We start from the raw sequence: 64,347 nt of genomic DNA, 5'->3' as shown, positions 1-64,347 counted from the left end.
AAAATCAGCATCACATAGTTTATACGCACATAATATTCGTAAACCAGCTGAGCTTTAAACAATTTTGTATATTTCTGCTGTAATTATGATAACTTATTTTTTCATTCTGCCATTGTGTACGAATACTTTTGACTTAATTAAAAACTATTTGTGTATCATGGGATTTTTTAATATGCTATACATGATTTAACATCATTTTATAACATTATCGTCAAATGTGTAATTTTAAGACATTTTCTTTTAATTAAACTTCGAAATACTAAATTGAATTGATGATTGTGTCAATTGAATCATATTAAAAACTTCATTCAGTCTAAATAAATGTTTCATGTGTTGGCGGATATTCTTCGTAATATTTCAAATGTGTTTGTGCCTATCCTTGTACTGTCATAACTTAATACTATTTTAATATAATAGTGTAAATAAATTATTGCAACTAACTTATAGCATATAAACTAATACATACTTTAAGGTGATCATAAACTAAATCCGTACTGTTTTTGTCATGCTTTTAAACATATCAAGAAAATATAATTAATATCCATGTTTTATATAAATAACATATTTGTATTATGATTAACAACCATTCAATAAATATATGGCAGTTGTATACAATGCATTCCATTTATTTATTTTCTTACTAATGCATATAGCTTATCTATACAGGGAAACCTTAAAAGCTATCTATATTGTAGTACAATTTTACTTTCAAGTACTTGCGAATTACTTGTGCTTTTATACTAAAATACGACTGATGAATGTTGTTTTTAAACGAGAGATTATATGGTTGTAAGCAGAACGAGTAAATATTTCTACTCGCCTTGTTAATTGACAAAACGTCCGGTGTCATCTGAAAAAGTTCATTCTTACGCTGGAGCGAAAATGCATGTGTGTGTAATGACCAGTCTTGACATAATTAAGTCATGTCTTATTGCCATAGAAACACATAGAAAAATATAAGTTTGAATCTAACTAAACGTCGAAACCTAACACGGATTCTAATAGAAATGTTTGTCATTTATATGCAATTAGATGCAAACAATGCCTTTCCATATATAACATTAAGAATGTTGTTCAATGGCATAAACGTTTTTTTTCAAAATAGCTACATAATAAGGTGTTGTTCATAAACCGTCAAATCAATCACTTGTGACAAAACTGGCAAGTGTTAAGTGACTCCTATGCTGTCGTCTAAAACATTCCTTGCTGCGATAAATGTAAACGCTAGCGAATAAATAACAACCATTGTTCAACGCACGTAGACTATTATTTAATCCATATTTCAATTTACTTAATAGCAAAATATATGAATAATTTCGAGAATGTATCTTTCCGGTGGGATCTACAATTTAACGATTAAAACTTCAATCTCACGAGATTAGATTGACACTGTTTATCCACTCTGAAGACTTGGATTTAATGCTTTGACGGACGTGTCTGGTGAAAGTTTTGACCATTATCATTACCATTTAGATTTTAGCATACTAATAACTTTTGACCTTATCGACATATTGTTAATCGATGATTAAGTACCGATATTTAATCGACATATCTGGTAAAAGATAAAAAAATATCAACAGTTTTTGACGGAGCTTGGTCGGAAATACACGATTATTATTCTAATATTTTATATAGCAATTCGTTAATTGATGGGCGTTTAGCGGTAGCTAACCGATACGCTTACCCGAAAATGCGATGCACCATTTATAACCATGCCGAACTGTGGTTTTACAAGACCTGGGCCCGTATTCACCAACCCATTCTTAGACTTAAGAATAAAGAATAGACTTGGAACAAAGAAAAATGCGTTCAGTGTTTGAATATATACAGGCTACCACTGGTGATAATGTCATTAAGAAAATGTTCTACATGAAGAGTGATGTAGATAGAGGTATTATATAACAAGTTTAACTACAAATTCAAGCAATTATTGAATAAATCAATTTCAAGAATATTCTTTATTCTTGGACTTAAGTCTAAGAATTGTTTGGTGAATACGGGCCATGGTTGTCAAACAATAAAGTCCGAACGTAATTTATGAATAGAATGGTATCCCCTCTCCAATCTCGTCGAAAGGTGAGTTATATTTGAATGCCACGTACGTATGTCAAGGGTGAAGCTATGCATTCATGTCTTAATATTCGCACTTTCGTTTCATATTGTGCTGATGTTTATATCTTCCAATAATACAAATTTATATCAGAAAATAAAATATGTAGCATATTATGACGTCCCCAATGGTGTGTCCATGTAGAACATACAGATTTAAATGAATACATGTACTTATTGCAAAATTAGGGATTTTATGATACATGCAAATGCAGTACGATTACTGTTAACATGAAAACACCAAGTGCAAATACTATTATAAATAACATTAAATTAGGTCGCTTATGCCACTTAATAAAAACACCAGGGCATTCAGCAAATTAATATTTGCAAAAATAGTGCCTATTAGATAAATGATGGACAAAAAACTTTCACGTTTCTCTGTGATTAAACGGGTTTTAACCCATTTATGCCTAGCGTCTAGGAAAAAAGGCCTTGGCAAACAGCGCAGACCCAGATGAAACGCCGAATGATGCGGCGTCTCATCAGGGTCTGCGCTGTTTGCTTAAAAGAATTTCTGTAAGAAATATTCTAAAGATAGAAATAAATATTCTAGAAATCCCTAATTTTGGAAATAAATTGATCCAATTTAGAAGGATGGGAGAGTCCAATAGGCATAAATGGGTTAAACGGGTTAAAATGATTTTGCAACATTTAAGACAACCGAGTAATTTTTATTATGGGGCGACAACTCAACATAACAAACAGGAACGTACGTTTCCAACAACTGACTTGTACTCAGCAATGTAATGTTGTTATTATATTGAACATATATGTATATTGTTTGACAACATATTGACGACAAAACGCCACTGAGACTGTCTGTATTCTAAGTCTGCAAGCGAAGTTTGTGCCTTGTCAGCATGATTCTTAACGCCTCTATAGCTCTGGTCACTGTTATATCAGTTTGAAGACTCCATAACGATACTACCAGTATCTTAAAAGTGTTGTACCTAATGTACGATGGTCATGTCGAAATGCTATACAGATTTAATGTTCGAACACTTGCTTTTCCACATTCTTGCCGCTAGTCACTAGGTGCTGCTTTACACATAATAGCTGTGTTAGTTGTATCATACCTATGTAGATCTTATTTTCCGAACTTATTATATGTTTTGATCACCACCTTTCCCACACATTGGCTGTTTGACATATGTTTTCTGCGTCAGCGATTTATGTCGAATTAGGTATTCTATTTTTTTGTATAGTGTTTCCTAACCGAGATACAGAGGTTATACATTTGAAATGCATACAACATCATTTCGAGGCAGGCAAGGGGTAGTACTCACGATATTTGTAAATAGGGTTGTTTTGGAGCCCCAATCCCGAAATATATTTTCTGGGTAAGCTTTTAAAGGGACATTTTCAAATTTTGGTAAATTCACACAAAAAAAATGTTATAGATTTGCAAATATGTGTTTTTGTCTTGATATTTGCGAGGAAACAGTAAAACTGAACATTTACCATGCTCATAACTATCCATAACATGAACATTTTGAATCCTGAAAATTATAAAGCGTTACCCACGCGAACCGATTGCATACTTTGGAGAGTTTTGTTGCTATCGTTATATGTTGTGACATTACGTGGATTGCTAATATAATGCATAAAATACACCAAGAATGGCCGAGCGGTTTCAGTGCTAGATTTTTACTCCAAGTGTCAGTGGTTCGAGCCTAGTCATGGTTTACTTTTTTTCTTTTTTTAAATTGTATTCTTGTTTTTAACTGGAGCTATTTAGTTCCAAAATAAACATTTACCAAATTAAAGGCATTTAATGAAAGTGAACTTAAATATAGGCAAAGATCTATGAGAAGGTTGTTTTATGTAAAAAAGTGTTTTATTTTTTGTTTAGTGTTTCCTAATCGAGGTACAGAGGTTTGCACAGTGGTTCCTTCTTTCAGTTTGAAGCTTTTATAACTTGTGTATGGGTCTCCAAAACAACCGTATTAACAAATATCGTGAATACTACTCCATGCCTGTGTGATCTCCCGCAATCTGTTTGGTCTTAATTAAAACACATTTTCACTGATTATATCAAACCGATTTATACATAAAACAAGTGTTTCATTAAAAAAAAGTTTTGGGCGTTGTTTAAATAATGAAAATCAAATTATGTGTCGACTTGGTAAGTTATTTACATGCATATCAAAATCGTTTCGTTCTGCAATGTGGACATGTTTATTTTCTAACAGACTTAATATTAGTTGTATTTCAAGTTCCATGAACTGACATGATTTCCTATTCAGTACCGGACAATCCATTCAATGATGACATGAAACATTATGAATGCAGTGTAGCCGATTTGGAACGGTCTTTTCATATCTTTGGGAGCATAAACCGGATTAAAGGCGCCAAAAATCAAACACTTAGCTCTAAATCAATGTATGACCAATTTGCTTGATAACTATTAGTAAAAGTGAAAGTTGTTCACGTTACCGGACATCTCTTCTTTTTCTAGTCGAAATTATTGAACCGGAACAGTATTTGCGAGAATTTGTCGTAAGCAATTAACCAGAAATGTGTAACATTACTCATTAATATTGACAAGATGAAATAATATGAAAATTCACTAAAACTAACTTGACTTACACCGTTGACAAGCAAAAATATAAACAAATAATTAGTTGCCAAATTTTCTTATAACTAACAATGACTGACGTATAAAATACAGGGCATAATTATAAGTCTGGTCTTATTTTGAAGACAGACGAACTGGAATCATTGAAATAAGGTAAGTGTTATTTCTATTATATTGGAGCGCATTTCCGTATATTGCCTATGGGTGTGAAAGTCCTGTAGAACATATGATCACTGCAAGAGTAAACTATTAATGTTGAGCTTGAAAAGGAATTAGTCACTGGGATATTTTTATTTGATTCATTTCATGTGTTACATGTAGTATATTTGATCGAAAAAAACTGACATAATACGGACCATGAGAGTTAACTAATGATAGTATAGTCAATCACAAAACGAAATCGAAAGGTAGAAAAGATTTAAAGGTATGCTTAACTTCCGAACATAGTGCAATATATTTGCTGTAATACTTGTTTTGTAGAAGCCGAAATCGAAGCTGGTTACCATGAGGCTGCTAATTCTTGCGCTGTTCTTGGTGTCAACGACCGCAAACGTCGTACGTTACGGCGGTCGACAAAGATACACTGGTGGATACGGCGATATAGATGGATACGAACAAATGCATGGTTACGGGGATGTACGTGGATACGGTAACATGTACCACAGACACCGCAATAGGGGAATCGACGGATACGATATGGAAGGATACGGGAGTATGCATGGTTACGGCAGAATGGGTGGACATGGTGAAATGAATAGATACGACGACACAGGTGGATTCGGCAACATGCTCGGGTACGCGGGAATGGGTGGATATAATGGAATCGTTAGATTCGGTAGCATGCTTAGATTCGGCGGTATGAGTGGACGTGAACAAGGTCCTATGTATGGTGGGGGAAACTACGGGATGGGTCCATTAGGCGGCCTTTGGGACTACGAAAGAAGAGGAAGACGTCATTTGCAATCCATGCACCCCGTGTATGACGGGGATTACGACCCGTTCGGTGTCCATGGAGATTTGAGAGGATTCGGGCGCATCGGCGGTCACCGTGAGCACCGCGGTGGTGGTGGTTGGCATGGGTACCGAGGAGTAACGCCGTACCGCAATATTGCCCGATTTGATGTAAACCCTATGTACCATGGAGGCTTTCCTCGACCTGGAAAGAGATTGATGTTTTAAATTCTTATTTGAACGGCGTTTGTCAAGGTTAACGTAATTTTTGCATACAGACTTTTATTTTTTTGTGAATTATTATTATATATTTGTTTACTACGAAGACTAAATACAATCATTTGTTTTACTGCAGAAACTCAACTTTTCGGTCTTCCGTTTTCTCTTAATACAAATGTAAAGGTGTGCATGCAATATATTTGTACACAATAACATTTAACATTTTTGCTCGTATTAATATATCACCATGAAGATGATGTCTTTTATCTCATAAATAAGTCGAATATGAGGCAAATAACAAAACCTTACACATAGCGCTACATTGTAATTATCGCCGGTTATTTCATGTGACTGACTATTTCCAATAAATAAAGTATGAAAACAAAATGACGTGTTGAATATATTCTAAAAAGGGAAGAAATTGAAGTTTTAACCGAAAAGTATTTCACCTGTTATGATTATAACTTTTAACTGTAATAGTAATAGTTATTTAACCAGGAAGCTATTTTCCATTTAATATTAAATGAAAAGTTTGTTATATTCAGAACGTCAGAAACCGTTTTCATTTCGGGTTTTTAAATTGTACTTAGATAGAAACAAGGGCTTTATATCTTAACGTTGAGAGAAGAATACATACACAATACACAGAATAAACGTTCTTACTCAAATAATGATGTGTAATTCAAGTTTATCAGAAGACAGAGCATTATTAATTGTAGTTAAGTCTGGGAATGTAAAAACAACAAATAAAATCAAAGAAAATGAAAAGTCTTCAAGTACTAGGTGTTTGGTCGATTACCCTAAAAGAACTATCGGACTGTGAAAACAGATATTCTCCGCTGTCGATGTTTCTGGAGTATACATAGTCAAATATATACAACATACGTATTGACAAAAAAATTATTTAAATATTAGAAGAAACGATACCGTTTGATAAAAGATACTTTTTGTCGAGATGAAAAGACGGGAGAAGTTAATGTCTTAAGAATTATACACTAAACACGAAAATAGACTATATATTTAGTCGAATCTACAGAAAGACAAAATGAATATTTGCAAATCTACGACGTTTTTATGAAATGTACAAAAAGATGCCCTACAATATATGTAGAGAACCTAAATCTTTTCTCTTGAGTAATAAAGACAATTACATAAGGTTAACTATAGTCAGTAATCGATCAAAGTTTTGAAAATAAAACAATCTACAAAAATGCCTTTACAAGAAGGACTTTCACAAAAATGCGACGCTCATATATTTTCAGTTTAATTCAGTTTTGTATTTAAAATGTGGAAACAGAAAGATACCATTTGTTCGTTGTTTCTATATAAACTAAAAAATGGCAAGTCTATTTTTGCATAACACGAAAACAGCAAATCCATCGACTGGAATCAAAATACAAGCTTCTTAACACTAATATCAGCTTAATATTTATAATTCCTGCTTCATTAATTGTCATAGAAGTTTTATAACAAGAGGTCGCTGGGGTGTAATGGAAATGGTGTCCGCCTAGCGACCGGGTGGTCACGGGTTCGATCCCTACCGTGGGAGCGTTCTTTAGATCTTCCCCAAAGACACCAAGTATCTAGGCCCAGGAAACGGACTCCAGAGCGTTAATATAAGCCTTCGGCTTTCGATGCAATCGAGCTAAAATAAATAGGTTCAAACTTAAGGTACATGTGGAAGAGTTCATGTAAAAACCACAACGCAATCAAGCAAATCTCATACATTTCAGAATTGGATATTTCAGAACAATCAGTTGAACGTGTCTGATTTTATTCCAACTCACTATATACAATCGTGAACATATTGTAATAAACAAAAGTTAGAAAATTATAACTATATCGCTATAAATTGACTACGAAAGAACGAGAACCTACGCGTATTTTGATTAAATGTTTGGCACAACACATAGGCGTTCTGGCGGTAAGATCATTCATCGTTAAATCTAGAGTTCGTTCCATCGTTCGGCAATGTGAAACTATTACATACAGAACAGAGCTGATTGGCTTGTTTGTTTTTAAACAAATACGCATATCAATCACTTTACAAAAAGGCTTATTGCTTTATCGGTCCACTAAAATTGTTTTCAAAAAGGCTTATGCCACTGATTCATCTGTCTACTAAAAGCAATTACATGTAAAAAAGCAATTGGTTCGGATTGAGATTTTAAATGTCTATATCGCCAATGTTCTTTGCATTTGTGAAGCTTTCAAAGAACACCGATCGTTCAATATTATTTAGCTATATAAATGAAACTTATTTAATAAATATATGTTCAACAAAAGTTCAAGCCATTTATCGATAAACCTTATTTGATGTGCGCATTACTTGCTATTGTCACTTATATCAAAAGCTTAAATGAATGTTGGTTATTAAATGTAAGTTTAATTAAGTCTCTATTATGAAAAAATAAGTTAAGATATGATTGGTATTGTTGAAAGGAACTCACAATGGTAATAGAGTGTGTATTAAAGTGTATATGCACGATTTTGTCAAATATTTATGAATTTATATAAAATGTGTAAAAAACTATTATACAACAATACAAAAAGTGTCTCATATTAAGTCAAATTGGCTGGCCCTTTCAATAGTGGTGACACTATAATAAAAAAGACATTTACCTTTAACATATATTTCAATATAAATTAAAATAAATGTTAAGAAGAACATGTGTCGAAAAATGCGAAATAAGCCAGCTATTTAATTATGAAATCGAAAATGTCTGTACAGCCGAATTTGCCAGCATGCATGTACGATGTGAATCTAAATATAGTTTTAGTGCAGATTCGTTCATACGACACAAGGACACACTTTTGTTTTACGGATCGCTTTAATTTCCTGCAAAGATTTCTATTCATACGACACACGAGGAAGACGATTGCTTGGGTTATTTTAGGAAAATATGTACGAAATATCTTCGGCACAATCGGCTCGGGACGCTAATTTGTCTTTGCTGCATTTTATGAATTTTTTCTTCAATGTAAAATTTACTTGCCTATTTTGTGTTATTGTAAAATATTTATATAAATATATTACAATATTACAACACATGTAAAAATCGTGCATACACATTTTCATATTGTATTTGTAGAGGTTTGAATATATTTTCGCAACCGATTCATGTCAGTATACACTGCTGACAAACAATTTAATCGCTCCAGTTTTGTTGTGAGCCTTAAAAAAAGAAAATGGTTTCGCCACTTGTGACTTTATCTGACTCTTATATACATAGCATTATTTTAATTAAAAAACAAAAGCTTTAACAGTTACAATATGTTAGATAAACACAAAAAAATATATTGTGCACCGGTATATTTTTTTATAGAGAATCATGCATAAAGCTTGTTACAGTGGATATGAATTGCATACAAATACACCGTCAAATGTATAGATCTCACATTTGATGGGCAGTAGGAATGCCTAAATTACAAATATATTACAATGAGGGGAGTATGGATAGAGCACAATAAAACATATGTACTGGGCCCGTTTTCAGAAACAAATTCTTAAACCTTAATTCTTACAGTTAATTTAATATAGAATTATTTATAGAATCATAGGTACAAAGTCCTTTTTATTCAAAATTCGATATGTCACTTCAGCCAACTGCACTTCCTGTCATACTGAATGTGAAACTATCGAACACTTATTTTGAGAATGTAAGCATGTCCATAAATTAGAAGTATACTTTTTACTGGATGTAATCAAGTTTTGAACTTTTTGAATAAGCATTCCTTTATATTAGGACATGAAAATACAAGTGGGCCATTAAACCGTATACATGTATTTATTTTGATCAAAATGTACATATATAATAGTAAAATGAACCAAACTATATCCACTCTTAAAGCAACAAAAGCGTACCTGTCAAAACAATGTAATGTACTAAACGAAATTAATTATGTTAATGATTTGTGTAAAAGTAATGAATCGGAACTATTGTTAACTCTTTTTCAGTAGTTGAGATAAAAAAAGTCATGTCATTGTCAAATATCTCTTTGACAAATATTGTTTGTATTGTAATGTAAAAGCCTATATTGTTAACATGTATAATTTTGCGTTGTTATATGCATATACTATTCTTAAACTCTGTATGGTGTGGAGTGGGATGCCCTCGACCGACTAACACCTTTTCACGAGGTAAATAAAATATATTGCACGGGAAAAAAAAAACCTATGACATTAAATAAAGAACATTCTCAAAATTGAATGCTCTGATAGTATTATACAGGTCAATATCACACGGCGTTTAACTACCTATACCGTGATTATATTGGCCTGAAAGAAGACTCACCTCTTCCCCAAGAAAACAGGGATTTGGCTGTACAATTTCGACATCCGAAACGTTCATCTGTCAACTTAAAGAACAATCAAATACACTTAAATGTTGAAGGCACCATACAAGTATAGGACATATCAGCAAAAGGCATATCTGCGATGCTAAATGGTCTTTATACTATAAGAGAAAATGAACTTCTTAGAAATATATATTACAGATGGATACACAGATGAAACCTTATAACCAGTATTGTTTACATGAATAAACAATTTAAACGAATTCTCGTTGTTACATACGTCATGATTTGTAGCAGAATATATTCATATTGTACAGTGAATGTTTTACATGTAAAAACATTGGAAACTTGTTTTCGTGACCATGCAATTCTTTTTTGACGTCTTTTAAACGTGATGAAATTCTCGATACAGAGGGAAAGTAGCTTGTGATTATATTTGAAGTCAATGTCAAGGGGGAGGCGGAAAACTACAACGGGCGAGGCATGGTATGGTATTGCGCAAGGGGGGGGGGTAGAGGGTTAGGGTTAGGGTTAGTGTTAGGGGTCGGGTTAGGGTTTGGGTTAGCCTAAACCCAACCCTAACCCTAACCCGACCCCTAATCCCAACCCTTACCCTAACCCTTTTTTGGGGTTATCACCCCTGACCATGCCTCGCCCGTTGTAGTTTTCCGCCTCCCATGTCAAGGTCGTTGTTTCTTGAAATATATAAACGTCAATTACTTGGAAAAAAATCGCGGCTTGTTGAGAGAATTTCAAAGGAACGGCAAAAAATATACAACATTTTCTGAAACATTGCTCGAGTTAATATGGGACTATTGTGCTGTATTTCTGTGTGCATGTAGCTTACATGCAGACGTAAGTTGAGATTGCATTTGGGGCAATGCAACCGACACCATTGGTACGTATAAGCGTGCTTAATTGTGCCACAAAGAAGACATCGACACAGTATTCTTTTGTGCTTACTTAGAATATTTTTATTCACTCATATGGACGGATAACCCGCAAGCAAATGATTTGGAAAAGATGGAACTATCAATAACAATTTGCTATGCTAATGCGGTCGACGGGCGTGGTTGTACGTAGTTTTCAATGTAAACTATTTAATTATAATACATAACAAATTTTACGGCGCAAACATTGTTTTTTAAAGTTCAACAACATTATGATGTTTTTCATAAAGCACTGAATAAAAGCAGTTTATTACATGTTTGATTCCAAACGTAACATATTGTGTTTAAGAAGACATTTTAATCATTAAACTTTTTTATTAGTTTATTGGTCGATGCGCTTGTCATATGCTGAAATAGAAAAATAAACATAAACACATGTACCAACATATGTTTACCATTATGAGAGATAAGACAATAAGAGATAATAGAGATATGACATCTTGTCTAGCAGGAAAGAAATGCGGTAATAAATCATAAGTGATTAATAAACCAGTACGTTTTTTCATTAGCTGACAGCAAAGACCACAGGTTAGGTAATTCATCACAAACAACGAGACACAAGTTAATTTTTTTCATCAACATAAACTATCATATTGACACTGAATGACACTTCAAACATGATGTTATGAATTGAACTACAATTTTTTTTTCTAACACCTGACATCACATTTTTATAAATATTTCTTTTCATAATTAATATAACAAATTCCAACTCAGTCTTTGGACATATTCAGATTTGGGATTCATGATAAAAGTTTTTATTTAAATTAATTCGTTGTACTTAAATGTTTTGTGTTTAGACGAATATTTTTATATACGAAATTTCTAAAATTAACTTTTGTACTTTGTCATATCTTTAAAGTATATTGTATTTTAATGATCAATATTTGCAAATATAGTACTTACTATTGAATTTGAATTTGTTTTGCCTTCATCTAAAACAATTAAATTCGCTATAAGGTAAGCAGGAAAATAAAATAACGTGTATCAACTGTTGTTTTCGCCTTTATTTTCGAAATGACAAAATATTTAATCCCTCCTCAATGTAGATTTGATGAATGTTTGTATTTGTCTGTTGAAAACTTTGTCAACTATTAATAACCGACAATTGTAATTATAACATGTTAATATAAATATATTGACTACATTTGTATGCAATCCTTCAAAGATAGTCGTGTTTGGATCTTTACACATAATACACCTTCACATTTTAAATTAATGGTCTGACTTTTCTAAATAGAGGCTTAGTCACTTGAATAGTTTGTTGTTTGTATCTATAAATATGTTGTTATTATGTGGAAAATGCTTTTTAACACTAACTCCAAATAACTATATGCTAGACTCAAATGCAATTTTGTGATACTATTGGATTACACAAATGACTTTGTTATTCATGCAACCATTAAACAATTTATGAACAATTAATTATGATTTATTGTTTCCATAATCCCGTTTATTTAAATATCCGTATTTCTTGTTTTGCCCATAGGGGCATAAAAAATGTAGAAAAATAAATGGCAATCAATCTTGATAATTCAATTTTTAAAACTATGATCAATCCCTAAGACGTTTTTACATGCACTCGTCCAATTTTTGCCAAATGATGTTTTACAACGTAATGACAATATATGTATTGTATGACTGTAGAAGAGTGTGGTTGACATGAGAAATTCCAGAAATTAATATTACGCCTCACGGGCTTTTGTTAATCTCGGTACACACTCTATAGCGTTAAAAATGCTAAGCCCAAAACATAAATGAACAAAAACGTTTGTTCAGAACAACAACAACAACATGTTATGCAATTGATCTCACGCGATGCCAGGTTCCTGGCAAATATTCGTTAATTGAACAACCAATATGTACACAGAATACTTAATAAAGATATTAAGGTATAAATATCAAGTTATTCGTAGTAAGGATGAATAATTGTGAGCCCACAACAACATTTAACATTGAACAACAAAGGCGAGTTTAACATCGGTCATTTACCCTGTCATAGACAAGAATCAAAGTCTAAATGAACAAGAAAAATATTATTTGTACACAATGTGCGATGTTCAATATGTCTGATATTGAGGTCGGATCTGTCATCGTTAAATCATTCGCTAGTTCGTAGATCGTGTAAAACAATTGCAAGGACATTTAAATTCAAGAAATACTCGATTTTTAGTTAGCAATCAAATCAATCAGGAACCTGTTCGTTGTATTTGTTTTTCAAACGATGATTCATCTGTCCATTCGATTTGATGTTGTCATTGCTAAGGTGATTTTGGATCAGAACGTTTTGGTATAAATATCGCCGTCTTTCATTGAATTTACCATATCTTCCTCAGAGCTCCAGTCGTATAAGGTAAGATTATGCTATATAAGTGATTGATGTGTTTTTTATTACAGAATTGCAACTAAATATATTTTTAAATAGTGAACGTGTTCGTTTTTTCAAAACTGTGTTTTAACAATGATAATGAGTATGTTCAGTTTTAATATTCATCAATAGTTGGTTCAAGATTAGAAATAAGAATCTTTTAAATCAGGGCCTTTTGCATCTACAAGTATAGCATCGTAAACTTGTTCTTGTCATTTTCTGTATGCTGATAGAGCATTTGTTATTTCACAACAAGGTTAATGTGGGTTAAGATCTGGTAGCGATATAATTGAACAGCATGGTGTAAACGATTGGCGTTTTAATTGATGCTATAGAGAGGGTATAATACTTTTAGAAGTACGTATAATGTAAACATACATCGAGCTGTGTGTGTTCGTTATGTACATGATTTTTGCCGAGTTTTTTTTCTTACTGATTGCCGATTGACATCCTTGTCGCAAATTAAAGGCCGCATTGTGTGAACAGGTTTCTCTAAAACTGTCGCAGCTGAAGTTTTACTTTGTGTATTGTATTTGTACATGTTATCTTATGTCCGGTGCGTTTACTCTGTACTACAAAAATGACGGGGCGACTAGTATTGATCGTATTTCGTAATCACGTACTATAAAGATATAAATAAAATCATAATGTCTGGTATAATTGAAGGCTTTATTATTTGCAGGATCAGTATCTGTTGCAATCGGTTTGCAACAATGCAGTTCTTCGTTCTCGCTCTTTGTGTTGTGGCTGCCACGGCCACATATCCGAGTAAGTTGCCAACGTTTTAGATGTGTTTGTCTTGTTTTGTTTTGTTTCGATGTTGCTATTATAACACTATTCAGTACCATATAACTAGAACTACACAAACATTCATATAAAATAAGACGATTTGAGTGACACAAACTGAACTGAAAGAGTTACAAATGGCTAAACAAGTTTAAACTGATAATTTAATTCAAAAATGAAGGAACGCTTTTATTGGATTATTCTTTTACGCTTATAAAAAAGTTGTCTCTGTTTCAGTATATAATGGCGGCGGAGGTGGCAGATATCCTATTGGCGGTATTGGATATCCGATAGGCGGTGGTATATATCCCGGTGGGGGATATCCCGGTGGTGGATATCCTGGTGGTGGATATCCCGGTGGTGGATATCCCGGTGGTGGATATCCCGGTGGTGGATATCCCGGTGGTGGATATCCCGGTGGGGGATATCCAGGTGGTGGATATCCCGGTGGTGGATATCCAGGTGGTGGATATCCTGGTGGTGGATATCCTGGTGGTGGATATCCTGGTGGTGGATATCCCGGTGGTGGATATCCTGGTGGATACCCGATAGGCGGTGGATATCCCGGTGGTGGATATCCCGGTGGTGGATATCCCGGTGGTGGATATCCGGGTGGTGGATATCCCGGTGGTGGATATCCTGGTGGTGGATATCCCGGTGGTGGATATCAAATAGGCGGCGGATATGACGATGACGATTATGGCGGCGGTATATACGGAGGCGGGTTTTCAATGATGGGCGGATCTGGTGGTTTTGGTTTCGGTGGCGGCAGAATGACAGATATCGGAGCGGGATACCGTAAGTATCACACATAATCTTATTTTACTTAAACAATGTGAGTATTGGACAAAATCTTTAGAGCGAACGTAACATAATACAATTTCCAGTACGAATGTTTAGGTATAATGTGGCCTATATGAATAGCCCGTTGAAATCCGTTTGTTAACAAGTCCACATACAACAGTATTCATATAATGCACGATGGATACGCACATCGGTAGAAAGAAACCCGTATAGAATGGAGAGAACTGATGATAGCCTTATGGTGTAAGCGACACTCGACGCACACTGTGATTGAACTGTTTGAGACTCAACATTTCCCGTTTTAAGCGTTATTGTATGTTCTACAACTACTGCACATACATTTCAAGATTGTTTTCGAACCATTATCGTTTCTAAAATCAACTGTAAAAACATGCAATAGCCGTATGCATAATTAAACTGCCGGCAATTGGGGCATCACTGGGATCTCTGTGATGACAAACACACGATGACATAAATGTATTGTGTACGTTGTGGCTCTTTTAATTAACATCACATATGCAGTACACTGAATACCAACACAGATATCATACATAGTATTTAAATGCATTTAACAGACGTTGTTCAGCTTTAATTGTTATTAAAACGGTTTCAAAGCTGTCATCAAACATTTGCATTCATTTATTCGCTGTACACTCTTAACATATATGTGCTACATTGCTGTTTTCAAAATCCACTTTAAAGTACACTTCAGTCTGTCTCCAGGCGAACATTTTTGTCATGAGTGTTATGTTTAACCTCTTCGTAATGCTTGCGTTTACCTTGTTAAAGGTAGAACATGTCACACAATTCATTGATTCGTTGCAGGGCCAAAGAAAGGAAAAGGAAAAGGAAGATACTATTAGTACGAAAGACTGCATGAAAATATTCGACACAATGAAGACACCGCTGAGTATGTTCCTGTGAAACATTTTTATCTACTTATATTTTACTTATAAATTGTTGCATTCCATAAGTATATCTTTTTATTTTTTGCTTATGAGAACTAAACCCACGCTTAAACGATTGATATTTTATTCTGAGCATTCGAATCTTAACTGTAATCAAATCCAAAATTTACAGTAAACGATGTTCACAAATATATGAATCGCAAATGACCATTCGTTGCGAAACGAACCATTCGAATGGGATCGACACAATTGGTGCAAAGCCAACACATAGTATACCCCCCTGTTTATAATAGTTATACATGTTATCCTGATTTAAATTGTATAACTGTTGGATAATAATGAATTGAGTTCATTCAGCTACCAAAAACATACAACAATGTAATACTTTGCTGGTAATATGTACCAGAATAACCCGACAACAATGAATATTTTACCATGAATGTCGGAAAAGCATGCTGCATGCAGATCCGTAAATCTGGTAATGGAGATTTTCGAAATAATATAGAATACTTATGTGGTGGGGTTCGAATTAATTAGCAACATGTTACGTAAATTGATTATAAATCTCAAAATGTAAAAAAGTTAGGTCGTAATGCGCGCACTTTAAAGCGTTTATATACGATTTTTATGTCAACATTTTATTATCCCAATATCAAAACAAATTATGAAAATGAAAGAGAAATGTTTCATAAATATATGAAGCATCTTTCAATGGTACGATTACAAAAATGTTGATTATATCAATCAAATGTATAGCATTATATCAATCAAATGTATAGCAATAAATTTGAGCAAATACCGACACGTTAAGTCAAAGTTTTGCAGAATAACGAATTGTGTTTATGTGCCCACGAACAAATATACACAGATGTGTGAGCAATACGTAACAGTAAACATTATATAGATGAATATATTGCTTACAGTATTCTGCGCAAATATAAAATGTTAATGGTTATGATAGATAGCATTGTCTGCTTGACCATATTTAAAGTAACATATAAATATTATGGAAAGAACAAATAATGTTATTATTGTAAGTAAACCTTTAAAGTGGATACAAATAATTAAGGTTTGTTTCATAAATGTGCTTTGATAAGTCTTTAAAACTTTTGAGATAACATGAGAAAACATGTTACTTCTTAAAATTATATAAGAGGTAACGTTTTGTAAACATCCGTTGGTCGTTAATAGGCAAGTAACCGATTGTCTTTACCATACAGGACACAATGTAAAGTTCAACATAAGATATGTAATCATTACAACCGAGGTTACAGCATTTGGATGGTCATTGCATAACGGTTTATTTGGTTGAATGACACGTCGAATCTCACGCTTGGCCCAAGACGATTCACTCGCACACTTTTGTAAATAACAAAATGACATCATACCATTTTTATTTAAATTAAAAACAGCGAAATAAATATTTAAAACCTTGTAAAATCCAATTAATTCATTGGTTAAATATTTACAAACATACAACTTTTTGAGGCACACTGTAAGGAAGTTAATACTTATATCAACGCAATTCCTCCTTGTTAAGGTAGCATCATATATTTCCAATCCTTAACATCGCAATGCATCTTATGAAGAAACCTCTATGCAGTTAATAAAACGCCTGATTACCTAGTTTGGATCTGTATGCAAATATTAATATACACACAACAGTTTATCTCTGATTTGTTTTTTTAAATGTTGTCAATTTACCAAAATGTGAAAAGACCTCTTTAAAAATCACAAACCAACATTGCTGACTCGGCTTATTGATTCGCCACCAATGTGTTATCAAGCATCCTACACGTGAGAAATTTTAGTCTTCGTATGTTTATGAGTAAACAAAGTGCGTAAATAACTACTTTAAGGAAATCAACAAGTTGACATCTTTAAATGTTAAAAAGAATAAGATCGAAACACGTTTATTCCATGTTTGTGTCTTGCTTATATTGAAGTCAATTGATTTGTGTTAAAATTCCATCATACACAATTTAGTTGTTGGTCGGACAGAGCAACAAACTTACTGACCATTAAATTGGTTCGTGTTTTTATACTCGGTTTTCCCAGTCACGCTTTCCTCTAAGCTAATGTCACATTAACTTTAAATTAGGTGAATACTTTCGTATCTTCTTTACTCAATTCCCCATACGGACCTTAACTCTTATCAAACTGTTAAACAATTAAACGCAATCGTATATTAAGATATTTATGCTTAAAGCTTAAAGGTCACTGTCAAATATCGTCGCTGTCGTTCTCAAACCTCGTAATTTCAAAATGCCAAGTTTTCAGGAGAGAGAAAAAACCGTCTCATTTTTTTATAACGATGTTTTAAAAATAGAAATTCTGTAAAAATACCAAACAAATGAAACTGCAAAATACGGTATAAGCCGTAGACGCGTAAGTCATACTGATAAGTCATACTGATGTTCAGAAATGGTAGCTACGATATTTTGTCACCACAGTTGTGTCATTTGTATGAGCACGGAGCGTCCGTGGTATGAGGTTCGACAATTCGTCCTGATAGGAAACCTCGTAGCTGCAAATATAAAAACGTTTTTGTCAAATTTGTCCAAACGAAATAACGTACCTATAGATGAAATGACGTCGCTACGACTTTTCGCCGGAAAAAAAGCCAACAATAAAGCTTCAACAATTCGTCACGTGCATTTTTCAAGGGCTCTGATTGGCGTTGAGCTACGAGATATAGCACAAAACACGCGCCAGACTTCATATATTCGAAAAAGACGAAAAAACATTTTTAAAAATTTTGGAGCTACGAGGTTTGAGAACGACAGCGACGATATATGTTCAGCTAATACCATGAGAGATTGTTTGTTAATGAATAACTAATGGTACGCCATATAAAGTAACAACTTGATGAAATGGCCACATTATCATACCTGGCTATATGGTAATCAGGGTTACTTAAAATAGAGACTGCACACAAAGTAACAATTCTAGATTACACATACAACAAAGTAAAAATTGCTGAGATAGTGCAGTATAACGAGTATCAGAGAGCTCGTAAACCAAACTGGGAATCAGGAAAGTCTACAGAGCACGTGTACACGAAGTACCATGAATATGTATTAGTCAAACAACATGAAAACTGATTAAAACCGTTGCAGAGAGCAGCAGTTGCACACTGAAGATTTACACAACGTCACTGGAGTCGATAGCTGAAAACGTCGTCTTGATTTCCCGAGTCCAATCTTACAAGACTTACATGTTAATAGCGCCAATATGTTGTTTCACATTTATTTATATATGACAATTGTCTTAGAATTTGAAATCAAGTAAAACCGGTAAATGTTAAATTATAACTCGTCCGCCTAGCGACCGGGAGGTCATGGGTTTGATCCCCACTGTGGGAGCGTTCTTTCAATCTACCCCATTCACACCTTGTACTGGTTCTATTCCCAGGACACAGACTCGATAGCGTTTCAAATGAACCTTAGACTTATTATGCAATCGACTTAAAACAAATAAGTTTACAACTATAAGGTGTCCGCTCTTAACGTACACACGCATTGAAGGATATCGAAATTACTACATGTGACGATGTGTTGCTGCACCATAATTACATAACTAATCAGTTTGAATGTTTAGTCTTATTTTCATTAAAACAACAAACAGTTTCAGAATACTGCATCGTTTATAATAGGCAAGCCAGTTTCATTCGTTATCATCTCGATTAAAATATATAAATATGATGAATAAATGATATGTTGAAGTATAAAATTTGAGCTATTATTAGCTGAATGTATCAATGCCAATAGTTCTTTGACATATATTTGCGAATTCCGGAATTCAAAGTACGATAGTTAATAAATACGGTACATTTAGTTTGAAAGACAAAGTGTAATGATTCTTTCAGCACATACATTCTGCATATTATTGTGTATCTATAAGGTACGATTATAATTGAATAAGTTTTTTATTAATACATTGTGTGTCATATCTCCTGACATATTGTGAAGTTTATGATCATTATTTAACAAAAATAATTACATCGAGCACAAAAATTCATGTCTTAAGGCTTACATTATTTCATAAATACTTCCTTCTATGTTGGCGAAAACCGATTATTTGTGCCATAATATTCATAAAATATTGTTTAAACACGTTTCAATAAGGGTTCAGACACATCCAGTGTCGAAGTCTGTCACTCAAATGTCAACCTTTATTTCGGTATTTTCTTGATGTTTGTTTTTACGTGTATTTCATGTATAAGAAGAGTGTTTTAATTAATCTGTACAATAGGAAATATTATATCTAGGAATCCAGAATGTAAACAGTCCAACGGAACAAAGGCAATGAAAGAACGATCGTCTCTCCGTAAGAAGAGATTAACGTTTAGCATTATTTAAGCCTTCCCACAACGAAACGAGCTGATTAAAACAGAGCTTAATTTTGTTCATGCAAGTCAACATAGTCTTTTAAAGTCATTAACCTCTTTCTGTCCAGCTTCAAGAAAAGTTATGTATCTTCAGAATAATGAATTAGCTTGTATTAATGCACTCAAACAGATTAACGACAGATTTATCTAGCTAGATTCGTAGATTTTTATTTTATTATTAAAAGTTCGACCATCGGACGCCAGAAAATGTGACAAATAATCCTAGTTAAGTCTATCATTAAACGAGAGATCTTTCACTCATGTAAAAAAATCTTTTTCTCCATTGTCCATACAACAGTTTTGTCCATAACAGGCAAGCACTCGTATATAACGTAATGTAACCGCGAACAAGGGCGGAATAAAACGACTGTTTAAGCATCAGATATAAGTAATCTTTTTCATGATGTGTTTGTTGTTGTTGTCACTGTTTGTAAACTTATAACCTCAAATCAGTTTATTTAAAATTAATTTGAAGTTGAGTCTTGGTTTACAAATACACTATTTGCAATGAAGCGTGAATCTGAAATCTTCCAAAACTAATAACGACCAGAGTATGTTTGGATTTCGACTTCTTTTAGCCGGTTGAACTCTATCTGTAAATTAAACTGAAAAGAATTAAAACAAAAATGTTGTCATACCGTGTTTGTTGATTTGCATTAGAAACATTGCATAACGTTGACCAAAAACGCGATCACAATTAACATTTATCGATGGACACTAACAACTTGATAAAATCTGAAGAAACGATTCCTAGTCGTAGAAGTAGATTTCCGATATTAGACAAGAACGAAATTGTACAATAAATATATATAAACATTATAATGACCCCTTCCGGTTATACTCACCTTATAAACGATGGTATAACTTGTATTAATTTCATATCATCGTCAATTGTATTGATCACCGAAGAAAACGTTATTTGACATGCTTAAAGAATGATGGAAGCAGTAAATAACACACTACTACAGAAAGGCAGAAGTATTCACCTGCATACAGTAACTGTCGAATTTATGTGTTTAAGTTACATATGGCACTAGACGCGCCAGCAACTGCTTTAAGGTGGGTTCCCACTGCCGATCCGATCAACTCGATCATCCCGATCACCGAAATTTCCCGACAAAACCCGACCAAGCTCGACTAAAAAGGGTATACACGACTTCATCTCGACCTCTTGTCGATAACACACGACCTCCACACGACTCATTCACGACGTCCACTCAACCATCCTACCGATTTCGCTCGATCATCTCGACCTATACGCGAGCCCTATACGATCTCAGCTCGACCAAGTGTACCTCAGCTCGATCGCCGACAAAGCTTCACACGACCAGATCGTAATGGTCGTACTACAGTCGTACAAAGCGATCTAAAATAACTCGGGTAGAGGTCGAGCGGATCGGGTACAGAGCTCGTGTATGGTCGAATAGCAATCGGGAAGTGATCGTGTACGGTCGAGTAGCCGTCGGGTAGCAGTCTAGTAAATCTGTACATCAAATCGAATAGAGGTCGAGTGGATCGTGTTGCGATCTAAAATAACTCGGGTAGAGGTCGAGCGGATGGACGTGGTCAACTGGTATTCACATACCAGGAACTGCAATCCGTAAGTATTCTTTTTTCGTAATGCAAACATTTAAAAAAAATACCAATTTGGAAACCTTACAATGAGTTTTCATATTAATAAACGCAACAAAGAAACATAATTATGAAGATGTGATATTATTTATTCAGAATTTATACATGTATTTGCATGGACGGGCATAAATAAAGCTAAACAGTTAGAGTTGGGATTTCTTTCCCTGATATGATTGTATAACGATTATATTAGCATAAGGCTCTTACTTTATGTGTTGTCTTTGAGAATGACGGATAATATTCTTTATTTAATATATTTTTTACACATCTGAATGCAATCATAACCAGATACATCTTGTACGTAGACTTGAATGAACCTTTTTGTACTGCATTGACCATCAATATGTTCTTTTGTATTAAAGATTATTCCTTAGTTTTTTTACATGAACACTACCGACAACTCGTCCAATTTTTCCCAAATGATGTTTATAAACGTTATAAAAATATATTTTGCATGACTGTAGAAAGTGTGGTTGACATTAAATATTCACGAAAATAATACGCATTACAGACGCTTGTTAATCTCATTACACAATTTATTTAGTTAAACATGTTCAGCCCAAAACAAAACAGAACAAAAAGTATATAATGACTTGCATATAGTACGTTGTCTCATTTTAAAAAAGTTATACAATAAAACTCATGCGATGTGATGTTCCTGGCACATATTCGTAAATTAAACAACAAACATTTTCACATAATACTTACTTCAGTATGTAAAAGATGGTAAGGTATAATATCAAGTCATTCGTAGTGAGGATGAATAAAGTACATTATTGTACTCTTAGAGTTTAACATCGGCATTTTACATTGTAATAAACAATTAAAGTATAAGTGAACAATAAAAAAATATTATTTGTACAAAACGTTAGATGTTCAATATGTCTGATATTGAGGTCTGATCTGTCATCGTTAAAACTATCATTCGTTAATTCGTAGATCGTGCAAAACAATTGCAAGGACATTTAAATTTAAGAAGTACTCGATTCTTGGCTAGCCATCAGATCAATCAGGAACCTGTCCATTTTGTTGTTTTTTCAAACGATGATTCATCTGTCCGTTCGATTTGATGTTGTCCTAATTAAGGTGATTCTGGATCAGAACATTTTTGTATAAATATCGCCGTTTTTCGTTGCATTTATCAGATCTTCCTCAGAACACCAGTCGTATAAGGTAAGATTAGCTATAACAGACGTTGATGATGTGTTAAGATCTGACCCATGTGTATGTGGGTTAAGATCTGACCAAGGTTTATATGGATTAAGATCTGACTAATGTGTATGTCGGTAAAGATCTGACCAATGTGTATGTGGGTTAAGATCTGACCAATGTGTATGTGGTTTAAGATCTGATAGCGCTATATTTGAACAGCATAGGTATAAACGATCGGCGCTTTAAATGACGCTATAGAGAGGGTATAATACTGTTTGAAGTACGTATAAAGTAAACATGCATCGAGCTGTGTGTGTTCGTTATTGAACATGATTTTTGTCGAGTTTTTTTGTCTAACTGATTGGGGATTGATATCCTTGTCGCAAATTAAAGACCGCATTGAATGTACAGGTTTCTCTCCTGCTGTCGCATCTGAAGTTTTACTTTTTGTATCGTATTTGTACATATAATCTGATATCCGGAGCGTTACTCTGTATTACAAAAATGACGGGGCGACTCGCACTGATCGTATTTCTTCATCACATACTATAAAGATATAAAAAAACATAAAGTCTGGTATAATTGGAGTTTTTGTTATTTGCAGGATCAGTATTCTGTTGCAATCGGTTAGCAACAATGCAGTTTCTTCGTTCTCGGCTCTTTGTTGTTGTGGCTGCACACGGCCACATAGTCCGAGTAGAGTCGCCATAGTGTTTAGATTGGTTTGTCTTTGGTTTGGTTTTATAAATATTTCAGTATATATAACAGAACTACAAACATTATCTAGATTAGACATTGTGACACGACTGATCTTAGGTTACATGGCTAAACGAGTTTATCTGATTAAATTCAAAAACGAAGGAACGCTTTTATGAGATTCTATACCTTTTAAAAAAATTATTCTTTCATATCATGGCGGGGACTATTGGCGGTATGATTCGAAGTGGTGCGGGGCGGATTTGGGGATATTGGTGATTCCTGGTGGTGAACCGGTGGTGATATCCCGGTGTGGATATCGGTGGAATCTGGTTTGTGGTGGATCCTGTGGTGGATCCGTGGTGAATCCTGGTGGATCCCATGCGGTGAATCGGTGTGATTCCGGTGTAGATATCCAGTGGTGATTCCGTGGGATATCCGGTGGTGGTTATGGTGGATCCCGGGGTGGATATCCTATGGCGATAACGAGACGATTATAGCAGCGGTATACGAGCTTTCCATGATGGCGGATTGGTGGCTTTGTTTCGGTGGCGGAGTAGTTTTGGACTCGCGAGAGGATACGAATACACACATAATCTATTAAAAAAATATGGATGACAAATCTTAGAGCAAACTAACACAATAATTTTCAGTACGAAAGTTAGGTATATGTGGTTTAAATATCGTGAAATCCGTTTTAAAGTCCACATAAACAGGCAAGAGATACTCCTGGTAGGGAAACCTGCATAGTAAGAGACTGACGAAGTCTTATGGTGTAAGAAAATCGACGCATACGTGATGATTGTTGGCCATATTTCCCGTTTTAAACGTTTTCTGTTCACAACATTGCACATAAGTTGCTAATAAACTGCCGGCTATTGGCATCTGGATCTTGTGATGAAAGCACGATACTTAATGATTGGTACGTGTGGTTTTTATATCACTATCAAAACTGAAACACACGAGATCATTGGATAGTTCGTATTTAATGATTTACAACGCGTGCGTTAAAATGTTATTAACGTGCTGTCATCAACATTTGATTCATTTTACGCTGCACATCGTGTGCTATATTGGTTTTCAAATCCACTTTAAGTACACTTAGTATGCCAGGCGAACATTTTGGGCAATGGTGCTATTTTAACTCGCTAATCTTGTTACCTGTTAAAGAGACGTGTCATACATCATTATCATTGCGGGCAAAGAATGGGAAGGGAGGAAGATACTATAGATAACGACGCATGAAACATTCGACACAATGAAGACACGCGAGGTGTTCTGTGAACATTTTTCTAATTATATTTTATTATAACCGTTGATATCTATTCGTTTTTTTTTACTTTGAGACAAGCCCACCTTGTTTAATTAGGATATTTTATTGAGTATCAATCAAACGCTTCAATTGAATTTACATAACCACAATATATCGAAATGACATCGTGCGAAACGAACCATTCGATGGATCGAACAATGTGCAACCCAACACATAGAACCCCCTGTTATTATATTTCAATTATCCTGATGTAAATTTATCACTGTTAGATATAAGATTGAGTCATTCAGCTACCAAACAGTCAATAGTAATATTTGTGTAATATTAAGAAGACCCAACAATTAATTTTGACATATGTCGGAGAAGCTCTGCGACGATCGTTATCTGGTAATGGGGAAGATTATGGAAAGAAAAAAAATTATTATTGGAAGTAAACCTTTAAAGTGGGTACAAATAATTAAGCTTTAGTTTCATAAATGTGCTTTGATAAGTCTTTAAAACTTTAGAGATAACATAGGAAAAGATGTTACTTATTAAAATTATAAGAGATAACGTTTTGTAAACATCCGTTGGTCGTTAATTTAAGGCAAGTAACCGATTGCCTTTACCATACAGGACACAATATAAACTTCAACATAAAATATTTAATCATTACAACCGGGGTTACAGCATTGGAATTGTCATTGCATAACGGTTTATTTGGTTGAATGACACGTCGAATCTCACGCTTAGCCCAAAACGATTCAATCGTACACTTTTGTAAATAACAAAATAACATCATACCATTTTTATTCAAATTAAAAACTGCGAGATAAATATTTAAAACCTTCTTAATTCCAATTCATTTATTGGTTAAATATGTACACACATACAACTTTTTGAGGCACAATGTAGCGAATTTAATACTTATATCAACGCAATTCCTCCTTGTTAAGGTAGCATCATATATTTCCAATCCTTAACATCGCAATGCATCTTATGAAGAAACCTGTATGCAGTTAAAACACGTAGTTTGGATCTATATTCAAATATTAATATACACACAACAGTTTATCTCTGATTTTTTTAGCTCACCTGATTGCTCAGGTGATCTTTTGTGATCGGTCTTTGTCCGTCGTCTGTCCGTCCGTCCGTCGTCTACATTTGGTTTGTAAACACTCTAGAGGCCACATTTCTTGTCCGATCTTCATGAAACTTGGTAAAAGGTTTGTCCCAATAATATCTCGATCGAGTTTGAAACTGGGTCTTGCAGGGTCAAAAACTAGGTCACTAGGTGTAAAAAAAGAAAAAAAACTTGTAAACACTGTAGAAGTCACATTTCATGCCAAATCTTCATGTAACTTTGTCAAAATGTTTGTCTTAATGATGTGTTTGTAGGGTTCAAAAGTGGTTTCGGTCCATTGAAAAACATGGCCGCCAGTGGGCGGGGCATTTTTCCTTATTTGGCTATAGAGAAATCTTCTAAACACTCTAGAGGCCACATTTCTTGTCAGATCTTCATGAAACTTGGTCAGAGGATGTGTCCCAATGATACCTCAATTGAGTTCGAAACTAGGTCATTCTTGGTCAAAAACTAGGTCACTAGGTAAAAAAAAAGAAAACCTTATAACACTGTAGAAGTCACATTTTATGCCCAATATTCATGTTACTTTGTTAAAATGTTTGTCTTAATGATATGTTGGTTGAGTTCAAAAGTGGTTCCAATCCATTGAAAACATGGCCGCCAGTTGGCGGGGCAGTTTTCCTTATTTGGCTATAGAGAAACTTTAGAAGAAGTCACAATTTTTGCCCAATCATCATGAAACTTGGTAAAAAATGGTTTTATTGATATCTCGAACGAGTTGGAAAATGGTCCAGATCGGTGAAAAAACATGGCCGCCAGTGGGCGGGGCAGTTTTCTAAATATGTATATAGTAGAAACACGTGATCACACAAGAAGTCACATTGTTGGCCCAATTTTCAAGAAATTCGGTCAGAACATTTGTTTCCTAGATACGAGAGTTGAGTTCAAAAATAGTTCCGGTCCATTGAAAAACATGGCTGCCAGGGGGGGGGGGGGGTGCGCATTTTCCTTATATTTATGTAGTAAAAAAAGCTTGTTAACACTCTACAAGTCACATTTTTTTGCCCAATCATCATGAAACTTGGTGAAAACATTGGTTTTATTTATATCTCAGATGAGTTCGAAAATGGTCCAGATCGGTCTAAAAACATGGCCGCCAGGTGGAGGGGGGGGGGTGTTGGCAGTTTTCCTTATATGACTATCACTATAGAGAAACCTTGTGAACACTCTAGATGTCACATATTTTGCCTTAATATCGTAAACCTTAGTCAAGACATTGGTTTTATTGATATCCTGGACAAGTTGGAAAATGGCTCTATTCGGTGAAACAAAACACACATTTTAGCTCACCTGATTGCTCAGGTGAGGGCTTAGGATCGGACTTTGTCCGTCGTCCGCCCATCTGTCCACATTTGGTTTGTAAACACTCTAGAATTCAAATTTCTCAAGCATTCTTTATCAAATTTGCTGAGAAGCTATATGGCCACAAGATCTCATTCAAGTGTGATAATGAGCCAAATCGCATAATAAATGCCATAATTATTGCCCTTAGATTGTCAAAATTTTCGTGATATTATACAAAATCCTTGTAAACACTCTAAAGGTCATATTTTTTCAGATTTTATCAATCTTGGTCATAATATTTATTTGTGTAAGCAAAGTTTGATGTTTGGTCATGAGGGGTCATAATATAGGTCTCCAAGTCAAATCTTACAAAAACCTCGTAAACACTCCATACGTCAGAGTTTTAGTTCAATTTAGATGAAACTTGACCAGGATGTTTGTCTAGGTCAAGTTTGATGTTTGGTAATGTGGGGACAAAACTAGGACATGGGGTCTAATCTTACAAAAACCTTGTAAACACACTAGAGGCCAAAGTTTTGGTCCAATAATGATGATACTTGACCAGAATGTTTTTTTTTATAATTCTAGGCAAAGTTTAAAATTGGGTCATGTGGGGTCAAAATCTTGGTCACGAGGTCCAAATCTTACAAAAACCTTGTAAACACATGTAGAATTAGCATTGATTGCAAATGTTTGCATTGAAAAAAAAACATGCAAAATGACAGTACTCAATAAGAATTAATCATATGCTCACAATGCAAAAGTAAACAGAAGAGAACCAATCTAATATGCTCTAGAGTACTTAATTTTCAACTAAGCAAATAATAAGGCATTGTAAAAAAGGTGAGCAAATTAGGGCCATCTTGGCCCTCTTGTTAAATTTTGTCAATCTACCAAAACGTGAAAAGACCTCTTTAAAAATCAAAAACCAACATTGCTGACTCGGCTTATTGTTTCGCAACCAATGTGTTATCAAGCATCCTACACGTGCGCAATTTTAGTCTTCGTATGTTTAAGAGTAAACGAAGTGCTCAAATAACTACTTTAAGGCAATCAACAAGTGGACATATTTAAATGTTAAGAAGAATAAGATCGAAACACGTTTATTCCATGTTTGTGTCTTGCTTATATTGGAGTCAATTGATTTGTGTTAAAATTCCATCATACACAATTTAGTTGTTGGTCGGACAGAGCAACAAACTTACTGACCATTAAATTGGTTCGTGTTTTTATACTCGGTTTTCCCAGTCACGCTTTCCTCTAAGCTAATGCCACATTAACTTTAAATTAGGTGAATACTTTCGTATCTTCTTTACTCAATTCCCCATACGGACCTTAACTCTTAGCAAACTGTTAAAAAATTAAACGCAATCGTATATTAAGATAGTTATGCTTAAAGCTTAAAGGTCACAGTCAAATATATGTTCAGCTAATACCATGTGAGATTGTTTGTTAATGAATAACTAATGGTACGCCATATAAAGTAATAACTTGATGAAATGGCCACATTATCATACCTGGCTATATGGTAATCAGGGTCACTTAAAATAGAGACTGCACACAAAGTAACAATTCTAGATTACACATACAACAAAGTAAAAATTGCTGAGATAGTGCAGTATAACGAGTATCAGAGAGCTCGTTAACCAAACTGGGAATTAGGAAAGTCTACAGGGCACGTGTACACGAAGTACCATGAATATGTATTAGTCAAACAACATGAAAACTGATTAAAACTGTTGCAGAGAGCAGCAGCCAGTACACTGAAGATTTACACAACGTCAATGGAGTCGATAGCTGAAAACGTCGTCTTGATTTCCTGAGTCCAATCTTACAAGACTTACATGTAAATAGCGCCAATATGTTGTTTCACATTTATTTATATATGACAATTGTCTTAGAATTTGAAATCAAGTAAAACCGGTAAATGTTAAATTATAACTCGTCCGCCTAGCGACCGGGAGGTCATGGGTTTGACCCCCACTGTGGGAGCGTTCTTTCAATCTACCCCATTTACACCTTGTACTGGTTCTATTCCCAGGACACAGACTCGATAGCGTTTCAAATGAACCTTAGACTTATTATGCAATCGACTTAAAACAAATAAGTTTACAACTATAAGGTGTCCGCTCTTAACGTACACACGCATTGAAGGATATCGAAATTACTACATGTGACGATGTGTTGCTGCACCATAATTACATAACTAATCAGTTTGAATGTTAGTCTTATTTTCATTAAAACAACAAACAGTTTCAGAATACTGCATCGTTTATAATAGGCAAGCCAGTTTCATTCGTTATCATCTCGATTAAAATATATAAATATGATGAATAAATGATATGTTGAAGTATAAAATTTGAGCTATTATTAGCTGAATGTATCAATGCCAATAGTTCTTTGACATATATTTGCGAATTCCGGAATTCAAAGTACGATAGTTAATAAATACGGTACATTTAGTTTGAAAGACAAAGTGTAATGATTCTTTCAGCACAGACATTCTGCATATTATTGTGTATCTATAAGGTACGATTATAATTGAATAAGTTTTTTATTAATACATTGTGTGTCATATCTCCTGACATATTGTGAAGTTTATGATCATTATTTAACAAAAATAATTACATCGAGCACAAAAATTCACGAAGTCTAAAGGCTTACATTATTTCATAAATACTTCCTTTTATGTTGGCGAAAACCGATTATTTGTGCCATAATATTCATAAAATATTGTTTAAACACGTTTCAATAAGGGTTCAGACACATCCAGTGTCGAAGTCTGTCACTCAAATGTCAACCTTTATTTCGGTATTTTCTTGATGTTTGTTTTTACGTGTATTTCGTGTATTTGCAGAGTGTTTTAATTAATCTGTACAATAGGAAATATTATATCTAGGAATCCAGAATGTAAACAGTCCAACGGAACAAAGGCAATGAAAGAACGATCGTCTCTCCGTAAGAAGAGATTAACGTTTAGCATTATATAAGCCTTCCCACAACGAAACGAGCTGATTAAAACAGAGCTTAATTTTGTTCATGCAAGTCAACATAGTCTTTTTAAGTCATTAACCTCTTTCTGTCCAGCTTCAAGAAAAGTTATGTATCTTCAGAATAATGAATTAGCTTGTATTAATGCACTCAAACAGATTAACGACAGATTTATCTAGCTAGATTCGTAGATTTTTATTTTATTATTAAAAGTTCGACCATCGGACGCCAGAAAATGTGACAAATAATCCTAGTTAAGTCTATCATTAAACGAGAGATCTTTCACTCATGTAAAAAAATCATTTTCTCCATTGTCCATACAACAGTTTTGTCCATAACAGGCAAGCACTCGTATATAACGTAATGTCACCGCGAACAAGGGCGGAATCAAACGACTGTTTAAGCATCAGATATAAGTAATCTTTTTCATGATGTGTTTGTTGCTGTTGTCACTGTTTGTAAACTTATAACCTCGAATCAGTTTATTTAAAATTAATTTGAAGTTGAGTCTTGGTTTACAAATACACTATTTGCAATGAAGCGTGAATCTGAAATCTTCCAAAACAAATAACGACCAGAGTATGTTTGGATTTCGACTTCTTTTAGCCGGTTGAACTCTATCTGTAAATTAAACTGAAAAGAATTAAAACAAAAATGTTGTCATACCGTGTTTGTTGATTTGCATTAGAAACATTGCATAACGTTGACCAAAAACGCGATCACAATTAACATTTATCGATGGACACTAACAACTTGATAAAATCTGAAGAAACGATTCCTAGTCGTAGAAGTAGATTTCCGATATTAGACAAGAACGAAATTGTACAATAAATATATATAAACATTATAATGACCCCTTCCGGTTATACTCACCTTATAAACGATGGTATGACTTGTATTAATTTCATATCATCGTCAATTGTATTGATCACCGAAGAAAACGTTATTTGACATGCTTAAAGAATGATGGAAGCAGTAAATAACACACTACTACAGAAAGGCAGAAGTATTCACCTGCATACAGTAACTGTCGAATTTATGTGTTTAAGTTACATATGGCACTAGACGCGCCAGCAACTGCTTTAAGGTGGGTTCCCACTGCCGATCCGATCAACTCGATCATCCCGATCACCGAAATTTCCCGACAAAACCCGACCAAGCTCGACTAAAAAGGGTATACACGACTTCATCTCGACCTCTTGTCGATAACACACGACCTCCACACGACTCATTCACGACGTCCACTCAACCATCCTACCGATTTCGCTCGATCATCTCGACCTATACGCGAGCCCTATACGATCTCAGCTCGACCAAGTGTACCTCAGCTCGATCGCCGACAAAGCTTCACACGACCAGATCGTAATGGTCGTACTACAGTCGTACAAAGCGATCTAAAATAACTCGGGTAGAGGTCGAGCGGATCGGGTACAGAGCTCGTGTATGGTCGAATAGCAATCGGGAAGTGATCGTGTACGGTCGAGTAGCCGTCGGGTAGCAGTCTAGTAAATCTGTACATCAAATCGAATAGAGGTCGAGTGGATCGTGTTGCGATCTAAAATAACTCGGGTAGAGGTCGAGCGGATGGACGTGGTCAACTGGTATTCACATACCAGGAACTGCAATCCGTAAGTATTCTTTTTTCGTAATGCAAACATTTAAAAAAAATACCAATTTGGAAACCTTACAATGAGTTTTCATATTAATAAACGCAACAAAGAAACATAATTATGAAGATGTGATATTATTTATTCAGAATTTATACATGTATTTGCATGGACGGGCATAAATAAAGCTAAACAGTTAGAGTTGGGATTTCTTTCCCTGATATGATTGTATAACGATTATATTAGCATAAGGCTCTTACTTTATGTGTTGTCTTTGAGAATGACGGTTAATATTCTTTATTTAATATATTTTTTACACATCTGAATGCAATCATAACCAGATACATCTTGTACGTAGACTTGAATGAACCTTTGTGTACTGCATTGACCATCAATATGTTCTTTTGTATTAAAGATTATTCCTTAGTTTTTTTACATGAACACTACCGACAACTCGTCCAATTTTTCCCAAATGATGTTTATAAACGTTATAAAAATATATTTTGCATGACTGTAGAAAGTGTGGTTGACATTAAATATTCACGAAATTAATACGCATTACAGACGCTTGTTAATCTCATTACACAATTTATTTAGTTAAACATGTTCAGTCCAAAACATAACAGAACAAAAAGTATATAAAGACTTGCATATAGTACGTTGTCTCATTTTAAAAAAGTTATACAATAAAACTCATGCGATGTGATGTTCCTGGCACATATTCGTAAATTAAACAACAAACATTTTCACATAATACTTACTTCAGTATGTAAAAGATGGTAAGGCATAATATCAAGTCATTCGTAGTGAGGATGAATAAAGTACATTATTGTACTCTAAGAGTTTAACATCGGCTTTTTACATTGTAATAAACAATTAAAGTATAAGTGAACAATAAAAAAATATTATTTGTACAAAACGTAAGATGTTCAATATGTCTGATATTGAGGTCTGATCTGTCATCGTTAAAACTATCATTCGTTAATTCGTAGACCGTGTAAAACAATTGCAAGGACATTTAAATTTAAGAAGTACTCGATTCTTGGCTAGCCATCAGATCAATCAGGAACCTGTCCATTTTGTTGTTTTTTCAAACGATGATTCATCTGTCCGTTCGATTTGATGTTGTCATAATTAAGGTGATTCTGGATCAGAACATTTTTGTATAAATATCGCCGTTTTTCGTTGCATTTATCAGATCTTCCTCAGAACACCAGTCGTATAAGGTATGATTAGCTATAACAGACGTTGATGATGTGTTAAGATCTGACCAATGTGTATGTGGGTTAAGGTCTGACCAAGGTTTATGTGGATTAAGATCTGACCAATGTGTATGTCGGTTAAGATCTGACCAATGTGTATGTGGGTTAAGATCTGACCAATGTGTATGTGGGTTAAGATCTGATAGCGCTATATTTGAACAGCATAGGTATAAACGATCGGCGCTTTAAATGACGCTATAGAGAGGGTATAATACTGTTTGAAGTACGTATAAAGTAAACATGCATCGAGCTGTGTGTGTTCGTTATGTACATGATTTTTGTCGAATTTTTTGTTTAACTGACTGGAGATTGATATCCTTGTCGCAAATTAAAGACCGCATTGAATTTACAGGTTTCTCTCCTGCTGTCGCATCTGAAGTTTTACTTTTTGTATCGTATTTGTACATATAATCTGATATCCGGAGCGTTTACTCTGTATTACACAAATGACGGGGCGACTCGCACTGATCGTATTTCTTCATCACGTACTATAAAGATATAAAAAATCATAAAGTCTGGTATAATTGGAGTTTTTGTTATTTGCAGGATCAGTATTCTGTTGCAATCGGTTAGCAACAATGCAGTTCTTCGTTCTCGCTCTTTGTGTTGTGGCTGCCACGGCAACATATCCGAGTAAGTCGCCATAGTTTTAGATTGGTTTGTCTTGGTTTGGTTTTGTTTCGATGCTGTTATTATAATACTTTTCAGTATAATATAACTAGAACTACACAAACAATAATATAGAATTAGACGATTTGTTTGACATGAACTGACCTATAAGAGTTACAAATGGCTAAACGAGTTTAATTTGATAATATAATTCAAAAACGAAGGAACGCTTTTATTGGATGATTCTACTACGTTTATATAAAAAAGTTATTTCTTTTTCAGTATATAATGGCGGCGGAGGTGGCAGATATCCTATTGGCGGTATTGGATATCCGATAGGCGGTGGTGGATATCCCGGTGGCGGATATCCTGGTGGTGGATATCCCGATGGTGGATATCCCGGTGGTGGATATCCTGGTGGTGGATATCCCGGTGGTGGATATCCTGGTGTATATCCTGGTGGTGGATATCCTGGTAGTGGATATCCCGGTGGTGGATATCCTGGTGGATACCCGATAGGCGGTGGATATCCCGGTGGTGGATATCCCGGTGGTGGATATCCCGGTGGTGGATATCCCGGTGGTGGATATCCCGGTGGTGGATATCCCGGTGGTGGATATCTCGGTGGTGGATATCCCAGTGGTGGATATCCTATGGGCGGATATGAAGATGACGATTATAGCAGCGGTATATACGGAGGCGGGTTTCCAATGATGGGCGGATCTGGTGGCTTTGGTTTCGGTGGCGGCAGTATGCAAGGTTTCGGTGGACTTGGCGGAGGAGGATACCGTAAATATCACACATAATCTTATTTTACTAAAAAAGTATATGTATTGGACAAAATCTTTAGAGCAAACGTAACATAATACAATTTTCAGTACGAATGTTTAGGTATAATGTGGCCTTTATGAATAGTCCGTTGAAATCCGTTTATTAACAAGTCCACATACAACAGTATATATATAATGCAAGATGGATACGCACCTTGGTAGAGAGAAACCTGTATAGAATGGAGAGATTGACGATAATCTTATGGTGTAAGAGGAAATCGACGCATACTGTGATTGCATTGTTTAAGGCCCAATATTTCCCGTTTTAAACGTTATTTCATGTTCTACAAGTATTGCACATATAGTTTGCATAATAAAACTGTCGGCAAATGGGGCATCACTGGGATCTCTGGTGATGACAAGGACACGATGGCTTAAATGTATTGTGTACGGTGTAGCTCTTCTTTTTATTAACACCACATATGCAGTAAACTGAATACCAACACAGAGATCATTCTGTATATATCGTATTTAAATGCATTTCACAAACGGTGTGCAGCTTAAAATGTTATTAAAACGGCTTCAAAGCTGTCATCAGACATTTGCATTCATTTATACGCTGTACAATCGTAACATATATGTGCTATATTGCTGTTTTCAAAATCCACTTTAAAGTACACTTTAGTATTTCTCCATGCGAACATTTTGTGTAATGAGTGTTATGTTTAACCTCGTCGTAATGCTGCGTTTACCTTGTTAAACGTAGAACATGTCATACAATTCATTTATTTATTTCAGGGCCAAAGAAAGGGAAAGGGAAAGGAAGATACTATTAGTATGAACGACTGCATGAAAACATTCGACACAATGAAGACACCGCTGAGTGTGTTCCTGTGAAACATTTGTATCTAATTAACTTTACTTATAAACCGTTGCATCCCATATCTATATCTTTTTATTTTTGCTTTTGAGAACTTAGCCTACGCTTAAACGGTTGATATTTTATTTTGAGCTATCGAATCTTAACTGCTATTAAATGCAAAATTTACAGTAAACGATGTTCACAAATATATGAATCGCAAATGACCATTCGTTGCGAAACGAACCATTCGAACGGGATCGACACAATTGGTGCAAAGCCAACACATAGTATAACCCCCCTGTTAATAATAGTTATACAAGTTATCCTGATTTAAATTGTATTACTGTTAGATAATAATGAATTGAGTTCATTCAGCTACCAAAAACATACAATAATGTAATACTCTGCTGGTAATATGTAAAAGAATGACCCGACAACAATGAATATTTTGACCATGAATGTCGGAGAAGCATGCTGCAAACAGATCCGTGTATCTGGTAATGGGGATTTTCGAAATGATATAGAATACTTATGTGATGGGGTTCGAATTAATTAGCTACAGGTTACGCAAATTGATTATAAATCTCAAAATGTAAAATAGCTAGGTCGTAATGTGCGCACTTAAAACTGTTTATATATACGATTTTTATGTCGACATTTTATTTTCACAATATCAAAACAAATTATGAAAATGAAAGAGAAATGTTTCAGAAATATATTAAGCATCTTTCAATGGTACGATTACAAAATGTAGTTTATTTCAATCACATGCATAGCAATACATTTGCGCAAATACCGACACGTAAAGTCAAAGTTTTGCAGAATAACGAATTGTGTTTATGTGCCCTATGAACAAATCTACACAGATGTGTGTGAAATACCTAACAGTAAACGTGTTTTCGAACTAGAACGAATTTTTAACAGACCAGCAAAACGTTATCTGCGATTGTACACAACTTTAATTTCGAAGATTTCATTTCGTTTCATATCATCGCCTTTCCGCTTTATTATGGTTGTTTTTAAGAACACATTATATAGATGATTATATAGCTAATACTGCGCAAATATAAAATGTAAATGGTTATGATAAGATAGCATTGCTTGATCATATTTCACGTAACATATGAAGATTATGGAAAGAAAAAAAAATATTATTGGAAGTAAACCTTTAAAGTGGGTACAAATATTAAGCTTTAGTTTCATAAATGTGCTTTGATAAGTCTTTAAAACTTAAGAGATAACATAGGAAAAGATGTTACTTATTAAAATTATAAGAGATAACGTTTTGTAAACATCCGTTGGTCGTTAATTTAAGGCAAGTAACCGATTGCCTTTACCATACAGGACACAATATAAACTTCAACATTAAATATTTAATCATTACAACCGGGGTTACAGCATTGGAATTTTCATTGCATAACGGTTTATTTGGTTGAATGACACGTCGAATCTCACGCTTAGCCCAAAACGATTCAATCGTACACTTTTGTAAATAACAAAATAACATCATACCATTTTTATTCAAATTAAAAACTGCGAGATAAATATTTAAAACCTTCTTAATTCCAATTCATTTATTGGTTAAATATGTACACACATACAACTTTTTGAGGCACAATGTAGCGAATTTAATACTTATATCAACGCAATTCCTCCTTGTTAAGGTAGCATCATATATTTCCAATCCATAACATCGCAATGCATCTTATGAAGAAACCTGTATGCAGTCAAAACACGTAGTTTGGATCTATATGCAAATATTAATATACACACAACAGTTTATCTCTGATTTTTTTAGCTCACCTGATTGCTCAGGTGATCTTTTGTGATCGGTCTTTGTCCGTCGTCTGTCCGTCCGTCCGTCGTCCACATTTGGTTTGTAAACACTCTAGAGGCCACATTTCTTGTCCGATCTTCCTGAAACTTGGTAAAAGGTTTGTCCCAATAATATTTCCATCGAGTTTGAAACTGGGTCATTCAGGGTCAAAAACTAGGTCATTAGGTGTAAAAAAAGAAAAAAACCTTGTAAACACTGTAGAAGTCACATTTCATGCCAAATCTTCATGTAACTTTGTCAAAATGTTTGTCTTAATGATGTGTTGGTAGGGTTCAAAAGTGGTTTCGGTCCATTGAAGAACATGGCCGCCAGTGGGCGGGGCATTTTTCCTTATTTGGCTATAGAGAAATCTTCTAAACACTCTAGAGGCAACATTTCTTGTCAGATCTTCATGAAACTTGGTCAGAGGATGTGTCCCAATGATACCTCAATTGAGTTCGAAACTAGGTCATTCTGGGTCAAAAACTAGGTCACTAGGTCAAAAAAAAGAAAACCTTATAACACTGTAGAAGTCACATTTTATGCCCAATATTCATGTTACTTTGTTAAAATGTTTGTCTTAATGATATGTTGGTTGAGTTCAAAAGTGGTTCCAATCCATTGAAAACATGGCCGCCAGTTGGCGGGGCAGTTTTCCTTATTTGGCTATAGAGAAACTTTAGAAGAAGTCAAAATTTTTGCCCAATCATCATGAAACTTGGTAAAAAATGGTTTTATTGATATCTCGAACGAGTTGGAAAATGGTCCAGATCGGTGAAAAAACATGGCCGCCAGTGGGCGGGGCAGTTTTCTAAATATGTATATAGTGAAAACATGTGATCACACAAGAAGTCACATTTTTGGCCCAATTTTCATGAAATTCGGTCAGAACATTTGTTTCCTAGATACGAGAGTTGAGTTCAAAAATAGTTCCGGTCCATTGAAAAACATGGCTGCCAGGGGGGGGGGGGGTGCGCATTTTCCTTATATTTATGTAGTAAAAAAAGCTTTTTAACACTCTACAAGTCACATTTTTTTGCCCAATCATCATGAAACTTGGTGAAAACATTTGTTTTATTTATATCTCAGATGAGTTCGAAAATGGTCCAGATCGGTCTAAAAACATGGCCGCCAGGTGGAGGGGGGGTGTTGGCAGTTTTCCTTATATGACTATGACTATAGAGAAACCTTGTGAACACTCTAGATGTCACATATTTTGCCTTAATATCGTGAACCTTAGTCAAGACATTGGTTGTATTGATATCCTGGACAAGTTGGAAAATGGCTCAATTCGGTGAAACAGAACACACATTTTAGCTCACCTGATTGCTCAGGTGAGGGTTTAGGATCGGTCTTTGTCCGTCGTCCGCCCATCTGTCCACATTTGGTTTGTAAACACTCTAGAATTCAAATTTCTCAAGCATTCTATATCAAATTTGCTGAGAAGCTATATGGCCACAAGATCTCATTCAAGTGTGATAATGAGCAAAATCGCATAATAAATGCCATAATTATTGCCCTTAGATTGTCAAAATTTTCGTGATATTATACAATATCCTTGTAAACACTCTAAAGGTCACATTTTTTCAGATTTTATCAATCTTGGTCATAATATTTATTTTTGTAAGCAAAGTTTGATGTTTGGTCATGAGGGGTCATAATATAGGTCTCCAGGTCAAATCTTACAAAAACCTCGTAAACACTCCATACGTCAGAGTTTTAGTTCAATTTAGATGAAACTTGACCAGGATGTTTGTCTAGGTCAAGTTTGATGTTTGGTAATGTGGGGACAAAACTAGGACATGGGGTCTAATATTACAAAAACCTTGTAAACACACTAGAGGCCAAAGTTTTGGTCCAATAATGATGATACTTGACCAGAATTTTTTTTTTGATAATTCTCGGCAAAGTTTTAAATTGGGTCATGTGGGGTCAAAATCTTGGTCACGAGGTCCAAATCTTACAAAAACCTTGTAAACACATGTAGAATTAGCATTGATTGCAAATGTTTGCATTGAAAAAAAAACATGCAAAATGACAGTACTCAATAAGAATTAATCATATGCTCACAATGCAAAAGTAAACAGAAGAGAACCAATCTAATATGCTCTAGAGTACTTAATTTTCAACTAAGCAAATAATAAGGCCTTGTAAAAAAGGTGAGCAAATTAGGGCCATCTTGGCCCTCTTGTTAAATTTTGTCAATTTACCAAAGCGTGAAAAGACCTCTTTAAAAATCAAAAACCAACATTGCTGACTCGGCTTATTGTTTCGCAACCAATGTGTTATCAAGCATCCTACACGTGCGCAATTTTAGTCTTCGTATGTTTAAGAGTAAACGAAGTGCTCAAATAACTACTTTAAGGAAATCAACAAGTGGACATATTTAAATGTTAAGAAGAATAAGATCGAAACACGTTTATTCCATGTTTGTGTCTTGCTTATATTGGAGTCAATTGATTTGTGTTAAAATTCCATCATACACAATTTAGTTGTTGGTCGGACAGAGCAATAAACTTACTGACCATTCAATTGGTTCGTGTTTTTATACTCGGTTTTCCCAGTCACGCTTTCCTCTAAGCTAATGTCACATTAACTTTATATTAGGTGAATACTTTCGTATCTTCTTTACTCAATTCCCCATACGGACCTTAACTCTTAGCAAACTGTTAAAAAATTAAACGCAATCGTATATTAAGATATTTATGCTTAAAGCTTAAAGGTCACAGTCAAATATATGTTCAGCTAATACCATGTGAGATTGTTTGTTAATGAATAACTAATGGTACGCCATATAAAGTAATAACTTGATGAAATGGCCACATTATCATACCTGGCTATATGGTAATCAGGGTCACTTAAAATAGAGACTGCACACAAAGTAACAATTCTAGATTAAACATACAACAAAGTAAAAATTGCTGAGATAGTGCAGTATAACGAGTATCAGAAAGCTCGTAAACCAAACTGGGAATTAGGAAAGTCTACAGGGCACGTGTACACGAAGTACCATGAATATGTATTAGTCAAACAACATGAAAACTAATTAAAACTGTTGCAGAGAGCATCAGCCAGCACACTGAAGATTTACACAACGTCAATGTAGTCGATAGCTGAAAATGTCGTCTTGATTTCCTGAGTCCAATCTTACAAGACTTACATGTAAATAGCGCCAATATGTTGTTTCACATTTATTTATATATGACAATTGTCTTAGAATTTGAAATCAAGTAAAACCGGTAAATGTTAAATTATAACTCGTCCGCCTAGCGACCGGGAGGTCATGGGTTTGATCCCCACTGTGGGAGCGTTCTTTCAATCTACCCCATTCACACCTTGTACTGGTTCTATTCCCAGGACACAGACTCGATAGCGTTTCAAATGAACCTTAGACTTATTATGCAATCGACTTAAAACAAATAAGTTTACAACTATAAGGTGTCCGCTCTTAACGTACACACGCATTGAAGGATATCGAAATTACTACATGTGACGATGTGTTGCTGCACCATAATTACATAACTAATCAGTTTGAATGTTTAGTCTTATTTTCATTAAAACAACAAACCGTTTCAGAATACTGCATCGTTTATAATAGGCAAGCCAGTTTCATTCGTTATCATCTCGATTAAAATATATAAATATGATGAATAAATGATATGTTGAAGTATAAAATTTGAGCTATTATTAGCTGAATGTATCAATGCCAATAGTTCTTTGACATATATTTGCGAATTCCGGAATTCAAAGTACGATAGTTAATAAATACGGTACATTTAGTTTGAAAGACAAAGTGTAATGATTCTTTCAGCACAGACATTCTGCATATTATTGTGTATCTATAAGGTACGATTATAATTGAATAAGTTTTTTATTAATACATTGTGTGTCATATCTCCTGACATATTGTGAAGTTTATGATCATTATTTAACAAAAATAATTACATCGAGCACAAAAATTCATGAAGTCTAAAGGCTTACATTATTTCATAAATGCTTCCTTTTATGTTGGCGAAAACCGATTATTTGTGCCATAATATTCATAAAATATTGTTTAAACACGTTTCAATAAGGGTTCAGACACATCCAGTGTCGAAGTCTGTCACTCAAATGTCAACCTTTATTTCGGTATTTTCTTGATGTTTGTTTTTACGTGTATTTCGTGTATTTGCAGAGTGTTTTAATTAATCTGTACAATAGGAAAAATTATATCTAGGAATCCAGAATGTAAACAGTCCAACGGAACAAAGGCAATGAAAGAACGATCGTCTCTCCGTAAGAAGAGATTAACGTTTAGCATTATTTAAGCCTTCCCACAACGAAACGAGCTGATTAAAACAGAGCTTAATTTTGTTCATGCAAGTCAACATAGTCTTTTTAAGTCATTAACCTCTTTCTGTCCAGCTTCAAGAAAAGTTATGTATCTTCAGAATAATGAATAAGCTTGTATTAATGCACTCAAACAGATTAACGACAGATTTATCTAGCTAGATTCGTAGATTTTTATTTTATTATTAAAAGTTCGACCATCGGACGCCAGAAAATGTGACAAATATTCCTAGTTAAGTCTATCATTAAACGAGAGATCTTTTACTCATGTAAAAAAATCTTTTTCTCCATTGTCCATACAACAGTTTTGTCCATAACAGGCAAGTACTCGTATATAACGTAATGTCACCGCGAACAAGGGCGGAATCAAACGACTGTTTTAGCATCAGATATAAGTAATCTTTTTCATGATGTGTTTGTTGTTGTTGTCATTGTTTGTAAACTTATAACCTCAAATCAGTTTATTTAAAATTAATTTGAAGTTGAGTCTTGGTTTACAAATACACTATTTGCAATGAAGCGTGAATCTGAAATCTTCCAAAACAAATAACGACCAGAGTATTTTTGGATTTCGACTTCTTTTAGCCGGTTGAACTCTATCTGTAAATTAAACTTAAAAGAATTAAAAACAAAAATGTTGTCATACCGTGTTTGTTGATTTGCATTAGAAACATTGCATAACGTTGACCAAAAACGCGATCACAATTGACATTTATCGATGGACACTACTTCTTTGTATGCTAACAACTTGATAAAATCTGAAGAAACGATTCCTAGTCGTAGAAGTAGATTTCCGATATTAGACAAGAACGAAATTGTACAATAAATATATATAAACATTATAATGACCCCTTCTGGTTATACTCACCTTATAAACGATGGTATGACTTGTATTAATTTCATATCATCGTCAATTGTATTGATCACCGAAGAAAACGTAATTTGACATGCTTAAAGAATGATGGAAGCAGTAAATAACACACTACTACAGAAAGGCAGAAGTATTCACCTGCATACAGTAACTGTCGAATTTATGTGTTTAAGTTACATATGGCACTAGACGCGCCAGCAACTGCTTTAAGGTGGGTTCCCACTGCCGATCCGATCAACTCGATCATCCCGATCACCGAAATTTCCCGACAAAACCCGACCAAGCTCGACTAAAAAGGGTATACACGACTTCATCTCGACCTCTTGTCGATAACACACGACCTCCACATGACTCATTCACGACGTCCACTCAACCATCCTTCCGATTTCCGCTCGATCATCTCGACCTATACGCGAGCCCTATACGATCTCAGCTCGACCAAGTGTACCTCAGCTCGATCGCCGACAAAGCTTCACACGACCAGATCGTAATGGTCGTACTACAGTCGTACAAAGCGATCTAAAATAACTCGGGTAGAGGTCGAGCGGATCGGGTACAGAGCTCGTGTATGGTCGAATAGCAATCGGGAAGTGATCGTGTACGGTCGAGTAGCCGTCGGGTAGCAGTCTAGTAAATATGTACATCAAATCGAATAGAGGTCGAGTGGATCGTGTTGCGATCTAAAATAACTCGGGTAGAGGTCGAGCGGATGGACGTGGTCAACTGGTATTCACATACCAGGAACTGCAATCCGTAAGTATTCTTTTTTCGTAATGCAAACATTTAAAAAAATACCAATTTGGAAACCTTACAATTAGTTTTCATATTAATAAACGCAACAAAGAAACATAATTATGAAGATGTGATATTATTTATACAGAATTTATACATGTATTTGCATGGACGGGCATAAATAAAGCTAAACAGTTAGAGTTGGGATTTCTTTCCCTGATATGATTGTATAACGATTATATTAGCATAAGGCTCTTACTTTATGTGTTGTCTTTGAGAATGACGGTTAATATTCTTTATTTAATATATTTTTTACACATCTGAATGCAATCATAACCAGATACATCTTGTACGTAGACTTGAATGAACCTTTTTGTACTGCATTGACCATCAATATGTTCTTTTGTATCAAAGATTATTCCTTAGTTTTTTTACATGAACACTACCGACAACTCGTCCAATTTTTCACGAATGATGTTTATAAACGTTATAAAAATATATTTTGCATGACTGTAGAAAGTGTGGTTGACATTAAATATTCACGAAAATAATACGCATAACAGACGCTTGTTAATCTCATTACACAATTTATTTAGTTAAACATGTTCAGCCCAAAACATTACAGAACAAAAAGTATATAAAGACTTGCATATAGTACGTTGTCTCATTTAAAAAAGTTATACAATAAAACTCATGCGATGTGATGTTCCTGTCACATATTCGTAAATTAAACAACAAACATTTTCACATAATACTTACTTCAGTATGTAAAAGATGGTAAGGTATAATATCAAGTCATTCGTAGTGAGGATGAATAAAGTACATTATTGTACTCTTAGAGTTTAACATCGGCTTTTTACATTGTAATAAACAATTAAAGTATAAGTGAACAATAAAAAAATATTATTTGTACAAAACGTAAGATGTTCAATATGTCTGATATTGAGGTCTGATCTGTCATCGTTAAAACTATCATTCGTTAATTCGTTAATTCGTAGATCGTGTTAAACAATTGCAAGGACATTTAAATTTAAGAAGTACTCGATTTTTGTCTAACTGATTGGAGATTGATATCCTTGTCGCAAATTAAAGACCGCATTGAATGTACAGGTTTCTCGCCTGCTGTCGCATCTGAAGTTTTACTTTTTGTATCGTATTTGAACATATAATCTGATATCCGGAGCGTTTACTCTGTATTTCAAAAATGACGGGGCGACTCGCACTGATCGTATTTCTTCATCACGTACTATAAAGATATAAAAAACATAAAGTCTGGTATAATTGGAGTTTTTGTTATTTGCAGGATCAGTATTCTGTTGCAATCGGTTAGCAACAATGCAGTTCTTCGTTCTCGCTCTTTGTGTTGTGGCTGCCACGGCCACATATCCGAGTAAGTCGCCATAGTTTTAGATTGGTTTGTCTTGGTTTGGTTTTGTTTCGATGCTGTTATTATAATACTTTTCAGTATAATATAACTAGAACTACACAAACATTAATATAGAATTAGACGATTTGTTTGACACGAACTGATCTATAAGAGTTACAAATGGCTAAACGAGTTTAATCTGATATTATAATTCAAAAACGAAGGAACACTTTTATTGGATGATTCTACTACGCTTATAAAAAAGTTATTTCTTTTTCAGTATACAATGGCGGCGGACGTGGCAGATATCCTATTGGCGGTATTGGATATCCGATAGGCGGTGGTGGATATCCCGGTGGCGGATATCCTGGTGGTGGATATCCCGGTGGTGGATATCCCGGTGGTGGATATCCCGGTGGTGGATATCCCGGTGGTGGATATCCCGGTGGTGGATATCCAGGTGGTGGATATCCTGGTGGATATCCTGGTTGTGGATATCCTGGTGGTGGATATCCCGGTGTCGGATATCCTGGTGGATACCAGATAGGCGGTGGATATCCCGGTGGTGAATATCCCGGTGGTGGATATCCCGGTGGTGGATATCCCGGTGGCGGATATCCTGGTGGTGGATATCCCGGTGGTGGATATCCTGGTGGATATCCTATGGGCGGATATGACGATGACGATTATAGCAGCGGTATATACGGAGGCGGGTTTCCAATGATGGGCGGATCTGGTGGCTTTGGTTTCGGTGGCGGCAGTATGCCAGGTTTCGGTGGACTCGGCGGAGGAGGATACCGTAAGTATCACACATAATCTTATCTACTAAAAAATATGTGTATTGGACAAAATCTTTAGAGCAAACGTAACACAATACAATTTTCAGTACGAAAGTTTAAGTATAATGTGGCTTTATGAATAGTCCGTTGAAATCCGTTTATTAACAAGTCCACATACAACAGTATATATATAAAGCAAGATGGATACGCACCTTGGTAGAGAGAAACCTGTATAGAATGGAGAGACTGACGATAGTCTTATGGTGTAAGAGAAAATCGACGCATACTGTGATTGCATTGTTTAAGGCCCAATATTTCCCGTTTTAAACGTTATTTCATGTTCTACAACTATTGCACATATAGTGTGCATAATTAAACTGCCGGCTATTGGGGCATCACTGGGATCTCTGGTGATGACAAAGACACGATGACTTAAATGTATTGTGTACGGTGTAGCTCTTTTTATTAACATCACATATGCAGTAAACTGAATACCAACACAGAGATCATTCTGTATATATCGTATTTAAATGCATTTAACAAACGGCGTGCAGCTTAAAATGTTATTAAAACGGTTTCAAAGCTGTCATCAAACATTTGCATTTATTTATACGCTGCACAATCGTAACATATATGTGCTATATTGCTGTTTTAAAAATCCACTTTAAAGTACACTTTAGTATGTCTCCAGGCGAACATTTTGTGCAATGAGTGCTATGTTTAACCTCGTCATAATGCTTGCGTTTACCTTGTTAAAAGTAGAACGTGTCATACAATTCATATATTCATTGCAGGGCCAAAGAAAGGGAAAGGGAAAGGAAGATACTATTAGTATGAACGACTGCATGAAAACATTCGACACAATGAAGACACCGCTGAGTGTGTTCCTGTGAAACATTTGTATCTAATTATATTTTACTTATAAACCGTTGCATCCCATATCTATATCGTTTTTTTTTACTTTTGAGAACTAAGCCCACGCTTGTTTAATTAGTTGATATTTTATTTTGAGCTATCGAATCTTAACTGCTATCAATTGTAAAATTTACAGTAAACGATGTTCACAAATATATAATATTTTGACCATGAATGTCGGAGAAGCATGCTGCAGACAGATCAGTATATCTGGTAATGGGGATTTTCGAAATAATATAGAATACGTATGTGATGGGGTTCGAATTAATTAGCTACAGGTTACGTAAATTGATTATAAATCTCATAATGTAAAATAGTTAGGTCGTAATGTGCGCACTTAAAAGCGTTTATATACGATTTTTATGTCGACATTTTATTTTCACAATATCAAAACAAATTATGAAAATGAAAGAGAAATGTTTCAGAAATATATTAAGCATCTTTCAATGGTACGATTACAAAATGTTGTTTATTTCAATCACATGCATAGCAATACATTTGCGCAAATACCGACACGTTAGGTCAAAGTTTTGCAGAATAACGAATTGTGTCTATGTGCCCTATGAACAAATCTACACAGATGTGTGTGCAATACCAAACAGTAAACATGTTTTCGTACCAGAACGAATTATTAACAGACCAGCAAAACGTTATCTGCGATTGTACACAACTTTAATTTCGAAGATTTCATTTCGTTTCATATCATCGCCTTTCCGCTTTATTATGGTTGTTTATAAGAACACTTTATATAAATGATTATATAGCTTATACTGCGCAAATATAAAATGTTAATGGTTATGATAAAATAGCATTGTCTGCTTGACCATATTTCACGTAACATATAAAGATTATGGAAAGAAAAAATAATTTTATTATTGGAAGTAAACCTTTAAAGTGGGTACAAATTATCAAGCTTTAGTTTCATAAATGTGCTTTGATAAGTCTTTAAAACTTTAGAGATAACATAGGGAAAGATGTTACTTATTAAAATTATAAGAGATAACGTTTTGTAAACATCCGTTGGTCGTTAATTTAAGGCAAGTAACCGATTGCCTTTACCATACAGGAAACAATATAAACTTCAACATAAAATATTTAATCATTACAACCGCGGTTACAGCATTGGAATTGTCATTGCATAACGGTTTTTTTGGTTGAATGACACGTCGAATCTCACGCTTGGCCCAAGACGATTCACTCGCACACTTGTATAAATAACAAAATAACATCATACCATTTTTATTCAAATTAAAAACAGCGAAATTCATATTTAAAGCCTTCTAAATTCCAATTCATTTATTGCTTAAATATGTTCACACATACAACTTTTTGAGGCACAATGTAGCGAATTTAATACTTATATCAACGCAATTTCTCCTTGTTAAGGTAGCATCATATAGTCCCAAGCCTTAACATCGCAACGCATCTTATGAAAAAACCTCTATGCAGTTAATAAAACGCCTGATTACGTAGTTTGGATCTATATGAAAATACTAATATACACACAACAGTTTATCTCTGATATAGAAAACATACTCTCAACTATGTATATTGAATGAGACAGTCTTACGACCAATACCGATGTTTATGCTCATACCTTGTATGTTATTATCATATAATGTGACACTTTAAATGTGTGAATCAAACAAAGTTACTGGTTTAAAAATCACACACCAACATCCTTGACACGGCGTATTGTTGAGCGGCCAATGTGTTCTAAAAAATCATACACATGAGCAATTTTACTTTTTGTATGTCGTATGAGTAAACGAAGTGCACACAAAAAAACGTTAGGGAAATCAACAAAATAACATCTTAAAATGTTAGACAAAATAAGATCGAACCATGTTTATTCCATGTTTATGTCTTATTTATATTTGAGAAAATTTACTTGTGCTAAAATTCAATCATACACAATTTAGTTATTGGCCGGACAGACCAACAAACTTACAAAACTATGGTCATACAATTGTTTCATGTTTTTATACTTTGTTTTCCCAGTCACGCTTTTCTCTAGCTAATGTCACATTACCTTTAAATTATTTGAATACTGATATTTATGCTTAAAGGTCACATTTAGATACACGTTGAGGTAATCCAATGTATGAATATCTTTTCTGAATGAATAACTGAATGGTAAGCCATACAAAGCTATAACTTGATGAAATCGCAACTTTCTTATACCTTGCTATATGGTAATCAGGGTCACTTAAAATATAGACTTCAAACTAATCAGAAAGTACCAATTCTAGATTACACATACAACAAATTACCTCTGATTTCAGGTAACAACACATATGAAGGTATGAAAGGCTGAGATAGTATAGTATAACGATAATCAGAGAGCTCGTATACCAAAATGGTAATCAGGAAAGTCTACAAGGCATGTGAATTTGAAGTACCATGAATATGTATCAGTAAAACAACATGAAAAATAATTAAAACCGTTGTAGAAAGCAGCAGCCAGCACACTGACTTAGATTTGCGCACGATGTCAATTGGGTCGATAGCTGAAAACGTCATCTTGTTTTCCCGAGTCCAATCTTACAAAACTTACGTGTACATAGCGCCAATATGTTGGGAGTTCACGGTTTCGATTCCCACCGTGGGAGCGTTCTTTCGATCTCCCCCATTGACACTTAGTACTGGTTCAATGCCCAGGACACAGACTCGGTAGCGTTTCGAATGAGCCTTAGACTTTCTATGCAATCGACTTAAAATAAATATGTTTACAACTCTAACGTGTCCGCTCTTAACGTACACACGCATTGAAGGACATTATTATATGAGACGATTTGTTGCTGCACCATTACTGTATAACTAATCAGTTTAAATGTTTAATCTTATTTTCATCAAAACAACGAACAGTTCCAGAATACGGAATAATTTATAACAGGAAAATTATTTTTATTCGTAATCAGCTCGCTTTAATTATTTTAATATGATAAAATATGAGATATTATTCGCTGAATGTATCAATGTCAATCGTTTTTTGCAAATTTTGCGTATTCCGGAATCCAAAGTACGTTATTTAATGAAAAACGGTACATAAAGTTTGAAAGACAAAGTTTAATCATTCTTTCAGAGCAAACATTCTGCATTGTATTGTTGTACCTTAAATGCTGATTATAATTGTTTTGGTAATTTATTTATATCATATCTTCTGGCATTTTTTAAGTTTAGCATCATTATGTTACAAAAATAATTGTATCGAACACAATAATGCATCAAGTCTAAGGCTTACAATGTTTCATTAATACCTCCTTCTATGTTGGTGAAAACCGATTATGTATACCATGGTATTCATAAAATATTATTCAAACATGTTGCTATAAGAGTTCAGATACATACAGTGTCGAAGACTGTCACCCAAATGTCGAACTTAATTTCGGTAATATCTGGATGTGTGTTGTGTACGTGTATTTCGTGTATTTGCTTAGTGCTTTAATTATTCTGTACGATAGGAAATATTATATCTAGGAATCCTGAATGTAAACAGTTCAACGGAACAAAGGCAATGAAAGTACGATCTTCTCTCCGGGTTAAGAGGTTTACGTTTAGCAAAATTAAAACAAAAAAGCCTCCCCACAAGGAAACGAGCTGATAAAAAAGCTAAACTTCGTTCATGCAGGTCGACTTAGTCTTTTTCAGTCATTCACAGCTACCTGCACAGCTTCAAGAAAAGGGATGTTTCTTCTGAATAATAAATCAGCTTGCATTAATGCACCCAAACAGATTAACGACATCTAGGTGGATTCTTAGAATGTTATTTAAGTATGAAAAGAAAATGTGACAGTATTTCTCAGTCAATCTATAATCAGACGAGAGACCTTTCACCCTTGTAAATAATCGTTTTCTCCTTAACAGTCTGTCCATAACAGGCTTTGTACTTGTATATTACGTATTATCAACGCAAACAGACAGGGGCGGGATCAAACTAGTGTTTACTTTTCAGATATAAATCATATGTGCATGATTTGTTTGCTGTTTTCTGTAAGGTGTTGGTTAACTGGTCACCACAAATCAGTTTGTTCAAAATGAATTCGGAGTTGCGTCTCGACTCCACAGACAATCTCTGAAATGAGGCATATATCTGAAGTCGTCCAAAACATTGTCTTGGGTATGTTAGGATTGTGTCTTCATTTAGTTGGTTATACTCTATCCGTATATAAAACTGAAAATTTACAAAGGCGTTGTCATAACGTTCTTGCCTATTTGCCTTAGAGACTCGGTATAAAGTTGACCAAAACACGAACTTTGTTTGCTAACAACTTGATAAAACCTAATAAACGACCCCCAATCGAAGTAGCAGATGTCCGATACTTGCGATGCAAATAAACTAAAATTGTGAGTGGTGTATGAGAATTACGCATCATGTTTTGGCATATTCATTTTTTCACTTTCTGTCTGGATGAACACATTTGATTACGATTGTTTTAAACCGAAATGTGTGTGATTAATTTTTGACTTACTGTGAAGTTCTGCTTGCACTCAAAGCGCTTTAAAACCCAAACGCTTTGTATTGGTAGTTCCATGGCGGGGATCCCAGTTTCTATCATTTTATGTATAAAGTTGGTGTTTTGTTATAAAGGTAGTGGATTAGAACACGAATTTCTCTCCTGATAGAGTTTCTGAAGTGGAATTGCTTTTATATTGCTTGTGTCGTGTATTCCCATGAGGTTGTTAGCGTCAAATTGAATTGAGTTTGGTACCGTTAAAGTCTATTGAGTTGGTTACCGTCAAAATCCATTGAGTTGGTTACTGTCAAAGTCCATTGAGTTGGTTATCGTCAAAGTCCATAAATTTTATCGTTCATCGTAAAAGTTCATTGAGTTGGTTACCGTCAAATGGAAAGAACGTATGGAGAACACACATATTTTATATTTAGTCAAATAAAACGAAAATCAATTCACGAAAAATAACAAATGTAGATTAGACAAAAAATGCAATTAATACATAAAAACATTAAAATGAACCCTTCCGATAACGCTCACCTTATAAACCATGTTTGACTTGTATTAATTTCATATCATCGTTAATCATATTGATCACCGAAGAAAATTTGACATGCTTAAAGAATGATGGATGCAGTAAATAACACAATACTACAGATAAGCAAAAGTATTTGGCTTTAATATCGTAGGATTACCGTAAGTCGACCATGACCTAATTTCGACCACTTTGTTTACATTAAAAACGCGGCCATTTGGATGACGTCACACGCAAGCGCTCCGAGTATTTCGATGAAGTGACATAACTACGCTTATAAACAAAAACAAATAAAAACAAAACGAGGAAAAAACAGGTAAAATTGCATTTCAAAATAAAAATTTAACTAAAATTACACAAATTTAACTATATCCCATACATTTTATTGGTCCTATTTATTAAATTCCCACAAAAATTGAAATGTAAAGCAGACGATCTTAACATAACACTTTCATTGACAGCGCTTCATATCGGAAAATAGTAGTAGTAAATCGTAGTAAATTTAAGGCAAAGCTTTTTTTATTAAATTGGTTTTCAGACCTCTTCTTAATGGTGATTTTTTTTACTTGTTTTCTTTTCAGGCTTATCTCAAACAATTTTGTAAAATGGGCACAGTGTGACAATAGAGCCTGCAACCACTGGGTACACCTGTCATTTTGTACAGAAATTAAAGTCATCAGAAGAGGTGCAACATTTATGTGCCCATGCTGTGCTAAAGAAGAGTGAAAATTGTTCTTAAGAAAAGTGAAAGAAACATGTTCAATTGTATTTATAAAATATTGAAAACATATTTAATATATATTTACTGTTTTAGTTCTTGTTAAAATTGTTCAAAGAAGCGATGTTTTAAGTTAAGTTGGCCTAATCCATTACCACTAGAGTGCTGTTCCTTTCCCGGATGTGACGTATCGACTTAAGGTAAACAACGCGCGGAGTAAATGTTCTTGTAGTGTGTATGAAACTATCGGCTTTGCGTAGTAAAACATGCTGTAAATAATCATTTTTGACATTGATTTAACGGGAATTAAATAAATCTCTGAAGGTAAATAGTATATTGCTGCATTTTGTTGCCTAAATTAAGAAATTCTTTTACTTGTTTCCTTAACCGGTCGACTTACGGTAATTGGAGGATACTTAAAGAACACTTTAATATTAACGGTGTGATTTTCTTTGTTTCGACTGTTCTATGTGGTTTTGTTGCATGTGGAACTAGACATGCAGGCGATCGGTTTAGTCAAACACAAAAACAAGAACTACACAATCTATTCAAAAGTTAAAATATTTCCAGCGCAATCAGATCTGTAGCGTTAACATTGTAAAGTCTTTACACATGGCGGTTTTGAATGTAAATTGATCACAACAGAACCCATGAATAGCTTCTATCGATATTTGCATCTTTCACTGCAAAATTAACATTGAAAACATCCGCTTCTGATTACCTCGCATGTAAACAATATAGTTAATAACGTTTCCATAATGATCATCCATTAAATAGAAAAGCATTTCGGGATGTCTCCAATAACAACGGGAACTTATTAACTTATTGTGTAATTGGTTTCGAAATGTTTTGGTCAAGGAGAATGTCAACTGTTATTCTTATTCCAGGAAATGCATTTATTTAATTGTTTTTCGAAATGCAAACATAGCAAAATTTCATATGTGTGTACCTTACAATGGGTTTTCATATTAATATACGCAACAAAGAATAATAATTATGAAGATGTGATACTATTTATTAAGAACAGCATAATTGTGTACACCAATGGGCATAACATAAAGCAATTCAGTTTGAGTTGTGATACATTCTCCTGATATGATAGTATATGAGCATAAGGCGATTACTTTATATGTTTTCCATGAGAATTACGGTTTATATTCTTAATTCAACCCATTTATGCCTATCGTCTAAAAAAAAGGCCTTGGCAAACAGCGAAGATCCAGATGAGACGCCGCATGATGCGGCGTCTCATCAGGGTCAGCGCTGTTTGCTTAAAGGAATTTCTGAAAGAAATATTCTAAATATAGAAATAAATATACCAGACATCCCTACTTTTGGATATAAATTGATCCAATTTAGAAGGATGGGATAGTCCACTAGGCATAAATGTGTTAATTTAATAAACGTGAAACACATCTCAATGCTATCATAACGAGAAACTTCTTGTACGTGGAAATGCATGAATAATTTTGTATTGCATTGTCAATCAAGATGTTCTTTTGAATCAATCAATAAATCAATGTTAATAAAACATCTTTTCAAACATAAACAACAATCATACACACAACATGAATCAATAATGTAAATGTTTTACAATTCAGAAGGAACAATCATATAAACACTGATTCGTCGTTGAAATCACATTAATGATCAATTCGTTGCAGAAATTAAATGTATTTGATTTTACAACTTATACTGTATACATAGACCTTTACTTATCAGAATGAGGTTGTACCTCGATTAAAACTAGACAGGTCAGATATAAACAAGTAACATGTACATCATATTTATTGTTGTATAACACAATGTGTTAGAATTGATCTTGTTATTATAATTGGTGAGTTTTTGTTGGCAACACAAAATCCGATGGCTACAAGTAAAAATTGATTATTTGAAATACATTTTTTTGTTTGTTATATAAACCAGTGTCTTATAAAATCATTTCTTTACAAATGACATTTCGACTGAATCATGTCATATAGAAGTCAAAAAGTTGAATAAAAATAGGGTATATGGTTACCCAAGCATTTATAAACGGTATGGGCGGAGACGTTGGCGGTTGATGGGTGGAGTGGAAGGATGCGGTGGTTATCCTATGTGTGGCCCCTTGATGAACAAATATTACGACGTGTTAGACGATTATGTTTTAAGAATAAACAATAACAGTGTTCGAACGCGTCTGAAAGCTCGTCTACGAAGTATTTGATGGCTTTATTGTTCGTACGTGTCCGTTGCTTTTTAACCGTTCCTGTATTAAACACACAGACACCTGCGTTACCTCAAAATGAACACTATCAAAAAGTTTAAGAATGGCTATGAATCAACTTAATTTTATAGGTTTGCATAATTGTCAAATATATTTAAAGGGAAATATTGGCGGGATTTCATTCTAAAAAGACATGTACGAAAATTGTATATATTTAAGAGCGTTGATAAAAACGAGAACGGTGTTAATCAAGCATTCAATGCAATTTTTTAAAGATACTTTTTTCTTACTTTCGTTATGACTTGTTTAAGATGAATTTAACAGTTCAGCAAGCAATACAAGATTCCCATACAAGTGAAAACCCAATCAATTAAAGAATGTGCATTTCATACATATTGGCCTACACAAGCATGTTTTTATATAATAAATATAGGATCTGGCACGAGTTGTCATATCATACCATATTTTATTAAAAGAGGTCAGGAATTTCGTTAGTAAGCGAGCCTTTGGCGAGCTTACTAACGAATTTCCAGGACGAGTTTAATAAAATATGGTATGCTATGACAACGAGTGTCAGATCTTTTTGATCACATGCTTTTAAATGAGCAAATTAAATAAATATTTACGCAAACATAATAATTCATCCCGAATGTTGTTAACATTTCGTGACGTCATTTGACGTTGCAACGTCATTTCAGCAAAACAACAAAATGCGATTGGTCAATAAACGAAAACTAAGCCAATGAAAACGCTTAAAAATGTTGTATTACACATGTGTAATATAAAACATATGTAATGGTTGTATTACATGGGAAATAGGGTATAGCATGTGATAAAATCTCATATCAATTATTTCGTACAAGCAGTATTCGTTTGGTTTTTTTAACTTTCACCTCACATTGCTGTTCGCGCGTTAACTAAGTTTCACACATATATCGAATGTACTTTTCGTCTTATTGCAACAATTTATTTAATTACATGTGGGATTGTGGATATATCAAATTTGATATACAAATATCCAGTAATTATCCACGAAAGATTCAAAATAGTTTTGACCCAAATCCCAAATAAATTTACTCTTTCGTATTTTCCATTTATGTTGTTTAATTATTTTACGGTTGTATTTTCAATATTAATGATCATTCAATAATAATCTCATTGTTCTCAGTGTGTTGTATATTCTAATTGCAAACATATGCTGTACTACTTTAAAATTAAAACTTCCTAAACCATGAATGTCAATGTTGTTGTTAATTTCAATGGTTCTCAAAAGGTTATTAACCACTGACATTTATTTTATTCTTGTTTCTGAAAAATCCTTACGCATTTATTTATAGTCTCTTTCTTCTCCATTAGTTATCGTGTCACAGTGCGAATTACGCATGATAAAGTAAAAGTCCTTCAATTGTCTAATTGTCCTTAATACAATATGACTATACATGTGACTTAACACTAGAGTTACCATGACCTTTGGACTCTGGACTTTGGCTAGGTGTTATTGTATCGGCGTGAGTCATGGTTACGCGGAAATCAATTAAATTTTGTTGAAAAATAGTTAGTTTAGTTCGATTGCATTTAAAGTACTTACTATTCACTTATTATTCTATTGATTCTGTTTCCTGGGCCAAGAACCAGAACTTGGTGTCTTTGGGGAGATCTAAAGAACGCTCGTAAAACAGGGATGGAACTCGTGACTTCTGGGTCGCTAGGCGGACACCATTACATTACAAATACAATTACCATTACAACACGGCGACCTCGAACAAAAATGAAGGTCAGTTGTTATAAGGAACTCATCTTGTTGTAATCTCCCCTGATACGCGAACTGTAATAACAGCAGAGTAAGCATACAACCATCAGTGACAGTATCACTCGTATCATACTTATATAAAGTAAGTTTTGGATATCTGTGCGTACTGTATGTTGCCCTAACATCAAACTCGAACAATATTTGCGGTGTAAACACGGACTGGGTGAGGTACAGACGGAACCAAGGCTACAGTTTCGTGTGGCATTGCGAACCCTATTTAAGAATAGGAAAAATGGCGTATAATGAAACAGCGTCCGAAGTACCTTATGTGCATTACAGCAACGTTTATGTGCCGAAGCTCCATATTTAGACGAGACATGTTGACTCATTGACCAAACCTAGTTTACCATTTCGGTCTTACATGTACACGAGAATGGGCATACATACCGCGTGAATCCTGCTTAAACGATCTGTAACATGTTTTCAAAATGATATGCGCGCAGATGTATAGAATACCGCATTGAATTCTGAGGGACAATGCTTGTATGAATAAAACTTGTGCTACCCGCAAACAATCTGTTTTGAAAAATCTCAAAAAGGCCAAAACGTAAATGTTGATATAACAATGCTATATAACAAGTTTAGTTCAATTTACGTTAACTGAATTCTAATTTTTCTTTAGAACATTAAGGTAATAGAAACATGTTTTTTTAATCTCACTTCATTGTCGATTTGTTTCACCAAAACGAAAAATACGATTTTTTCACATTCACGCAAACTGCTTAGAATTTAAGGTTACATAACAAGTTTGCGTGATTCTGGTTAATAGAGTAGTTTTTCAAGATGCGTTTTAGAGTGATTTATATTTTACAACAAACAGTGTTTTCAATAAATTCCTGTTGGGATATACAATACGTTTCTGAAAGAAGAATATACATACATTTCCGTTGGAATTGGAATTTGGACGCGAGTTTGCTTTTAAATGTTTACATTAAATAGAACACAACTGGAAAAAGCTCAAACGGATGGTCTACGTAGTGCATAACGTTTTGTATTAAAAAAGCTATTATACAATTGCCAACTATGCATCGATCGTTTATTGGAATGGCAAATTTGACAGCGGAAGACCTAAATGGACGAATAGTGGGGGAAATATGGTGGGTTTCTGTTTTCATTGGGTTGGAAATAGTTGCAGGTTTAATTGGCAATGTCGTTGTGCTCTACGTGTTTGGACGCAATTACCACCACTGCAATTTCCGTTATTTTGTTCTGTGCATTGCATATATTGACATTCTAAGCGTTTGCACAATAATGCCAGCAGAGATTGTTAACCAGTTATACTGGTACATTTATCCTCTTCACGAATCTGTATGCAAGATAAAGGCTTATCTAAACCTGTTCACCGTAGCAGTAGAGGCGTTTTGCCTATGTACCGTCGCTTTTGACAGATACCGGAAAATGTGCGCACCTCACAGTTGGCAGATCCGACCTTTCCACGCATGCCGGATATGCGTAATCATCGTGGTGTTTGCAGCAGTGCTTTCAACTCCAGTTCCGGTTTTATGGGGACTGCACACGTTCAATGTCACCAACGTTAGCGTCACCGTTTGTGAGAAGGACGAACGATTTGTTAAAACTGGAATTCATCAAAACTATATTAGTGCCATATCTGTTATAATTTTATCTTCTGCAATAGTTTCGATACTGTTATACGTCACACTATATTTCAGGGTACATCGTACAGTTTTCGAACAAAAAGAAGGATTAAAATCAGTTATAACATCATCCACAAATGTACCTAATGAAAGCATTGAAACAAACGACAATATTCTTCCAGATGCAAACACTCTTATCATGAAAAGAAAATCAGACGACACAAAAGCAAACGTTGAAACGTCAGAAGATTGTTCCAGCCATGTGTCCGACGACAATCATGTGAATATCCACAAAACAAATCAACCGAAAAAATCGGCAGAAAGTGTTCAACATAAGAACGTTCCGAGTATTTCAACAAGACACAAACTAGAACTTGGACCAAATGCGAACGAGGAAAATATATGTGACATTATGAAAAATACCTCACTGAAAGTTAAATCTAAACGAAAATTTCACAAACAAGTTCGGCTTCGCAGAACAACGAAAGTAACGTTAACGCTCAGTATTATATTCAGCTTAACGTTGTTCTTGTATGCAGGACTGCACATGTTTCTTGGAAAAGACGAACACAAACTTCATAAAATGTCTGATTCAAACATTGGTCTCTTTTTCTTTGGCTTAAGGTTTGTTTTCATAAATCACGTGATAAATCCGTTTGTTTACTGGATGTTGGACAGGGAATTTAGAACTATTTTAAAACAAATAAAATATATCGCTCTCTCGTTTTGTTTAAATAAATGATTATATACGATTAACATATTGTGTATGTTCGTCAATATAATTAAGGCATTATAATATTGGAAATAGTCCGTCAATTGAAACCAAGCTACGATTCTCGTTACTTTAATACATATTTATTTTACGAATTGATCAAAATTACGAACATACATAAAAAAACATAGGGTGACAATATATATTTTTTATTTCATTAAAATGCTGTTGGAATTTTATGTTCAGAGACTTAAAAAAAATTCATCAAATAACTATTAATCGCAATACAATTGGTTACCTGTATAAACATTAACTATTTGTTAATTGCCAGATAATCTATTAGAATGTCTAATAACATGTAACACAATGTCTTCATTTTATTTCTATTTTAAACAGTTACATGTTCAAGCGATAGTTTATAAGTGTGCTTTATCACTGTTAAAATAATCGGCGAAACGTTATAAACAGGATATGATCTATTTCCAACTTAACTTAAGCACAACCCACGCGCTAAATCAAACCCTTAAGATCTTCAAGGCAACATCCGATACACGATTGTAATCCTGTTTAACTGCCAATCTCTTGATCAAATATATCGGCGTTGATTCAAACTAGTTGCAATATCATGTATACTAAAATGGAAAATATAAAAGCTCATGAATTAAATGAACAAATAAAACGTGTTGTTTTATGGAACAGTTTATTCCTAGGACTTGAAATCCTACTAGGGCTACTCGGAAACACGATCGTTTTGTATGTGTTTTTTCGGCGGTACAAACTGTGCAACTTCCGGTTCTTTGTGCTATGTTTAGCCGTCTTGGACATGCTAGGGGTGCTAATAGCAATGCCCGGTGAGATAGTGACCCTGATGTTTTGGTATATTTACCCGCCGATTCCTGCTTTTTGCAAGATGAAAGCGTTCTTTAACATGTTCACCGTGTCCGGCGAGGCTTTCTGTCTGTTCCTGATAGCGGTCGACAGATACCGGAAGGTACGGGCCCCACATGGTTGGCAGATCAGCAAACGCCTAGCGTTTGCTTTGTGTGTTTTAATATTCGTCGCGGCAGGTATTTTTTCATCACCAGTGCCCTTTCTATGGGGAATTCGTTCATATAACGATAACACTACGAATGTTACAGTTACCGTTTGTGAAAGGGACGAAAGTCATGTAAATACTGAGGAACACCCATTGTTCATCTCCGTGACCATGGCCAGTATTGTGGCTGTTCTAACAGCAACAATTGCCTTGTATATACCGATAACGTGCACTATTTTGTCCGATGAATCTAACGATTCTCTAACATTGAAGAAAATGAAACGACAGAAAAAAACGGAACCTAAAGATGTCACAAGTATTCCAGCAATTCAGGTTTCAGAACATATGGATATCAATGATACAGAGTTCCACGATAAAGAAACCAAATCCAACACCTCATATATGCCTACATCTATCAAGATGCAAAAATTCGCTTCGGGAGTACATACTGTTTCTGAATCAGACATTACAAGTTCTGAGGTAAAGGAAACAACATCAACTTTGTGTTTGGATACATCTACGTTTAATGATCAGACCTCAAGTATGACTGACGAAGAAACTTCACAAAACATGAAAGAAACAATAGTTACAAAAATTAAGTTTCCTTTGGATAAAAACACGTGCATAACTGACTTCGACAGAAACCTTAAACAAGATATTCTGCCTAAGGAAAAGCAATCATTAAGAAAACGTCAATTAAGAAATAGAGCACGTAGAATTACACGTGTTCCACTTTTATTGAGTATAATATTTACACTCACCGTAGTATTATATTTTAGCTTGCTTTTTGCACTCGGACGAGATTCCAAGTTAGTCCAGGAACTATCTGACATGAGTAAGGCATTTTATTTTTTCGGCCTGAGACTAGTGTTCATCAACCACGTGATAAATCCATTTGTGTATTGGGTACTAGATCGGGAATTTAAGAAAGCCGTGATGCAGATCTTTAATAAACCATGCAACAGATGCTGTTGATATTTTACGTCTCTTCGAGATAACACTTGTAAGCAATTTGAACTGTTATTTATGACTCTAAATATTCAATGAAAAGTGACAGTGGACATGCCATCATAGTCATGTTTGATACAACCCTCTCTTGTATACCGGTCAAAAGAATAGCGCACAGATTACATTGTATTTCTTGACGAATCTCGTTATATACAATGACGATGGATTTTAATAATACCAAACTTTACAATTTTTAACCAACATAAACAGAAATATTAGCGTACTAAAAAGCAAAACATATATTAGCTGCAAACTATATGAAGATGCACTATAATATTTTTTTTGTAAATTGTAAATTATTGTAAATTGATAACGTATCTATACGCATATGATGTCGTTTTTTCTTTCATTTCTAAAAGAGTGAATTTGTTAATTCCTGCAATATATATAATTTTTAAAGCATGTGGACTATTATAAGGCTGGTGTTCGATAAATGATCTCTTAATGTGTTTGGTTATTGGCAACCGCCTCGGTTATAGTGGTGTTAATTCAATCAATTATGTACTAAGTAATCAACAATATTGCTCTGTTCAGTATATGTGTTAATTGGGCCTTAAATTACCTTATTGTGCCTTCTTCATGCAGTGCATGACTATGATTTGAAAAAAAAGATGAAATGTATCTTAAGCTTAATACTTAACACGATTGAACTATTGGACACTCGTTAAGGTTTAATTGCATCATGCCTCAGAAAGTTAAGGCTTTGTTGTATATAACGAGAGTTAAGAGTTGCCCGGTCTGTTTATTAATCATGGAGCGATAAAATAGTATTTAAATTGAAATTGTTTTACAGTTGAAATTGTTTCCAACGTACAGTTAAATGTTTAATGAATAATGCTGGACCGAACATTAGGATTAGAGCGGTTGCATCATTTTTATTCCTGTTTATACGTGTTTGTCTTGTCTAGAGCATTTGTTTGGTGACACTGTTTGGAAATTGGTTCCTTGCCATATATAAAGGTTTGTGGCCCCATTGAACCTGATTAACCCTACTCGATCCCTTACAAATAAGAATTATCTTCGTTACTAAAATAACATGTTTTAATAAACGTGGAATAGAATGGATCAATAAGGCTAAAATAAACATTTTAGTATGGTTTAATTGCCTTTGGGAGCAACTTTCCCATGTTGCATTATTGTACATGCTTAGAACGGATAAAACACAATACGTACATGTACGGTAGTAACATATTATGATTGAATACGTTTCACGTATGAAGGGCATGTCATTTTACTCTATGTTAATATATATGCGTCTAAGTATTATACACCAGTGTTGATTTCTCTTGTTTTTGTATATATCCATTTGCATCTGTTGTGAAATTGAGCCCATTCTCATGAGTGCGCCTATGATACCTCTAGTTCCAAGTCACAAGTGCTCGATCGTCCTGAATACAGGATTATGATCAATGACCATTAATTTAGATTAATTTCATACTTGTGCTACTGGTCTTTCTTTCTGTTTTTATAACAAAACATGAATATGTAGTTTATATTCACATTTATTGTTGTTTATACCGATCTATTATAAATCATACTTATTTTATAATTTATTAATATCCTGGCGTAAGTTAAATTCCAATGTATTTTTGTAAGGAAGCATATTTTAATCTTAAAAAAGTTCAACGGCCGTTCTGCCTTACGCACATTTAGGCAAATACGTGATATATAAAAAAATATTATTAAATTTCATTATCATTGAATTTATCCAATATGAAATAGAGGCCATCAATTCAGTAATCGATTGAAATGAATGCACATAAATGATCTTTTATAACTTATATGCTCAAACGATTCGTAATTTCATATATCACTGACTAGTTTTATCAATCGTGTATTTGTTATGTATGTTTTCAGAATGTTATACATGCTATTTAAGTTCATTTAACAGTGTTGTTTCTTTAAAATACCAAACGTAAGTTAACTTTGTTTATTATGCGGCACATGACCTTGCTTCCAAATACATCTTTAAGTGCTTAACGTCATTAACATCACATTCATTTCTCATTCTAACGTAGAGAAAAAAAATTATCCTCTGAATTCATTAACTGAATTGCATTCGTTCAGCATGTACTTGGAACAGTTTATATATTATATATTCAGTCCTAGCCGGTATTCGCGCCTACGGCAATTATCGATACAACATACTAAATGATTTGGCTAGTAGATTGAGATTCTATTATTAGACTTGAAATATGAATTATGCATAGGTACAACAAACAAGGGCAATAACAGGAAATAAATCGCAATGTACAATCCTAATTCATACATATACGCTTCCCAAGTACATGTTTCTTTTTCAAAACAAGATTGCTTTTAGTTCAGAAGCATTATAAAGACTTTCCAGGCCGTGTCAATTTCTATCTAGAAAAATCTATTAATGGTTATATGAACTGGAAGTAATGTATCATCTACTATAAACTTGTTGAACTTAGCTCCGGCTGATACACGATCCGCGATGTCATTTCCTGCGTTTAGTGACTAAGTATTAGCCATAGGATTCCATCTCTATTTGTAAGACTTCATTCAATGTCAGATATTTTTCTAGCATCTTCTCAGCATTTTACTAATTCGTAACATATATTAATGTTTATTGTCATATTGATGTTTGACATATGTAGCTTTGTATAACATTTCATGCATGATTGTTTTTTAAAGCTGGTATTTATATTTGCTTGAATAAATATTGTTAAAACAACACAGCGCGTCCTATGATGGAAGATTATCAGCGGAAGTTCAGGGTTCAAGTAAATGATTTTATCTTCAAGACATTATTAAATGTTTTCATAGACAACATATAGCTTCCTCATTCTTTATACAACACAAATGAGACAATACGAAAAAAGAGGAAGGTCTACAGAATAACGAACGTAATGCACCATGATTAAACTGTAGTGTTATGAAAAGGACATACGTTTATTGCGTTATTATATTTTCTTAAATAGATTTATCTTTAAATAAGTATTTATCAAAGGGGTTTTAACCTATTTGTCACTTTTTTATAAACGATTCTACAGATTTCCATTCGTTTATGTTTAGTAGGCGAATAAAACGCACTGATATACGATTGCGCAATAAAAATTACATGACTGTAGTGTATACAAAATTAATTGCGAATGTGGGTAGTTTATTGACAACGTGTATATCTAAATCATGAACAAAATGTATTAATACACTTTTTAAATATTAAATTGTTCCAACTGTCGATGTAGATTATCATAAATCTATCAACGCTACAATAAATAGTACGCTTTTAGACGGATGTTTTTACCATGTGTTTTATTTTATAGAAAATAATATGTCGTTATTCGCTGGTTGGTCGCATGCATAAATTAATTAAAATCTATACATTCGTGGCCAGAATAGTTGGTTTAAACACACGGTTAATCACCTAACGGGAGTACATTTAATGATATTTCAGTTAAACAGTGTGTTAAACGTCTCATCATTATACACTTAAAAAACAACAAGCGTCTGCGTTTCCGTTTAGCATTTCATGGGACAATCAAGTCCTACTTACATTTTATTCGCAACGGAATTCATTGTTTCCTCTGAACTTTTGTATATGTCTTGATGTTTTACTCTTCAATGCATACAAGTTCACAGCATAGTTTCCTCACGACGACCATTTAAGATGAAAATCCTTTAAGAACAATTTCCAAATCGATATTTCATTGTAAAGCATCTGCTGGGTAATAAAATTTCGAGGAGATTGTTATTAATGAATGCCGCCATAAACAACGGCGTATGAATTGCTTTTTTATGTAATGCATTAAACATTTATTGAAAATTCTTACAAAAAATAGTTATGCAACAATTTATGTTTTCTCATTGGAAAAAAT

General features: G+C 34.4%; 3 protein-coding genes and 1 long non-coding RNA gene across 9 annotated transcripts in view; all 4 read left to right on the top strand.

The window, feature by feature from the left end:
* The first annotated feature begins 5,194 nt into the window (after positions 1-5,194).
* On the top strand, positions 5,195-5,869 carry LOC127840708 (keratin, type II cytoskeletal 2 epidermal-like). The gene has a single exon (XM_052369122.1). It carries the CDS (start codon positions 5,195-5,197, stop codon positions 5,867-5,869), a length of 675 nt encoding a protein of 224 aa, XP_052225082.1.
* A 7,529-nt stretch (positions 5,870-13,398) lies between these two features.
* LOC127843271 (uncharacterized) lies at positions 13,399-16,037 on the top strand. Its single transcript, XM_052373163.1, has 5 exons — positions 13,399-13,459; positions 14,157-14,242; positions 14,498-14,647; positions 14,813-15,058; positions 15,890-16,037. The coding sequence occupies exons 2-5, from the start codon at positions 14,188-14,190 to the stop codon at positions 15,925-15,927; spliced, it is 489 nt and encodes a 162-aa protein (XP_052229123.1). The 5' UTR covers positions 13,399-13,459; positions 14,157-14,187; the 3' UTR covers positions 15,928-16,037.
* Positions 16,038-23,144: 7,107 nt separating this feature from the next.
* Positions 23,145-46,455, top strand: LOC127843270 (acanthoscurrin-2-like). Of its 6 annotated transcripts, none has more exons than XM_052373160.1 (5): positions 33,324-33,346; positions 44,675-44,761; positions 45,018-45,167; positions 45,198-45,536; positions 46,311-46,455. In XM_052373160.1, exons 2-5 carry the CDS (start codon positions 44,707-44,709, stop codon positions 46,346-46,348), a joined length of 582 nt encoding a protein of 193 aa, XP_052229120.1. In that variant the 5' UTR covers positions 33,324-33,346; positions 44,675-44,706; the 3' UTR covers positions 46,349-46,455. The 6 variants fall into 6 exon arrangements, with proteins under 6 accessions (XP_052229117.1, XP_052229119.1, XP_052229120.1 ...); XM_052373162.1 differs by lacking the exons at positions 44,675-44,761; positions 45,018-45,167; positions 45,198-45,536 and adding exons at positions 33,929-34,015; positions 34,274-34,363; positions 34,511-34,780 and having other exon boundaries at positions 33,327-33,346; XM_052373157.1 differs by lacking the exon at positions 33,324-33,346 and adding an exon at positions 23,145-23,167 and having other exon boundaries at positions 45,018-45,536.
* A 5,888-nt stretch (positions 46,456-52,343) lies between these two features.
* Positions 52,344-64,347, top strand: part of LOC127842622 (uncharacterized) — a 17,890-nt gene continuing 5,886 nt past the window's right edge. The window contains exon 1 of the long non-coding RNA XR_008031745.1: positions 52,344-52,462. This is a non-coding gene — a long non-coding RNA (uncharacterized LOC127842622). The remainder of the gene's footprint in view (positions 52,463-64,347) is intronic.

Source organism: Dreissena polymorpha, chromosome 8 (genome assembly GCF_020536995.1).
Source record: "Dreissena polymorpha isolate Duluth1 chromosome 8, UMN_Dpol_1.0, whole genome shotgun sequence".
Classification (NCBI taxonomy): Eukaryota; Metazoa; Mollusca; class Bivalvia; order Myida; family Dreissenidae; genus Dreissena; species Dreissena polymorpha.
The sequence above is the reverse complement of the archived record's forward strand: the minus strand, read 5'-3'. Positions and strand labels throughout refer to the sequence as shown.

What these genes read in the sequence shown, in the direction of transcription:
- LOC127843271 (XM_052373163.1), top strand. Translation starts at nt 14,188, where the DNA reads ATGCAGTTCTTCGTTCTCGCTCTTTGTGTTGTGGCTGCCACGGCCACA. An exon ending in TGCCACGGCCACATATCCGA is followed by an intron (nt 14,243 to 14,497) that starts GTAAGTTGCCAA and finishes TCTCTGTTTCAG; the next exon opens with TATATAATGGCGGCGGAGGT. An exon ending in AGATATCGGAGCGGGATACC is followed by an intron (nt 15,059 to 15,889) that starts GTAAGTATCACA and finishes GATTCGTTGCAG; the next exon opens with GGCCAAAGAAAGGAAAAGGA.
- LOC127843270 (XM_052373157.1), top strand. Translation starts at nt 44,707, where the DNA reads ATGCAGTTCTTCGTTCTCGCTCTTTGTGTTGTGGCTGCCACGGCCACA. An exon ending in TGCCACGGCCACATATCCGA is followed by an intron (nt 44,762 to 45,017) that starts GTAAGTCGCCAT and finishes TTTCTTTTTCAG; the next exon opens with TATACAATGGCGGCGGACGT. An exon ending in ACTCGGCGGAGGAGGATACC is followed by an intron (nt 45,537 to 46,310) that starts GTAAGTATCACA and finishes TATTCATTGCAG; the next exon opens with GGCCAAAGAAAGGGAAAGGG.
- LOC127840708 (XM_052369122.1), top strand. Translation starts at nt 5,195, where the DNA reads ATGAGGCTGCTAATTCTTGCGCTGTTCTTGGTGTCAACGACCGCAAAC.